The 68283-nt window shown below is 50.2% G+C and overlaps 1 protein-coding gene and 1 long non-coding RNA gene across 2 annotated transcripts; one reads left to right on the forward strand and one right to left on the reverse strand.

Annotated features, from left to right (window-relative positions):
* Positions 1–5183: 5183 nt before the first annotated feature.
* On the reverse strand, positions 5184–60574 carry Myo15a (myosin XVA). Its single transcript, XM_028776549.1, has 65 exons — positions 56999–60574; positions 54939–55021; positions 54339–54402; positions 53500–53609; positions 53119–53193; positions 52830–52920; positions 49598–49603; positions 49220–49323; positions 49042–49105; positions 48176–48289; positions 47590–47751; positions 44857–44970; positions 44267–44325; positions 44051–44174; positions 43301–43396; positions 42966–43097; positions 42443–42568; positions 41792–41869; positions 40815–40963; positions 40653–40698; positions 40362–40486; positions 39723–39840; positions 39326–39501; positions 38833–38917; positions 38262–38315; positions 38085–38166; positions 37882–38012; positions 37369–37464; positions 36247–36482; positions 34237–34400; positions 33948–34020; positions 33577–33768; positions 33124–33284; positions 32930–33024; positions 32382–32502; positions 32207–32274; positions 31972–32049; positions 31625–31805; positions 31406–31538; positions 31069–31174; positions 30867–30939; positions 29977–30098; positions 29671–29730; positions 29116–29191; positions 28694–28809; positions 28490–28608; positions 27664–27805; positions 26973–27084; positions 26807–26881; positions 26295–26473; positions 25954–26069; positions 25674–25746; positions 25338–25410; positions 25049–25122; positions 24795–24877; positions 21033–21163; positions 19203–19297; positions 18895–18972; positions 18039–18135; positions 15293–15453; positions 14414–14547; positions 12003–12136; positions 11575–11708; positions 9665–9805; positions 5184–5285 (listed from the first exon to the last, which is right to left on the reverse strand). The coding sequence occupies exons 1-65, from the start codon at positions 60572–60574 to the stop codon at positions 5184–5186; spliced, it is 10548 nt and encodes a 3515-aa protein (XP_028632382.1).
* On the forward strand, positions 18083–18982 carry LOC114628634. The gene is made up of 3 exons (XR_003712501.1): positions 18083–18152; positions 18271–18375; positions 18916–18982. It is a non-coding gene; the product is annotated as an uncharacterized LOC114628634 (long non-coding RNA).
* Positions 60575–68283: the final 7709 nt, after the last annotated feature.

Consider the following 68283-nt stretch of genomic DNA (forward strand, 5'->3'; position numbering starts at 1 on the left):
TCAGGCTTTACTCCCCTGTTCTGTGCACAGTGCCATTCTGGGAAGTGAGGTCCTCTTCTGAAGGATTTAAAATTATAGTGTAAATAAGTCCTTATTTAGAGAATTGGAGTGGGTAGAGAATCCTCACTCTCTTTTTTTCTAATTGTTGTCTGAGACATCTGTAGGCTCATTCTACCATAGGCTGTCACTGTGGATTTTAAGGGGATGTTCATGTTGTGAGCTATTTTATGTTGATCACAAAAGTTAGATGTGAAAGAGGTGTAACCAGGAGCACTGGCCCAGAATGGGAAATGTAGCTTTTTTCCCACATTTTTTTTTTCAGAGGGTTTCTCAGGGTAGCCCTGGCTGTCCTGGAACTCACTTTGTAGATCAGGCTGGCCCTTAACTCCTAGAGATTCATCTGCCTCTGTACTACAAGTTCTGGGATTAAAGATGTGTGCCACCATGCCCAGTTGGTAAATTTTCTTTAAAAGACCTGCTAGTAATTGGCATTAGACAGTTGGCTCAGTGGTTAAGAGATCTGATGCCCTCTTCTGGTATGTCTGAAGACACCTATAGTGTGCTCATATAAAATAATAAATAAATAAATAAACAAACAAACAAATCTTTTTAAAAAAGAGACCTGTTAGTATTTTTCAAAAGCAGAGTAAGCATCCTTTCTGTCTCAGGGTCATCGGTAAGGTGTTCTGTAACCAGCAAGAGCCAGGCTACAAAGTTTGGATATATATAATTTTATTATTTAAACAGCTGCTGGTTTATTTGAATCAGGTTGTTCAAAAGCTAAGTAGCATTTAAAGCTACCAAGATTTTTTCCCCCTCTGGCTATGAGCCTCTCTTAGGGCCAGGGCACAATCAGCACACTTCACCCAATGCTGCCCACCCTCCAGCCACCTTCAGCTGCCATGATGCTGCCTTAGAGGAACAAGTCCAACTGTCTGCCTGTATAGCCACCTTCTCCCACATGCTATGATCTCCAGTGCAGGCATTGGAAAGGGCCTGTTCATACAGCTCTGCCCATGGCAGGCCCAACATGGGCACCAGGCTCCATTACCTTGTCTGTCACTCAGACTCCCTGGGGACCAAGTGTAGCTTCACTTTTGTGTTTCCTTCTCCCCTATCCTCAAGCCTCAGAGCCAGCAGACCACTCCCTGGTCCTTATAAGGTTTTGAGCAGAGATGGTTCTCCTCACTAGGATCCCATTTTGCTGTTTCAGGCTCACGCTGAGCCCACCTGATGGTTCACATTGTCAACTCTAGAGATCTAAGACCACCTAAAAGACAAGCCTCTGTCATGGAGAACATTATCTAAATTACCTAAATTATGTTGATAGAGGTTGGAATTACCACCTTGAACTTGGGCAGTACCATTCTAGAAGGCTAGAGTTCTAGACTTAGAAAAAAAAAAAAGGAGAAAGCTAAGCACCAGCTTACATTAGGAACATATGTGAAACCATTGTGTAAAACTATTTTGTGTGACTTGGAATAATGTAATATTTGCAAGATGGGTTACTGAACCAACGACACTGACATGTTAGTGAGCCAGTCCTAAACTGTGACCCTGATAGCACAAAACTAAAGTCAGCTATAGTATTGGGATAGTATTTAACTACAGTTCAAAGGGTTCCCAGTTCAAATCTGGATGTCTCCTTTTCTGTCTTGTTTTTTGAGACAGAGTCTTACTTTATATTCCTGACTTTGGAATTCAGTATGTAGACCATGCTGGCCATGAACTCACAGAGCTCTGCCTACCTCTGCCTCCTAAATGCTGGGATTAAAGGCATGTACCACCATGCCTAGTCCTGGGTGCACCCCTAATAAGTCTTTACATTTATCTTGGTGTGAACTTCAGAGGTGGTCCTCAGGATTGCGCTGCTGTCTCAAGTCTCTGCACTGATTCCTATTGGGAAGGGGATTTTAAAACTGGCCTCTGTGTGCCTCGGACTTCAGCAACTGGCATCATTACTGGATTTAGACATCCCCACATGCCAGAGCTAGCCAGTACTCTCGAGGATCATCTGGAACTTCCAACAGTGCCATCCTCCTGCTCTGCCACAACGGAAGGATCTCATAGTGGATACAGATCAAGCTTGTTTCAAAAGCATCCTCTCTGAAGAGAATTCCCTAGAGCAGTGATTCTCAACTTGTGGGTCTTAACCTCCTTGGGGTCCAGTAACCTCTCACAGGGGTCGCTTAAAACCATCAGAACACACACATACACACACACACACACACACATGCACACACACACACACACACACACATTTCGATTCGGGTTTTTTGTTTTGTTTGTTTGTTTTTGGTGATTGGTTGTTTTGTTTTGTTTTTTTTTTCCAGACAGGGTCTCACTATATAGTTCTGGCTGTCCTGGAACTCACTGTGTAGATCAGGCAGGCCTTGAACTTCCAGAGATCCACCTCCCTCTGCCTCCTGAGTGCTGGAATTAAAGGGATGCACCACCACATCCAACTTTACATTAGGACCCATGACAGTAGCAAAATTCGTTATGAAGTAGCAAGAAAAGTAAGTTGGGGGTCACTACAACATAAGAGACTATTTATAGGGTTGTGGCATTAGGAAGGTTGAGAACTGCCACCCTAGAGGAAGCCTGAAGCATGTCCTGCCCACATTCCCTGTTGGCTGAGATGTCTGCTTATGTGAGATACTATAATTATTTATCTGTCCATCTGTCTGTCTATCTATCTATTTATTTATTTTTGGCTTTTCAAGATAAGTGTTTCTCTGTGTAGCTCTGACTGTCCTGGAACTGTCTTTGTAAGTCAGACTGGCCCTGAATTCACAGAGATCTGCCTGCCTCTAGCTCCCAAGTGCTAAGATTAAAGACATGCACCACCATGTCCCATGAGATCACCATAATTATAATAGCATGGTATTGTAAGGAATGTCTGCGTGAATAAACAGCATATTTGAGCAAATCTGTGGACATTCTAATTGCCAAGCACCTCATAGTTCACTGGCCAAGCTTTTCATGACTGGCATTCATCTTCCTCTGTTTCCAAATTGTGAATAAAAACGGGCCCAGGCTTCTGGAGACTCAGCTGCCATGCTGCTGCCACAACTGACTGTACCCTGGAACTATGGGTAAAAGAACCTTCCTTAAGTTACTTTGCCAGAGTTTTTTTTTTCCCTCAGTAACAACAGAATTAATTAATACAGTAGGTACCAGGGCTAAGGAACCCCAAATGAGCCCCAGAATCACAGCTGATGTGACTATGTCTCGCCTACTTCTTGCCCTTGGTGTCTGTCTCTAAAGAAAGCCAGCCTCGGGCAGTAGCATGAAGTGAGAGCGTGAGGAGAGTGCATCAAAGCTCTTCCTTGACCCTCTGCAACATCCTGACTCACCCAGCAGTACAGTCCTGCTACTTAAACCTCCAAAATCTCCCTCAAGTTATCAATTCACCATCCCCTGAGGTCATGCTGGAGTTTTAGAGGCTCTGGGTCAAAGGCAGCCTTCTCTCAGGGCTCCCTGCCTTTTGTCCCCTGGTTGTAAGGGCAGCAGGTCTCCTACTACTGGTAAGTTCTACCTGGTCCTTGGGATGAATTCCTGTGAATTCCTAAGAAGCTGGGCCTAAGCCATCCTCAACAGCTTTTCTAACCCCAGGATCACCTACTGCTAGTAACATCATCTTAGATCCCATGAGCTGGGACCTGTTCTTATCATCTGGCTGGTCCTACTCGTGAGCTTGACCCTGGTCCATAGTTATCCAATATAGTAGTTCCCAGGGCCTCGCAAGGTACTGCCAGCTGAATGAGTCTCAGACCCTTCCTCTGATGTCGGTGGCTGCCCTTGGCAGGCTAGCCCCAGTTCCCACGCCCCAGTATCTTCTACCAGCCCCGCAGCACCAGCGCCAGCACTTACCATCCACATTCATTCATTTTGTTTTTATTCTATTTCATTTTTTCATGAATATGGGTATTTTGCTTGCAGATATGTCTGCATCACATGTACGCCTGGTATCCATGAACAATATATCTCATGGAACTGGAGTTGCAAATGGTTGTGAGCTGCCATGTGGGTGCTAGGAATTGAACCCAGGTCCCCTGGAAGACTAGCCAATGTTCTTTTTGTTTTCCCTAGCCAATGTTCTTAACTGTTGAGTCATGTCCCCAGCACCCCGCCCCCCAGGCAAGGTCTTGCTATGTAGCCTGGGTAGGTTTTGAATTTGAAGTAATTCTGACTCAGTCCCTTGAGTGGGGAGATTACAGATGTATACCAGAAGCAGGCCCCAATACATCATACCTAGTGTTTTTCTTTTTTCCTCTCAATTGTATGGCAAGTATTTTTCAAGGACCTATTGTGCATTCGTTATCCTTTTAGGCTAGGTCCTCCATCTGCAAATCCAGCAGGAAACTATGGTCTCCTCTAGAATGTCTATCCTAACCCTCTATTTCTATCTATTCTTAGCAAACTTACTCATTCTTCAAAAGCCAACCCTAATGTACCAATTTTTGGGGAGCTTTCTCAGCCTCCCTATCCCCCATCCCTGAGACTTCTCTCTCTACTGTCCCACTCTTGAGCCTTGGACGGTCCATCCGGTGATGACAGAAGCTGGGATTGGGTTACCCAAAGATTGTAGAGTAGGGGTCAACTGTCCTTAGGGAGGGGTAAGGACAGATGTGTCTGCTGGAAATGCTGTTCATAGAGTGAGTCTGGTACATCTGCAGCTCTGCCTCCTTCCTCAGGCTTGCTTTCCAGCCACTGAGCAGCTGCATTGGAGGACAGACCAGAAATACTTCTCATCTGTAAGAAATGACTAAGGGTCATAGGTCCAGGCCAAGGGCACCTGGTAAAGACATGTGGAAGGCTGGAGTATGAAGCTGGAGCAGATCTGAGTATCAAGAAACCAGAGGCAGGCCCCCAAACATCTAGACTACTGGTGTGGGGCTTCCCTACTAAGGGCAGTTGTCAAGGCAGGCTCTGGCTTCTGGAGGCCCAGTGGTCCAGCTTTTAAAAATCACTTGTGCTAAGTAACTCTTGGCTGCATCTGTGACTCCATCCCAGCTCCAGATAGATCCTCTTGGGTTCTTGAGTTTTTCCTCCTGTCCCCTTTGGTCTCCTCCAAGGTTCTGGTTTTTGTCTAGAGTCACTGGTCCAGAGAGGCAGAGCAGCTACCCTCAGGCCATGGAACAATCTTCTGGCAGGAAGCAGTGAAAAGGTAGACCAGGTCAGAGGAGGGTGATCTCGCTGGGGGGCAGTGTGAGCCGCTCCTCCCGGGCGCTGAGCATGGACTCCACATGCACAGCCACCACTCGACACAGCTCCAGACCCTGCAGAGTAGGAGACACAAAATACTCTCTCTCATTCTCATTCTCTCTCTCTCTCTCTCTCTCTCTCTCTCTCTCTCTCTCTCTCTCTCCCTCCCAACCCACATTTCTGTCTCTGTCTCTCTCTTTCTCTCTGTTTTTTAGAGACAGGGCTTCTCTATGTAATAGACCCGGCTAAACTGAACCTTGCTTTGTAGACTAGGCTTACCACAAATTTAAAGAGATCTGCCTGCTTCGGCCTTGAAAGTCCTGGGATTAAAGGAAAACAACACTACCACTGCCAAGCTCAAGATTTTATTAGATGTAAGTCCTATAGATTTTAAAAAACGGTCTGGGGCTGGAAAAATAGTTCAGTAGTTAGGAAGGCTTACTGCTTTTCCAGAGGACCTGGGTTCGATTCCCAGCACCCACATGGCAGCTCACACCTGTCTGTGGCTTTAGTTCCAGGGGATCCAACGCTGTCTTCTGACCTCAAATGGCACTAGGTACTCACATGTTTCACAGGAATTCACACAGACAAAGCCTTTGACCAGTAAGACATATACACATAAAATAGATTAATTAAAAAAATAGTCTGTCATGTAGGGATTGTGGCTCACTGTACAATGCTCGCCAATAATATGTGAGGTGTTGGATTCCATCCCAGCACAGATCTCCCCAAATTAGTCTAATCAACAAATGGTAAGATTTAATTATGTATTATCATCAGTTACCCACAGTACCTGGCATTTTGAAGGGGTCGCTACAGTCCTCGACTCCCTGACTGGATCTGTAGAACTTCATCTGTATGTGGTTCTCAGACGAAGGCTAAGACTGAGTCCTGGGGCACTTCCTGAGTGTTTATGCCTGACTCAACAATAATAGAAGTATTTCCTGGTCATATTCGGCACCAGGCCTGTCATAAGAGTTTTTATGAGTAATCATAAGAGCATTATCCTATCCCTGGGTAACCCTACACTTCACAGAGTTAGGGTTTGAAACTTGGGAGCCACATTCTGAACTATTCTTTACTGAAGTGAAAGGTGACACCTGTGGCCATCCCAACTATGAGATTCCTCTTGTTATGATGTCAACAGGAAGTGTCTTCCCCAAAACCTCACTGGTTAGAGGTTTAGTCTCAGCTGATAGGGTCTCATCACTGAAAGGAGGTCAGATGGTGGGAACCCTAACATCAGTGGATGAATTCACTATTGGAAACTAGGAAGCGAGGCCTGGTTGGAGGAAGTAGGCCACTGGAAACATGCTTTTGAAGGATATCTCATTCTTGGATTTTTTTCCTGTGGGGCTCCCTCCACCTGCTTTGCTCTCCAGTCACTATGAATGAAGCCCAGCAGCCTTTCTCTGCCAAGGCCTTCTGCCATGGTGTTTTTGCTTTAACACAGGCCGAAAAGCAATGGAGTCAGCTGACCATGGATGGAAAACTGTAAAATCCTGGCTCACAGTCCACTGTTTCTCCCTCAAGTTACATCAAGTGTTTGTCACTGTAATGAAAGGCTGACCAAAACAGCCCCCTTAAAGTCTATCTTTTGCCTATTCACAGGCCTTGTTTATGCCTGTCTTAGCAGATACGGAAACAGGCTCAAAGACAAACAGGGATGCTTCATGATTCCCCTGCACAGCTTGTCAGAGTCTACAATGCTACTACATTTGGAAACACCTCCTCCTGGGAGCCATCCCTAATTGCCCTTATACACATCAAATCTCCTGCGCACCCTTTCCAGTATGTACCATGGTTATGTAGGGAGATTTTTTTTTTTTTTTTTTTACAGATCTGAGATTGTGGTTGAGAGCCAGTGCAGCAGGCGACTCAGTCATATCTGTTGAAGCATGCTATGAGAGATGCTCAATGGTTGTGTGTCAAATGAAGGAATGAGTAAAAGACCATATCCTTCCACACACAGGACAGAGGCAGTAGCTTCTTCCAAGGAGGGGACTGCAAGGAACTGGAGAAGCCAGAAAGATTGTCATACACCCATCTACCCAGCCATTCACATACTTACCAACCCAACAAGCACACACTGAATGTCTACTATGTGTCAGGCACTATGCTGAACAGATAAGGTAGCTAGGGTCCTGTCTTCCTGCCACTGATGTTCTGAAAGTGGGAGGCAGGCAAAAGGAACACGAATTTGTAAGTGATATGCAAGGTGTGCTGAGGGCCACAGAGGCAGAGTTGGCAAGTCATTAGGAGGAGAGCCAGGAAGGCTTTTACAAAGAGGGGCTTTTACGATGAAGCTCAAATAAAGGGAGGGAGGGAGCCCTGTGAGGAATTAGAGAGAGCAGGTAGAGAGAGCAGTCAGTACAAAGGATGGGTGGGGGAGGCAGATGACTCCAGCACGGAGGAGCTGTAAGAGGCCAGGAAGGTGTAGTGATTAAACAGGAGGAAAGAGAGTGGAAGCTGAAGGGGTGAAGAGAACAGATAGAGAGGGAGGGATGGCAGAGTCAAAGAGCCTCGGAGGAGCCTCGGGCTCAGGCTAGAGCAGGAAAAGGGGGAAGGACACGTGTGCTGGCTAGTTTTATGTCAACTCGCCAGAGGTTAGAACCATCTGAAAGGAGGAAACTTCAATTGAGAAGATGCCTTCATAAGATCTGTCTGTAGGACATTTTCTTATTAGTGATTGATGGGGGGAGGGCCCAGCCCCCTATGGGTGGTACCATCCCTGGGCTGGCGATCCTAGTTCCCTAAGAAAGCAGGCCGAGCAAGCCATTAAGAGCAAGCTGGTAACCAGTATCCTTCCATGCCCTCTGTATCAGCTCCTGCCTCCAGGTTCCTGACCTGTTTGAGTTCCTGTCTTGACTTCCTTCAATGATGAACAATGATATGGAAGTGTAAGCCTAATAAACTCTTTCCTCTCTAACTTGCTTTTGGTCATGGTGCCTCGTCACAGCAGTAGTCCCTAACCAGGATGTCACCACTGTAGAGATCATTTGAAAGCCCTGGGGGCAGACAGATTGCAGGGAAAGAAATCATGGTTACCAGAGGAGGGAGACAGGGCAAAGGGGTGTAGGGAAGGGCCATCCAGGAGCCTAGTCCTGGGTCACAGGTTCTCTAGGGCTCTTGATTCTGGCTCTTATTTCAGCAGCAGAGGTGGTACAGTGGAAGGCTCAGTCTCACAGGGAAGGTGGTGGGCTAGAAAGGGCAAAAATGCAGCCAATTTCAGTCTTGTCCTTCTCTCTGCTTCAGTTCTGTTTCTGTTTCTGTTCTGATGCTAGGGGCCACAAAATTTAGCCAGAGTCTAGTTTCCTAGTCTAGATGTCACAAGAAAAATGACTTACCTTGCTCCCAACTCCAGGCCTCCACAATCCAGCTGCCATGTCTCAGCCCAGGTCAACTTCCCTAAACCTCCTGTGCAAACCTGTCCACTCGCCAACCTCCTATGTTCCCTAGTGACTTCAGAAAGCTCCCAACTACTTCTATTATTTCCTCCTCCTCTCCCTCCTCCTCTCCCTCCTCCTCCCCTCCTCCTCCTTTTCTTCCTCCTCTTCCTCCTCCTCTTTCTCCTTCTCCTCCTCTTCTTCTTCCTCTTTCTCCTTCTCCTCCTCCTCTTCTTCCTTCTCCTCCTCTTCCTCCTTCTCTTCTTCCTTCTCCTCCTCTTCCTCTTTCTCTTCTTCTTCCTCTTCTTCCTTCTCCTCCTCTTCCTCCTCTTCTTCCTTCTCCTCCTCTTCCTCCTTCTCCCTCCCCTCCTCCCCTCTCCTCCATTTTTTTCTTTCTTCTCTAGACAAGGTCTCTACCCCAGGATCGTCTTTATAGCTGAGGATGACTTTGAACTCAGAATTCTCCTGACTCTACCTTTTGAGGTTCCTGGGATTACAGGTATGTACCATGTACTACCATGACCAGTTTTGTGCAGTGCTAGGGATCAAACTTACAAACTCATATATGTTAGGCAAGTATTCTAACAACTGTTATATCTCATCTCCCAGAGTTTTAATTTTTTTTTATTTATTTATCTTGGTTTTTTGATTTATTTATTTGGTTTTCTCCATGTAGCCATGGATATCCTGGAACTGGAACTTACTCTGTGGACCAGGCTGGCCTCTAATTCACAGAGATCTGCCTGCTTCTGTTTCCCAAGTGCTGGGATTAACGACATGTGCCATCATCACCTGGCTCCCAGGGGTTTAACATTCAAATTTGAGACTTCTCTTTCCCTGGTGAATCTTCCTAGTACCCTGCCAAACACATTACTATTCTGCAAACAACCTGTATCCTTCCCCCAGAATGCACTGCTAAATTGCTTCCTGGGGAGGCCTCCACAATGGCTCACAGCTCTGTTCCCTGCACTGGGCTGTTTACTTTCTGGGCATAGCCCAGGCTGGAGAAGAGCCCAGTGTGTAGAATGAGAAAGCCAGAGCCTCCTGACAGAGTCTGGTTGACTTACTTGCTCCAGCTGGAGCTGCATGGTTCGCTGGGCTGCCACATCCCCCAGGGAGATCTCCACATACGGGTAGCTGGAATTGGCTGTGGGCTGCTGAGTCCATGTGGACTGGATCTCCTTTAGAGGAATCTTCACAATCAGCTCCTGGGGATGAGGACAGAGGAGCCAAACAGGTGTGAGGGTGAGGGTGATCTCTACCATGCCAACCCTTCCCCCACAGGTCAGACAGAAAGGCGAAAGGCCCAGCTCTAAGCCAGTTCCTCAGATACTCGTCAGCTTTGTGGCCATTCTGATCTCAGCTTCCTCACCAGGGGAAACTGATTCAACCAACATTGATGCTTCCTGCTTGAGATGCAGAGAGTAGTGGGGGCTGTGGGGCTCGGACCTTTATATCAGAACTGCTTCTGGAAACACCCATATTCCTTACTAAAGAGCTTTATTTCTGGCCCCCATGCAGAGGAAAGTGGAGTGATGGACAGTTAGTACCGCCCCTAGCTACTGACCAATGGGGATGTTGACTGAGGATCATGGCAGCTCCTTACCCCAGGAAAAAAGGCACACCTCTACTCTTGGGGACAAAGAAGCCTGTATTGTCTTCCAGGGTCTCCAGCCACTGCACACCCAACCTTTCTCCACCCTACTTCTTCCAGTGTCCCCTAGACTCACCTCTAAGCAAACCTCTTGTCCCCAAACTCACAGCACATGTTTTTCTGGTGTTTTTTGTTTTTATTTGATTTTTTTTTTGTTTGCTGTTATTGTTACTTTTTTTTGTTTGTCAAGCCAGAGTTTCTCTGTGTAGTCCCTGGCTCTTCTCCTGAAACTTGGTTTGTAGACCAGCCTGACCTTGAACTCACATAGTTCTGCCTGCCTCTGCCTCCCGATTGCTAGGACTAAAGGGACCAGGTTTTTTTTTTTTTTCGTTTTGTTTCTATTTTTTTTATTGGTTGTTTTATTTACATTTCCTATGTTGTCCCCTTACCCCATCCCCCACCCACCCAGGAACCCCTAATCCCCTCACCCCTCCTCCTTCTTCTCTGTGGATGTAACCTCTATCTACCCCCACCCCCACCACCACCAGGTTTGGTTTTAAGCGCGGGAACTAAGAAAAGTGTGGCAAGTCCATCTCCCTGACTATAGGAAGCCTTAGCTCCCTGGAACCTGGCTATATTTGGAAGCAGGAACTGTAAGGAGGAGTTAAGGGGTCAGGGATAGAATGCTTGCCTGGTATTGAGGGCTCTGGATTCGATCCTCCGTATGACAAGATAGAGAGATAAAAGGTAGGCATGGTGGCATATGTCTGTAACCCTATTGTTGGAAAACTGAGTCTGGTAAAATCACTGAGGGACAGTCTGAGCCACAAATTTATACAGCCCTGACAAGAGAGGTAAGTCAGCTAAAATGAGGCCACTAGGTTAGGCTCAATTCCAGCATGACTAGTGTTCTTATAAGAAGAGAAAAGTTGGACACATGGACACCAGGGATGTGCCCATACAGAGAGGCCACGTGGGGACACATGAAGTTACCCTCTATAGCCAAGGAGAAACCAAAGCTTGAAAGCTTCAGAAATCTTGGAAATTTCACCTTGTGTTGCACAGGGCTCCCAGGCTGTGGTATGAAGCTGCGGGAGCCCGACATACTAACCACATACTCTCGATGTGGTATCAAGCTGCAACAGCCCGACATACTAACCACACGCTCTCAATGTGTTTTCCTACATGTCTCCTTTCGCATAGCCCTGTCTGGGCCAGAACTGTATTATTTCCACTTTCCAAAGGAAGCCTCTGAAGGGGGAGGGATTGGCTGCAGACCATGCAGTGGGTAAATATGTAGCAGGCATGTTTGCCCCCAAGAGTAGGTAGAGTGTCAAAAGGCAGCAGGGGACAGGCAGGCAGGGCCTGGCAGAGGCCACTCACATGGGTCTTGGTGCTGAGGAAGTTGAGGCCATTATGGTTGACAGCGAGGATACAGGGTGCTGGCACCGAGACATTGCTGCAGCTCTGGATGAAGAAGAAGGAGGAGCCAAACAAGGGGAAGGCACTGAGGAGGCCTGCAGTGTGGAAAGCCTGTGATCAGGACACCTGCGCCAGGACAACAGGACAGCCACTGCCCTGAGCTACCAGGCTGCCTGCAGAAGCTGCTCTCTGCTCCAGTCTTCTCCAACCTCCCTTCCTCCCTCCTGGCCTCTTCCTGTTACCTCACCTTCTTGTTCCTTCGCCTTTAGCTTGGTTGCCACCAACCACTGCTTTTGTATAAAGAAAACAGTATCTCCACCCTCCCTCTAGCCACCCTGAGCTCGGCTGCCCCTCCCATGTCTCCAGCCCGCCTCCCAGGCAGCTCTCACCCAGGAACTGAGCACGGGCCTGGTGAGGACTGAGAGCCTGGGTCTGCTGCCGGTGTTGGCTAACCAGGTTGAGCCAGGTGTCACCGGCTGTGGTGTGATAGAGCTGGGCTGGGATGTACTCTTGGACTTCACGCCTGTGTGTAGAAGGTAGAGGGCTCCTGAGAACCCTGTCAGCTGTCCATCCCCACTGCAAAGCAGGCATGACACCAAAAAGACATCACTGCCATACTTGTCTGGATTATTAAATGTAGGGGAGCATGGAAAGGAAATATAGGGTCCCTACTCACAGCTGAGGGAGCTGAGGCTTTGAGAGCTAGCCAAGAGGCCCAAGGTCACGCAGTGCCTGAGAGACCTAGTGTAAGCAGGGTAAGATCCACTGGCCGTCTTAGCACCCAAGCAGGGAGCTCAAGGCAAAGGGGTGAAAAGCACAAAGGTTCGGGACATCATCCAGATGTGCAACACAGGAAACCAGGCCGTCTTTCCCACCTGTCTCAGTTCCTGCTCTCACCCTCCTCTTTGTCACATGCAGAATCTCTCAGGACAGACCTTATAGCTCGTGGGCGTGCAGAAAATAACAATAGCAGCCCCAGACCATCCCACCTGCCCTGGGCTGCAGTTGGGAAAAGGGCTAGGAGAAGTTGAGGCAGCCACTTCCCCTCCCGGAGCTCCCCTGTACTACCTGGGTAAGAGGCCAGAGATAAATGTTGAGGGTCTTCCTGAATTGTTGTTGTTGTTATTATTCATTTTTGATATGTGCTTCTTTGGTTGTTTTGAGACAGGATATCACTATGTGGTATTGGCTGGCTTGAAACTTACTATGTAGACCAAGCTACCCTCAAACTCAGTGAGAGCTCTTGTCTCTGCCTCCTGAGTGCTGGGATTAAAGCATGCTTGACCTAGTATGTAGCTGGGGATGACAGATGACTTGAATTACTTCTTCAGATAAAGTCTCTCACTGAACCTGGAGGCACTCAGTAGCTAGACTCTTTGGCCAGCAAGCCCCAGGGAGTCTTCTATCTGACCTTCTGAGCCCTGGGATTCTAGGCACATGCTACCATGTCTGGCACTTTCTGCAGGTCACTGGTGGAGTGCAAGCTAAGGCCCTCATGCTGGTGTGGCAGCACTTTATGGAGTGAGCCATCTCCTAGCCTCTGGATTATACTTCTCAGGGTCTCTTCTTCCTGTTCACAGTCATTCCATGACAAGTGACTTGTGAGTTGGGTGTGCTGCTTCAAGCCTGGATATCTTAGCACCTGGGAGGTGGACGCAGGAGTTCAGTGTTATCTCCAGCTACATATTACATACTAGGTTAGCTTAGACTACATGAGACCCAGCAACATATTACACACTAGGTTAGCTTAGACTACATGAGACCCTGTTGCAAAAAGAAGGAGGGGAGGAGCATTCTCAGCATGAGATACATATACTAAAGATAGTATCTTGCAGGCTGCAGCGATAGCTATATGGTTAAGAGTACTGGCTGCTCTTCCAGAGGACCCACGTTCAATTCCCAGCACCCACATAGCAGCTCACAACTGTCTGCAACTTCAGTTCCATGGGACCTGTCACCCTCATATAGATACACATGTAAGCAAAACACCAATGCACATAAAAATGAAAAAAATCTTTAAGGGGGTGTTGCTGGAGAGATGGCTCAACAGTTAAGAGCACTGACTGCTCATCCAGAGGTCCTGAGTTCAATTCCAGCAAACACATGGTGGCTCACAACCATCTGTAATGGGATCCGATGCCTTTGTCTGGTGTGTCTGAAGACAATGATACTGTATTCACAAAAAATAAATAAATCTTAGAGAGAGACAGAGAGAGAGAGACACAGAGACAGGAAAGGGAAGATGGGAGAAGGGAGAGGGGAGAGGGGAGGAGAAAGGAGAGGGGAGGGGAGAAGGAAGAAAGGAAAGAGGAGAGGGGAAGGAGGAGGGAGAAGAGAAGAGAGAGAGAGAGACAGAGACAGAGACAGAGACAGAGACGCTCTATATGTATTAACATGAAACAGCAAGCTCCATTTCAATTTGTCTTCTGAGATGGGCTACCCAGTCTAACCTTGAGTTCCTGGGATCAAGTGACCCTCCTGTTTTAGCATCTCCACTGCTGGGATTATAGGCATGTGCCACCACACCTGGCTCAGTGAATGTTTATGTGGCTAAATCCTCAAGGCTGTGTATATTGTCTGGCTGCCAAGGCATGTGTGTCTCGAAAGTTTTCATTGATCATTGTGTTCTGAGCAATAACAATGCATTGCAGGAAAAGAAAAGAGCTTCCAGGCCAGGAAAGCCTCTTCCAGTCTAATTGGTACAGAGGGGAAACTGAGGCCTAGGATCAGCAGTTGTGGGATAGGAGAGGGTGGGTGGCCTGCCCTCCCTCCCAGTTGAGACAGGTAGACAGGTGCTCACACGCTGGGCAGGTAGAAGTGGTCCTTGGCGCGGTGCTGCAGAGAAGCCAGCTTGGACACCTGCTGGAGTTGTTGCTCAGTGGGCTGGCTGGCCGGCACACTGCTAAAGAGGCCCTTCAGGTAGTCAGGCAGAACCTGCAGGAAGCAGTTGCATGAGGAACTGCTGGACAGAAGCGCACTCAGGCATCCACGGTCAGGGGCTCTGAGTCAGGCCATTGCATGGACTCCAGTCCTTCCCACTTTTAGGAGTTTATGGTTCATTGGTTTTCTGGTTTGTGAGGAATGAGGATAGACGCATCTGGAAGCAGAGCTCTGAAGGGTGAAAACTATGAGAGAGTTTCCATAGTAACATGGGAAGAGTGTAAAACAAAACACACAGAGTATAGTAAACACTAGATACATGTTTCTTGAAATTGGGACCCAAGGCAGACAGTGTATCAAACTAGACTTCTGAGTTTCATCTGGAGTCTCTGATCCTGTAGATCTGGGGCAGAACCAGTTTGTATCAAGCTTCTGCTGGTCCTTGAGTAGCACACTACCAGGATATGCAGAGTTAGGTCTCAACACTGTGCGGCCCCAGAAGGAAGTTGCTGTGTGTTTTAGAAAAGGTCTCTCTCTATAGCCCTAGCTGGCCTGGAGTTTGCTGTATAGACCAGGCTGTCCTCTAACTCACAGAGATCTGCCTGCTTCTGCCTTGTGAGTACTAGGATTAAAGGCATGTACTACAACATCCAACAATGTGGTTGTGTTTTGTACGTGGAACTGCTAAAACTTTGGTACAAGTTCCACAAAAATCTGGGTGTGGCATGTGTGGTATGCTACCTGACAGGCCATCATCAGTTTACAGGGTTCAGAACAATAGAGGGGTTGCATCTCTGACCTGATTGTAGTGCATGGTCACATACAGCTCATTCTCAAACTTCAGTGGCTGATCCCAAAGCACCCGCCGGAACCAGAGTGTGTAGCCACCGTCCACCTGCTCCATTTCTGAGGCTACATCTAGTATGTAGGCCCGGCAGCTTAGTGGACACACATGCTGGCCTACAGGGAGAAAGAGGCATCACTGGGAGAAGGAAAACTGTGGTGTAAGCAGCACCAACCTGTGAGCCAAGTGGAGTATCACCAGCAAAGACGCAGCTTCCTTATTAAGGAGAACAAACTTCTTACCGAACAGGATGCTCATACACTAGTGAGGTGCTGGTGATCACAGGAGGACACCACACCTGGGAACAAGTGGCATTCCACTTCTCCCAGGGAAGGAGCATTGAGTGCTCTAGAATGCCTACCAGGGTCTAGAAGGGGCCTTGGATTCTGCACTAAGAAATCCCAGCTCCTTTCCAGAGGAGACTGGGGTCACAAAGAAGCACAGTAGGCCTTAGCCAGGAGCTTTTCTGCAGACCTCCTTCAGGAGAGCCTGCTTGCTGGACATCTGTGATGGGTAGGGTTGAAGGCATGAGTTCTAAGCTGGGAGAGGTACATATGCTTCTCCTTTGCACTGAAGTCCTGCTACCTGTCTGTGGTGGTTTGAATAGGAATGGCTCCCATAGACTCGTGTTTGAATGCTTGGCCCATGCATGGGGAATGACACTATTAGGAAGTGAGGCCTTCCTTGTTGGAGTAGGTGTGGCCTTGTTGGAGGAAGTGTGTCACTGTGGGGGAGGGATTTAAGGTCTCCTATGCTCAAGCTCTGCCCAGTGTGGAACACAGTCTCCTTCTGCTGCCTGAGGATCAAAATGTAGAACTCTCAACTCCTTCTCCAGCACTATGTCTGTCTGCCTGGATGCTGTGAAGCTTCCTACCATGATGATCATGGACTAAGCCTCTGAGATTGTAAGCTAGCTCCAATTACATCCTTTCTTTTATAAGAGTTGTCTTGGTCATGGAGTCTCTTCATAGCAACAAAACCCTAACACTGTCCTGCCTCTTCAATAGAACTGTACTATGGAGGGTTACTTGGCATGATGATGAGAGTCCAGAATCCTGAGGCCAGATTGCCTGAGTTCTGACCTCCATTGTGCAACCTTGAGCAAGTCACGGTGTCTGAGGACAGTCTCTAGAGATAGCAACATCCTAATGCCTGGAACTTGTGACTATGTCACCTTATGGCAAAAGGACCTTTGCAGATATGACTAACAGTCTTAGATTTCAGGCCAAGTGGAGGCACTAAAAATGCTAAGAGAGGCAAGAGGCTCAAGTGAGATGTAGGGGCAGCGTTGAGGTTGGGGTAGGAGAAAGACATCTGAAAATCACACTCTTAGTTTCAGGGGCAGGGGAGACCCAAGCCAAGCAGTGTGGGCAGCTTGGAGAAGCTGAGAAAGGATGAATACAGATCCTCTCCTAAAGCGTCCAGAAGAAAGCAGGCTTGGCTATGTTCCTATTCTAGTCTCTGATTCTCAGAAGTGTAAGACAATCCATCTATGTTATGATAAGTCACTTGGCTTCTGGTGTGCTATAGCAATCACCAGAAAACTAATACAGCTTCTCTGGGCCTTAATTTCCCCAACTGTAAATAGCAAAGAGTCTACTGTATTGAGTTGTTCTGAGAGTTAAAAGATTTTATAGGATTAGGGCCTGGGGTGGGGGCATTTCTCAGTCATAGATGGCTTGCCTATGATCCACAAGACCCTAGGTTTGATTCCCAGCATAGCCCCAAACAAAAATGAACAGATCAACCACAGGCTTTTACTTTGACTCATGCCTACTATATGCTCAATACATGTCTACTGTTCCAGCCATACTGCTACCTGCCATGCCCATCCCCCTCTCCCCTGGCTGGACCTGGGGTAGGAAGTTCTGAAGCGCTCATGAAGGATGACTGGAGATGGTTGTGATTACCAGCTGGTGGAAGGCAAGACTAGCCTAGAGTGGGCATGATGCAAATTGGAGGGGTTTTGGGGGGCTGGAGAGATGGCTCAGTGGTTAAGAGCACTGACTGCTCTTCCAGAGGTCCTGAGTTCAAATCCCAGCAACCACATGGTGGCTCACAACCACCCATAGTGAGATTGGATGCCCTCTTCTGGTGTGTCCGAAGACAGCTACAGTGTGCTCATAATAAAATAAATAAATAAATCTTTAAAAATAAATAAATAAATAAATAAATAAATAAATAAATAAATAAATCTTTAAAAAAAAAAGAAAGGAGGGGTTTTGGGGCGTGTGAGAAGGTCCCTGTGTACCTAGGGGCCTTTAGGAGAAGGGCCCACAGGACATTGAGAGGGATCCCATGCTCCTGTGAGGGCTTTGAGGACTGGAATCAACGTTCCTATGTGGGATTTCAAGTGTCTGATTGTATGGATGAAACGTTCCTAAAATGTAAGTACCTAGAGAACAGCTTCTCTGACTGAGGAGGCCCTGAGGGGCCTGAGGGGCCAGAGCAGGATTCAGAGGTTCTGTCCTCCTCAAACCCCAGTTTGGAAGGCGAGACAGTCTTGTCCAGAACATAATAAAGTGGGAGAAATGAAAGGCTTGGGGAGAGAGCTCATTAGTGCAGAGGTCCTCTCTCATGGAGGGTGCAGGCTTCAGAGAAAGTAACCTTTGGCCTGGCTGTCAGGGCAGAGCAGAGAGGCTCCCACGGGCAAAGGTGATGCTGAGTCATGAAGGAGTCTAGAACGTTCAGTCCTACTCACCTCGGTTGGTGACAACAAAAATGACATATTCATCGAAGGCTTCAGGGCGTGTCAGGGCCATCTCAGTACAGAGCCCCTCTATGACATCCAGGGCCACCTGGGAAGGCCAGAGAGGTAAAGGTGGGCCTTAGCCACTAACCAAGATGCATAGGACTCTGTGGCTCAGCCTACAGAATACAGCTCTTGGAACTGGCTCCTGATTTGTCTTTTCATATTCTTTGTGTGACTCTAGACTATGTGACACTTAGCCTCTTGAAGTCTCAGTTTGCTGTTCCACATTCAGTATCTATAAGGGACCTATTGCAGATATCCTGAAGACACCAAACTTCCAAGATGAGTAAGTAGATTACTTAAAATTTTATAGTTATTTGCATGTGACCCACACATATCCTTCCTAGATTTTCAATCAACAATTTTTTTTTTTTTTTGGCTTTTCGAGACAGGGTTTCTCTGTGTAGCTCTGGCTGTCCTGGAACTCACTCTGTAGACCAGGATGGCCTCGAACTCAGAAGTCCACCTGCCTCTGCCTCCCAAGTGCTGGGATTAAAGTCATGTGCCACCACTGCCCGGCTTCAATCAACTCTTAACTGATAATAGCAAACATAGCAAAATGCTGTGTGAACATATGTCATACAATATTGTTTAGAGAAAGGTAAGAAAAGAATCTTTACTGTCCCAGTGTGACAGCTGGTTAAATCTGCAGACGCTGAACCCACTGTAGTAGCGAAGCAACTAACTGTAAGTTGTGTCTCCTGAGGCTGTGCAGGAGCCGCTGGATCACCGATGCTCACCCGACCTGACCCAGAGCCTGGTATCCCTACCTTTAGCACAAACTTGCTGAGACACCCTCACTTACTGTGCATGTTTTGATTTTCAGATGGCGTTCAAGGCCTCCTGGAAGAAGAAAGAGCTGCCTCTTGGAACTGCGGCCTGCCTGGAGTAGGTAAGCAGGAGAAAGATGAAGACCTGACCCTCCTGCCCTCATGGGAGTCCCCTAATCCAGAGGCATGTTGATGCAGGATGATTGACAGGAACTATCTTAATACACCATGCGGTGTACGTGCATCAAGCCAGGGATTCTAGGCAGAGCTTGTGTCTCCCACTCATCTTGACACCCTCTCCCCCCCAGCCCCCCACTGGTCCCCAGCCCTGCCGTAGGCTCACCAACATAGCTCGAAGCTCCATACTGCTGGGGAACTCCAGACGGCCTCCAAAACGCAAGGTCTTCTGTAGGTTCTGTTCACAGGCCTTGGCAATCCCTGCAGAGGCAGAGAGCAGAGACCTTGCTCAAGGTTGGCCATGGAGGAGAAGGTTCCACTTACCTCAGCCACGTGCTCCCTACAAGGAATAGGTCTCATTCCCTTTCTGCTAACTGAGAAAAGTGAACTCAGCAAGGGGCAGTCATTCGCCAAGATTATGACCTCCAGCAGGACCCAAACCTACATCTTGTGGGGTTGTAATCTGATTTGCCCTTGGCTTTGTATGGACCTAGAGATACCTATGCTCCTTAGCTGTTGCTTATGTTACTCACCCTCAAATGGCTCAATGGATGGCATGATGGTGCCCAGTCCCTGTCAACTGGGACTGCAGACCGAGTGACCTGCCTCACCGAACAGCACAGGGCAGAGACCCCCACCATCAATGCTCCATGCACCTAAGCTACGCAGTACTCTCTCCTCTCCAGGGGTGGAGTCAGGAATTCCAGGGCACACACTGTAGTCATCTCCCACCTCGAGCCCTTCCCTAGTTATCTGTGATAGTTGACAATCAGAGGAAGATTGAGGGGGAGGGACTCCCCTGTGTTCTCTATGGCTGCCATCTCTATAACTGATTAGAGGGCCCTGGCCCTTCTATTATTTGGAACTAGGGTCTTAGTACATGTAATCATTTTTTTTTTCGTCAACTTGACACAAACTAGAAACACCAGAAGTAGGAAACCTCAGTGGAGGAAGTGCCCTGCCAGACTGGCCTGTTGACATGTCTATGGGGCATTTTCTTGAGCAATGATTGGTGTGGGAAGGCCTGGCCCACTGTAGTTAGTTGTGTCCCTGGGCAAGTGGCCCTGGGAGGTAAAAGAAAGGTAGATGAAGGCTGAGTGTTGTGGCTCCTTTAATCCCAGCACTCCAGAGGCAGAGGCAGGTGGATCTCTGAGTTCAAGGCCAGCCTGGTCTACAGAGTTAGTTCCAGGACAACCAGGGCTACACAGAGAAACCCCGTCTCGAAAGAAAAGAAAAAAGAAAGGTAGCTGAGAGTGAGCCTAAGTGTAAGCCAGTAAGCACTGCTTCTCCAAGGTACTGCTTCAGCTTCTGCCTCCAAGTTCCTACCTGGAGTTCCTGCTCTGACTTCCCTTCCTGATGGACTGTAAGTTATAAGATGAAAACAGACCCTTTTCTCCCCATAGTTGCTTTTGGTCATGGCGTTTTATGGTAACAAAAGAAATGACACTAGGTATCCCATGCTGGCCTGGAACTCCTCATTTTCCTGCCTCAGTGTCCTGAGTGCTGGGATTACAGATGTGAACCACTATGTCTGGGCTCTTTCTTAGAGTTGCCATGGAAACAAAGCTGGAAGCCCCTTTGTCCATATTGTAAAGGTAAAGCTGAGACTCTGCCACCAACTGCTGGCCACTGAAGACCCTGCACCAGTAGAAGCAGTGCCCTGCTTTGCGTTCTGGGTTCTTGCTCTACCTCCTTCATTTCTCCTTCCTGTCATGCATTTCCACTTCTGAGCCTTGACTCCTACAAAGTCCATCTGGAAATTCTTTCTGTGCAAACACTGCCCAGGACAATTCTTGCTCCAGGAAGCCTTCCCTGGCCACACCCACATGAGGTCAGAGGAGCCTCCTCACCAATCCCCTTGGGATCTCCATGAATGCTTGTAGAGTCATTGTATATCAGTTACTGGACACCAGCCAACTACCAGGCTTTCTGGTTTTCCCAGCCCATGGCTGCATGCCCTGTCCCTGTGTGAGAGTCCCCACTCACAGCCCCTCACCTTGGAAGGGCAGACCTGGAGTCCAGCTCACATGTTGGAGGAAGCGAATGAGGTATGGGTAGAAGACCTCCGAGCAACTGTAGTAGGCAGCCATGATGTATAGCAGCCTCCAGCCTCGCTGACAGCTGTCCCTGTAACACACAGGGGTCACATCACAGGTGGCATAGAGGTGGACACAGGATCTAAGACTGGTCAATCAGAGTTCAGCCAACTCTAATTGTTGTATCCTGAGCCCTTGTGGTTGGTTCAAAAATGTACGAGCATGGTGCCAGCTGAGGAGTTGGGAGCTTCTTTCATTTTTGAAAAGCATTGAAAATACTGAAAAATATTATTCAATGTATATAAGAATCTTTTTTTTTTTCTCAGGAGCTGGAGAGATGGCTCAGCAGTTAAGGGCACTGACTGTTCTTCCAGAGGACCCGGGTTCAAATCCCAGCACTCACATAGCAGCTCAAAACTGCCGGTAACTCCAAGATCTGATACCCTCACATAGACATACATGCAGGCAAAACACCAATGCACATATAACAAAGGTAAATAATTTTAAAAAAAAATTTTTTTCTTTCTTTTTAAAATTTGTTTGTGTGTGATTTGCATGTATAGGTATGGGTATGCCATGGGGAGTATGTGGGGGGTCATAGGACACATTTATGAAGTTTGTTTTCTCTTCCCATTTTTACATGGGTTCTGGGAATTGAACTCAAGTTGTCAGGCCTGCCTGCAAAGCAAGCTCTTCAATCTCAGCCATCTTGCTCGCCCCACAAGGACCGTATTTCAGGCTGGGAAGGTGACAAGGTGGATAGAGAGCTTGCTCCTCAAGCAAGAGAGCCTGAGTTTGGATCCTCAGCCCTGAGGTAAAGCTGGGCATGGCAGCATGTGCCTGCACCCCCAGTCCAGAGCCTTACCCCAGAATTCTGAGTACTTGCCCACCTCTGCCCCAAACTTCACTTCTGGACCTTCACTCCCAGCCATGACGAAATGAATTCCCTCCCAGGGTAATCCCTGCTCCAGGAATCCTAACCCTGGCCACTATCTGGGGGAAGGAAGGAAGGAAGGAAAGAAGAAAGGAAGGAAGGAAGGAAGGAAGGAAGGAAGGAAGGAAGGAAGGAAAAAAGAAGGGGAAAGGAAGAAAGAACAATAGAGGAAATTACCCAAAGTCAACTTCTGGTCTCCACATTTGCATGCACAGGTGAGTGTGCACACACACACACACACACACACGAGAGAGAGAGAGAGAGAGAGAGAGAGAGAGAGAGAGAGAGAGAGAGAGAGAGAGAGAAAGAGAGAGAGGCCGAGCCTATAAAGGCCAGACTGACATCAAACTTCTACTTAAGCTTCTGAAGAGCTTACAGCAAGTGCCACTATGCCCAGTGTGACTTTATTTTAACTCTCTGGTGCTTTGACATTAACTGTCCCTCATTGTGGGAATGAGATCTGTCCTAGTTCTTCCTATCTGATCCCTCATTCAAGGACATGGTGAATGACAAATGTCAAGGAGTTTGTGCCAATCAAACCCTTTATGGGGAACTTTAATCAGTTAAGGAGTATAAAATGAGGCCAGGGCCGGGTGGTGGTGGTGCACGCCTTTAATCCCAGCACTTGGGAGGCAGAGGCAGGCGGATTTCTGAGTTCAAGAGTTCGAGGCTAGCCTGGTCTACAGAGTGAGTTCCAGGACAGCCAGGGCTACACAGAGAAACCTTGTCTCGAAAAACCAAAAAAAAACAAAACAAAACAAAAACAAAACAAAACAAAACAAAAACCAAAAAAACCCAACAACAACAAAACGAGGCCAGGTATAACTGCAGCCCGTTGTCTGTCCTCAGCATTTCAGCATCTCAGAAATACTGTACAAGCTCTTTCGTTTTTGTTTAAATTTTCTTTATATTTACTTACGTACATGTACACATGCATTTGTACACACACGGAGGCCGGAGGACAACTTCAGGAGTCAGTTCTCTCTTCTATCACACAGGTTCAGGGGACTGAACTCAGGTTGCCAGGCCGGGAGGCAAGCACCTTTACCAGCTGAGCCATCTCACCAATCCCCGCTCCCACTTTGTTTTGAGACAGGGTCGGTCTCATGTAGCCCAGGCTGGCCTTGAACTCAGTATATAGCTAAGGATGACCTTTGACTTCTGTCCCTCCAACTTCTGCCTCCTGAGTTCTGGGATTACAGGCAGGCCACTACATCCAGGTTTTTCTCAGGTTCTTTTGTCAGAAGTTGCCCTTCAGAGACTGGAGAGACAGCTCATAGGGTAAAGGCATTTGCCACCAAGCTGGGTGACCTGAGTTCAATCTGGAGACCCACATGGTAGAAGGGAGAACCTCTCATCCATTTCCCTCAACTTCCACACATGTATCCTCACCACTAGTACCCTACCACTAAGTACAATGTGGGGTTTTTTTGTTTTTCTTGTTTTGTTTTTTAGATTTTGAGTATACTATCTGCAGTTACATCTCCATGCCAGAAGAGGGCATCAGATCCCATAACAGATGATTGTGGGCCATCATGTAGTTGCTGAGAATAGAACCCAGGACCTGTAGAAGAGCAGCTGGTGTCCACAACCGCTGAACCAACTCTCCAACCCCTATGATGTGTTCTTTATTCCAAGTCGGATTTGGAAGGGTGAAACTTTCTTGAAAGTCCAAATTGAAGTTCAAATTCTCATTTCTCTGCTTTACCAAATATCAGTAAACAGCAACTGGAGTGTTAGATTAGGAAAGTCCCAGGAAATTCTGGGAGCTTTATGGACTGTCTGATCCTCTCCTATCCAGGGTCAACTCGTTTGAATGACTGACAAAAATATGTGTTCTTCTGGCCAGGACTTGGAAAAGTGTTACAGGAGTTCTTATGCTCAGCCGCCCACCCTCAGCGGCCCAATAGTGTTGTAACGGTGAAAGCAGAAAAGAGGTGTCTTAGTAGGAACAGCCACAGGGAGGCCAGACCCTACTCCTCCAAGTCCACCTTCTTGGACTTGAGAATTTCTGCAGCAAACTGAGTCACTATTGCTTTTCTTATGATTCCTGAGCTGAAGAAATGTTTCTTAAAGTTGTCACTTTGCTAACTGTGAGAGACTGCATGGGAATGTTACCAACCTAGAAGTTGAGAATGGAGGAAGCCTGTCGCCCTTCTGAAGAGTCATTGTTGATGATGATGATGATGTGGGGGGGGGGGGGTGTGTGCGCTTGCGCATGCGTGCGTGCCTGCCTGTCTGTGTGTGGGTATGTGCACATGAGGGCAGTAGGTACCTGTAGAGGCCAGAAGATAGAGTTGGATCCCCTGGAGCTGGAGTCACAGGCATTTGTGACCTGCCTGGCATGGGTGCTGGGAACTGAACTCAGTTCCTCTGAGAGAGCAGTAAGTACTCTTAATCTCTCAGCCATCTCCCAGTCCTTGAAAGGTTGCTTTCTAGTGGCACCTAGACTCAACTGTGCCTGAAAGCACACCCTGACTGACTTTCGGGTGCTTGAACTAATAGGTTCTTTGGCTCAAACCACCCTGAGTTGGGTTTCTGTTGCATGGAACCAAGAACAGGTTATTGCATCCCACACACCTAGGGATTGAAAATGAAGATTTCTGGCAATGAAACGGGGTTGTCTTTTTCATAGACGAGGAAGAAAGAGGAGAAATGGCATGCTCTAGACCAAGGAACTCCCAAAACATAAAGCAGGGAAAAGGGGGAGTGGAGCAAAGCTGAGGCGGGAGAAGCTCTGAGATGGGGGAGTGTGGGCACAGTGGTCTGGGAGGCTTAGGCGACTCACTGCTTAGAGCTGGTGTTGTCGGTGATCTGCTTCACAATCTGGCAGTAGCATTCATCTCTCATGACCTCATGATCTCCACAAAGCTAAAAAAAGGCAGGCCCAGTCACCTGCTGTGCCAGGTCTGGACGTTCTCAGAGAATATGTTCATTCCTCTCTGGGCAACATAAAAGGTTTCCCACTGCACTGTAACTGACAACTGGGGAAACCAAGGCACAGAGCAAGAAGGAAGCATGAGGCAATGCTTCAGGACTGACCTTCAGGAGGGTGCAGAGTACATCCAGTTCACTCTGGCTCTTCAGCGGGGCATCTCCCATGAATCTCATCACAGCTGTAGGAAAGACCCATTCTGCTCAGGCCCACCATGCCCAGGCTGCCCATCCCAAGGGCCCCCCAAATTCCATTCCTTCTCTGGGAGTCTGGTGCTGAGACAGCTAGAGGCTTCCATTCTCTTCAAAGGGCCTCGGGTTTGGGAAAGAGACAACTCTGAGAACCAGAGAAGAGAGGTAACAAACACAGGTTACACAGTATTTGTATCCCACACACCTACAAACATGTCAACTGCCATCTTGTTGAGATTGCTGTCACTGAGTTCAATGAGGGATTCCTGGATCGGGACCTGTGAGGAGACCAAAGGGTTGTATCATAACGGAGTGGGAACAAAACAGAAGAAGGTCTGCAATATGCTTTCAGACTGAATTACAGCTGCCTGGAGAGCCCACATCACAAAATAGGGACAGCCACTGACTGTGCTGCAAGGAAGCCTGGCTCCAGACCTGAGAGCCAGAGGCTTTCAATGGGGACAAGTATTTGCTCTAGGGGATAGAAAGGTTTCTGCAACACCACTTTACAGATGAGGAAACTGAGGCACAGAACATGCACCTTAGTGAAGCAAAGGATGTCCTCCAGAGTTTTGGATTCCCGATCCTCCTTAGACTTCAGCTTGAGGCCATCCCTGCAACAAATGGGCGCCGCTACCCAGTCTTGCATCCCCGCCTTTGGCCACATCTCTGCCCCTTACAGTCAGTTTCCCGACAGGAAGACACCCAGAGTCTGAGACTAAGGGGCCTCCTGATCCACCCTGCAGAAGCGAGCTGGTGGCCAACAGCCTGACCGAGTTCAAGACAAAGAAGGGGAAAGAGGAAGACGGATCACTACCCACCGGGGACGCCTCCGAGGGTCTCGGAAATACTTCTGGGCAAATTCGAGCATAGTGCTCGGTGGGAGCGTCACGGAGTCCTCTCCGCTGTCAGCTGAACGCGCCCTGACTGGGGGACCCTGTGGGATAGGTGCAGTTGCCAAGGTCCATCGCCACCCCTACCTCGACCGTCCTGTGAAAGCTGACCTCCGGACCGGCCAAGTATCTAGACTCTTCGAGCCTCACTCACCACTTGCAAAGACTCCGCTTCTAAGTCAGGCCCCGCCCTCTAGGCCAGTCCCTTGCATGGGATTGGCTGCATCCACGTCTGGCCCCGCCCCTGGAGTTTCCGCCTTGCCCCTCACCTCTCTCCGGCGTCCCACCTCTCGTGCGGCTGCTGCAGAGGCCACGGCGGCGGCCACCGCGGCAGCCCGGCCCCGCCCCGGCTCCGCTGGGAGCTGCAAGAAGTCTGGTGCAGCGGCGGGCTGCACGAGCTCTGAAGGAAAGCGTCCTACGCGCCCGTGGACAGCCCCGAACCGCCAGCCTAGGAACGTGTAGAGGAAAAACGAGGTCTTATCTTGGGACAGAGCGGGTCCTTTAAGGAGGTTTTGGCGCCCCCTTGGCCTATTCCTAGTACTGTTTTTGTCTTTTTTTGTTTTTGTTGTTTGTTTGTTTTGTGGTACTGGGAATGAATGCCAAGAACAACAGGCTACAGGCTTGGAGACACATCTCAGCCACATGTGCAGGCAGAGGTTGGGTTGAAGAGCTGTTGGCTCACACTGTCAGATCACCATAGGAAACCAAGGAGGTACCAATAAATTCTTATCATGTGTCTGCAGTGTGGCGCTCCAGGTTCGGAGTATGTGCAAGTACTCACCAAAGTCAGGGCCTCTCCGCCGCAGCTCCTCCAGGTACACCAGTTTCTTTCGGACTACACAACCCGCGCTGTAGCCTGTGGCAGGAGCTTGCATCAGCATATGCCAGGGAAGCCCTTCTCCCAGCCTCCCTTCTTTTGCGCTCTTCCACCCAGCCATGGAACTGACCCACTCTGGGTGGTTCCAGGCTCTGCAGGTGGATGATGTCACCCTTGTGGAAGGATAGCAGCTCAGGGTCTTCAGACAGGAAGTTCCTCACTGCCACCACATAATCAGAATCCTGGGAAACACCAGGAATAGAGAGTGCTGTGTACTGACTGCCTTCATTCCAGGAGCTTCAGCCTTTCTACTGCTCCCTCCATTCTCCCAAGCCACCAGAGAAGGGACATTCCCTAGGTGGGCAGGGGGAAGTGACAAGTGTCTTCTAGATGGGCAGAGGGTAAGGCTTTACACCGATAGAGCTCCACAGGCCTGAGGTTCCTGAGCACACTCTTGTGCCTTAGGCATTGATCCCTCCCTAAGCCTTCTGCTGTCTCCCCCTGGGCTGGGTGCTGGGCCTGGGTCATGTCCTGCCCAGGTGAAGGGGTGAACAGAGAAGAAGGTTCAGAAAGCAAGTAATGCAGTTCTAAGGAGTCAATTGCGTGGGGGCTTAGAGGAGACACATTCCACACTGCTGAGGGAGGCGTGAAGATGCTGGGAAAGCAGAAAACTTGGCAGAGGGAAGACACAGCTCACTGGCGTAGAGGTCTGTGGATATGTTCTGTGGTGTGCACATGTCATAGTGTATTCACACACTGGGCAGAGAGGCTACGGTCTGTCTGTACTGCAGTGGCAGGCAACACTTGTGAGGAATCCCAACCTTCTTCAGTTCCAGAATGAAGGTGTCTACTAGGGTCTTGACTTGCCGAGCCCGGGCCGAGAAGAGGATGACCTTCTCGTTGGTCAGGTTGAACTCTAGCATGTTCTGAGATGGCATGGTTACAAACAGGATGTCTGCAAAGCTGGAGGGAGAGAAGGTGGCAGAAGGCCAGGACCTTATGGCCAAGAAGATGCTCCCTGGTCCCCCTCCACAGGCATTTTCTGTTCCTGTTTCCCTGATCTGATCCATCTGTGGGTTCTACGTATCTCTTAAAACCCTTGTACCATACATATTCCAGCCCCACAGTCCAACCTCAAAACCAGACTATGCCCACATAATATCTTTGTCTCATCTGTTAGCCCAGTTTTCTCCATTTTATCCTTCAGAGCAAGGAGCTTTTGTCTGACCAGTGATAAAAGCTCTTTCCTGGCCACACATTGAAAGGGACAAAGGGACTCCACTAGAGAGTCTGAGCACTCAGCAGGGTCTCAGGGCCAGGGACATCTCCTCCCCTAGATGCCTGGGGACTTTTTGATCTCAGCAGTTACCCCTCTGTACAGTGAGCTCTGCAGGCTGGGCTGGCAAGTGGCTTCAGAAGCAGAGTAGTGGCTCCCAGCTTGACCACTTCTTGCCTATGTGACCAGAGACCATCAACTTCTCTCTTTGTGCCTCACTTTCCTAATCTCTAACATAGACTTTAAATTACAGGTTTGGCATAGCCAGTGCATCACAGGTGCTTAATAGCAGCTCAGAGGAGCACAGTGAGCTGTGGATACTAATCTGTGCCTATATCCAGACAGCCCACTCCCACCTGCCTGCCAATCACCTGTATGCACATAGGACCCGAAGCCGTCTGCTGGCCTCCCTGCTGCCTTTGACCATCTTCAGGAGCTTGATGCCAGTGTGGGATACAGCTAGGAGCTGCACACCAGTGCCAACACTGCCCTAGGAAGTGTAAGCCTGGTGAGGCCTTCCATCACTATCCCCAGCTGCTCTGGGCAGGCAGGAAAGGGTGATCAGGGACTCCTACCATTGCTGGGAAGAGGCGGGAAAAGTAGATCTCCCAGCTGTCTCGGGCCATGCTGATCACAGCCTGCTTCACATTTTCTGTTACCAGAGGTCGTTGTGTGTCCAGCTGGTTCTGGGCTAAGGAAGACCAGTTCTGCTCAAGACCCTTTTCCCTCCTTGCCAGCTCACATTTGAGTGGGGGAGGGGTAAGAGGCTGGTGTCAACAACAAGCTGTCTGACCAGTAGAAGCCACAGGTAGATACAAGGGCCATACTGTATGCTACATGTTGCTGGCCTCCAAGCATGCAGCCTGGAGAGGCTGAATAAGGACAGGCACATGTGGGAGGCAAGAGGCCTGGGTGTGTCCTTAGCTTTCTTCCAGGCAAGGGTTGGCCCCTAGTCTGGGTGAGTGCCCATCAGCATCCCTTCCCTTCCCCAAGGTACCAAACAGGGCCTTCATCTGCAGCCGCTCATCCTCAGATATGCGCAGGCAAGCCTCAGAGAGTGTGTCATGCAGGATCTGTAGGAAGAAGTGTGTCCCAGCAGCTGGCTAATGAGTGTCCCTGCCAGACACTGAGGTCTATGTCTGGGTTGGTGGGAAGCCGTTCCTGCTCTGCAGCACTGGGGTCATCTGTAAACTGGGCTGCTTTTCTTATCCAAGCCTTCACATGGTCACCTTCCTAACCCTTTTTGCCTTTCCCAGACCTTCGTTTCCACATGTGTCCAGTGAGGCTGGGATTTGACCTCTGGGCTCTACTGAATGCAGGCTGTTTTGTATTGTTTTGTTTTGTTGATACAGGGCTTTATATCAAAACTCTTGATGCTTCTTCCTCTATCTTCTGGGTGCTGGGGTTACAGGCATGCACATATTTTGAATTGAGACTTATTAGATGGACGTGTGGCCTTGCTAACCTTGTTTATGGAAGTGGGGGAGGGGATCAGTAAAGCAGCTCTCAAACCCACAGACCCTACAGGTGAGAGGGAAGAAGAAGGCCTCACCTGCCGGAACAGGAGGTCTAGCTGCACGGGGTGACTGTAGCTGTCCTTAGGGTAAAATACCTGTGTGGGTAGGCCTTAGTTATCCATGGGTTGCCTCTCCTTTTGATTGGTCCTCACCTCCAGATGCAGTCCCTGGCTGATTCCTACCCTAGCTCCAGCCCCACTCCCATTCTTCACGGTTCCCCTGGCCTGGCTCCTAGATAGCTCGGCACATATTTAGCTCCACCCATATTTATTTAGTCCCACCCATATTTATTTAGCTCTGCCCACATTTATTTAGCTCATCCTCTGGCCTGCTACTGGCACCTCTTTGCGCAGGAAGATCCGCCAGGGGGCGTCCTGGTAGCCATAGAAGTTGGGGTTGACTAGGCGGTGCAGCTGTGTCTGCACAGGATCCTCCGGAGGCTCCAGCGACCTTGAAGGCTGCACTGTAGTGGGCAGGGACAGAGAGTATACGGGGGTTTCTTGGGACCCAGCAGGAAAGGCAGTACCACAAGGGGCTGATGGCGGTGAGAGGAGGAGTCATGGAAGTATAGCAGGATAATCGGGTGGGCTGGACAAACCTCTCTGAAGTGATATTTGAGCTGACACCTGATGGACAAGAAGGAGCCAGGTGCCCAAAGACTCCTCCTCTTGGAGGAGACAGCCATGCAAAAGTCTTGAGGTGGAAGCAAGTTTGGTGTGTTAGTTACAGGAACTGAATGTGCCAAGAGGAAGGAGGGGAGAGGGAAGGCCATGGGACTGGGCAAATAGATCATACAGGATGGTCAGTCAAGATCACAGTGAAGAGTTAGTTTTCATTATAGGAGCTTTTGTCAGAAATGCGATGTGAATGGACTCATATTTTAGGGTCACTGCCTGATTAGGGCTTCTTTTTTTTTTTAGCACAATGGTTTATATCTCTGGGCTGATACTTTCAAGCTGTGTGACCTTGGGAAGCCATTAAACATCTCTGTGCCTCTGTCTCCCCATCTTTAACAGGTAGGAACAGAGTATTGTTTTGATGAGCTTCTATAGGATTCGCTGAAGCCAAGGTGGGGCTGGCCTGAAACCAGGTATTTAAGGGGTGATGTTATAATGACACAGCGTGTACTTTTGACTCAGAGACACACACAGCCCCAGAGACACCCCACTGTGCTCACAGGCTCACTCACTCCCTTGGACACCGCTGGCATGTTCCACCCTGTGGTCCTCACCTGGTGTGGGCCCCAAGCATGGCCTTGGAGCACTGGTCACCGGCTTCACCATGGCCACAGCCTCTCTGGACACCTGTCCCACCACAAACAGAGCACTCAGGGGACAGTAAGCAGGCCATGGAGGAGAGGCACAGGGCCATGCTGAGAGGGCAGCCAGCTTCTGAGGCCTCTATCCCTATGGGGTACCCAACCCACTCTTTACCTGAGTGCCAGGCACTACTGCCAGTTGAGTCTTCTGTCCCTTCAGAATCATTAAGGCTTCCTCATGGGGGTCAGGTGGCCTCCTGAACACCTTCCCACCATCCGTTCTGGCAGGGGACCCATGGCAGGTTAGACATGCGGTATCCCCTTATCCACAGTCCCCATAATGGGGACCCTTGCCCTAGACACCAACACAAACAAGCAGAGAGAAGCCGAGGCTGTCTGGCATAACAGAGACCACGTCAGCATGAGCCTCTGGTTGCCCAGGGGCCCATCTTGCGTGGTGATGAGCCCAGTACATTGATGCTGAAGGTAAGCTGAGGGCTGAGGGCACCCACCTGCGGGCCTCAGGGTGTCCTGCCCAGGGAGGCTGTTTGTACTGCTTGACGATGCTTCTGATCTGCTGTGTGGGCTGAGGGAAGTGCTCCGAGTTGAGAGTGGAATACCGAACCAGCTCAGGGGAGGCCGAAACTGTGAGGACGGGTGGCCAGGTGAGCTCATCAGGCCCAGTCTCTGTGGCGTATCTGGGAAGTCCCTGGACTTGTATGGACACTTACTGGATTCTGGAGCAGTCCAATCCTGAGCTAGGATTGGGGCAGCCACGGGCTTACTAGGTATCTTCGAGGCCTTTGCCACAGAGCCTGAGGCCAACGACTGTGGAGTTGGACGCACCAGCACAGGCTTGGCTGGGGGGCCAGTGCCTACAGTCTTCGGCCGTGCCTCTGGTGCTAGGGGTCTCTGTGGAGAACAGGTCATGAGGTGACCATCCAGGATATACTGGCTTAAGCCTAGGCACCCCATTTCTGCCCAAAGTGGACTACAGGATTCCTGGCCCTCAGAGAGAGGCACAGTAAACTCCTGGGTTATCACAATATTCCTGTTTATCCTGGGCAGCTCTGCTCACCTCTGGGAGCTGAGGTCTTGAGGTTGCACTCAGAGGCTGCTGCTGGAGTGCCAGAGCCTGTAGGGTCATCTCCCGGGCCTGGGAATAGGTAACCGTGGTGACCAGGTGGACCTATTTCTGTGTACACACCGGTATACACACATACACAGAAACACACATGCACATATGCACACACACATGCATGCATGCGGACACACACATGCACACACACACCCCGTGCCCCATCCCCACTCACCAGTAGCACAGCCTGTCTGTGGATGAAGGCTTGTTGCAGAGCCAGTGTGGAGGCATCCAGGCCTGGGACTGGGGAGCCAGGCAGAGGACACAGGTGGTCACAGGTGTTGGGGAAGCAGGAGCTCCCCTGTGCACTGCCCACCCCTAGCCCAGAAGCATGCTTAGGAGGCACTGACTGGGCTTGAGCTTGGGTTCTGGAGGTCTCCGGGAGGTATCTTCAGAAGCACTGCTACCACCTCCACCTGGCTGGCCCCCACCTTTCATGCGGTAGGCGATGGCTGTCGGCTTCTCCAGGTCCTGGAGCAGCAGTGGCCGACTCACTGCTGTGATCCCCAGGATCCATGGCAACAGGCACCTGACACCAGCCCGAGCTCCCAACCCACCCCCTCCACAAGAAATGGACTGTGGGAGTCGGTGTCTGTGCTGGGGTTTCCTAGGGCAAGGGAGTCTTGTGAGATTTGGGAACAGGTGATCCAGCAAGCCATTCTATTAGGGTTGTTTCTGCCAGATGTGACAGCTGGGGTCCTGACAGTTAGCTGAGGGTCCTTCCAGGGCAGCCAGAGACATCCTCAGCTGCCAGGTGACCCCAAGGTTTCCAGGTTGTCCCCAGCTAGACCCCAGAGCCCTGGCTGTGTAAGGCTCAGAGTGTTACTCTAAGAAATGAAATATATCTCTGGTACACACACTGAGCCTGCCACTCACAGACATCCCTCTGCATCCCTACCGGATCCCCACAGGCCAGCACAGGGTCGAAGAGACTGTCCAAGTAGCCATCCAGTTCCCTGGGGGGCACCGAGGGCTCTCCAGTGCTATCCACAGCTGCTGGTGGGGCACAAAAGGATCACGTTTACTTTTCCTGTGGATGTCTACACCATCTGGATTCTTTTCCCTCTAGTACAATGGCCATTCCTAATTAACCTTGGCGGTTCAATGTCCATCTCCGGGCCTCGGTTTCTCCATTTGTACCATCCTCTTTGTGGCTGCAGTACCCATCAAAGTCAGGCATTTTGGCCCTGTGGTCCTGGGGCTGGGGCCTTGTGGGTGTGTCCTCGTCTGAGTCCCAGCAGTTCCCAAACACTCTGTGGATGAACAGGGAGGTACAGGACAGCTGACCCCAAAGAGGTCCCCTGAAACTTCTGTGTCCTGGGTTGGGTGACTTCCACAACTGAGGTATTACTAGACATAGTGTGTAAACTTGCAGCTTTAGGCTCCAGAAGCTGAGGTAGGATAGCTTGAGCCCAGGAGCTCGAGGTCTGCTTAGCTCAAACCACCAAACATAAAACAGTCCCCAGCTCAGAACTCAGCTTTTCCCAACAGTTGATGGGTAAAGCCAGTTGCCCAGGGAGGTGGTCTGGGCAAGTAGCTACATACCCTCTGATGTCTCCCCTGCCAGCCAAAGGCCCTTCTGCACCCACTATAAAGTAGGATTTCTGTCGTGGGAAATCCCTGAGCAGTTCCAGGTCTGACACCAGGTCCAACACATAGTCGTGTCCAGCCAGCTCTGCCCACTGGACTCCATTCTTCATGGCCACAGTCCAGCCCTTCCAACCATCAGCCAGCCCCCTGGTCAGTGTGCAGAGGAATAGAGATAAAGTATGAAACTGGTAGGCACTGCCTGGAGTCCCTGGGGTATGAGTCAGACCCTAGGCATGGCCAAAGTGGTCCTCCCAGGGATGGTGTCTCCTGCCCCACCCTCCTTTCCAGGTCATAGGGTCCTGGGTGGGGGCATTCTAGGAGCCAACCTGTGCTTTAGAATGTCTCCAGCCACCGCTTCCCCTGTACTCCAGGCGTGCACCGGACAGGAGAACTGGTCACCTGGTATAGCCAATTGCTGTACTCAGTCTGGGGCATCTTCAGGCCAGCCTCACTGGCTCCTGTGCCCCTATCCCCTATTTCAACCCCCACTTCCCTGCACTGACACACTGGCACAAGCCCTTCCCTAGCCTCAGAACCTTCTGTGGTTGCTGCTGACTCCTGCTGCTCTTCCTTGAGGAAGAGAAGAGAAGCGGCCTGAGGGATGAGCCTACGTACCATTGAAGCAGCTCACATCTAGGGCCATACTGGCCTTCTCCTGAATGGCAGTCCACTCCAGCTGAGTTGGGGGAAAGGTCCGGGCAGCCCCTGAGCCCATAGCCTGCAGGAGGCGATGCTGGCACACAGCCTGGAAGCCGTTCTGTCCATAATCAGACACAAATCTGGGAGAAGAATCAGGAGTTGAAGCCTGCTGGAGGCTCAGGCTAGTCCTTAGCTGTAAGGTGAAGTGGAACAGCCTCAGGCTAACTCACAAATGGGCTAGGTTATAGAGTACCCTAAAGGTCTCTCATAACCTAGTGTACTGAGGCTGGCCTCAAAAAGGAAATCCCAGGTATAAAACTACCTTTTATTCACCTGAAGTAATAGTTGTCTCAGAAGCTTACTGTCTCAGTGTGCTAACCTAGGCCTAGTCCTGGAAGCTTCTAGTCTCCATACAGTCTTATATAGGCCTAGAGTGTTCTCAGTCTCTGAGACTTACTGCTGAGTAAGCTCACCCTTTCTTGTTCTTTCTGAACTCTAGCTGGCTGGTTCAACTCAGCTGTACTGGCTCAACCGCCTCTCCGAGCTGACTGATTCAAACAGGCTTTTCTAAGCTTCTCTTGAACTGCTCTGCTTGGTCTTGTACTAACTCTGGCAATCTATTCTAATCTAGCTTCTGCCCAGTCTGTGGCTCATTCTGTCTTTATCTGTGTCTAGTTTGTTCTCTCTTTAACCTGTCTCTGTACAACTGTCCTGATAAAACTGCCCCCCCACCTGTGTGTGTGTGTGTGTGTGCGCGTGCTGCTCTCTCTTAAGTAGCTTCCCTTCTCTCTCTCTTCTCATGAGATTACGCAGATCCTATTCTGTCAAATCTTTCTCTGAGTCGTCACTCTGTCTACCACTCAATTAGACATCACTTTCAAACATGGCTGCTTTCTTCTACAAACTAACTTTACCTTCATTGTTCGGGATTAAAGATTTATTTATTGTGATCAAATAAATATCTTGCCTCACGCAGGTTAGCCTAGAAATATCCAGTCTAGCACAGAAGTGGGAGGACTGAGTAGAATGTTCAGATGGGGTGTATGACTAATCATGAGCCAGAAACCGGCTCTGGAGGGCTTCGCCCTAACCCTTCACTCCCCAGTCTGGGTAACCACTGGCTCTTTGCATGGCCTCCCAGTTCCATCTGTGTAAGAGATGGTTGAGAAGGTTCAACTCAGCTCAGGGCCAGTGAGCTGTGCACACCAGCAGGTCCGCCTCATGCCCTTGCCTATTCTGCCCTGAGAGGAACCAGGGTCCTACTTTTAAGAAGGCCCCACAAAGGCAGTCAGTCAGTGGCCCTACCCTGCTGTCACCACAGACACAGTACTGGCTGAGGTATGTCCACCTTCTGCATGCTGGCCTGGAGAGCTTCCTCATAATCTGGTGTTCATTGGTATCCTGATAGGTGGATCCAGTTACCATCCCCCACTTTCAGCAGAGAAAAGACAGGTACTGGCCCTAGGCCATGTGTTGGGCTGGTGCACTGTCTCACAGCGCCTGCACTTCGCCAGCAGTAGGGACAGACTGTCATCATGGTAATGCCCACATGACACTTGCTAAATGCTCCTCTCTGTTCTGGATACTTAACATGTACTGTCAAGTAGTTGCTGTCATCACCTCAGTTTATAGGAGATGAAGCCAAAGCCTAGAGAGGTTAAGTAACTTGCCTAAAGTCACAGAGTTCAGCTTGGGACTTAAATCCAGATTGCTTTGGGCGCAGCCGTGTTCCTAACTTCTGTTGACTCTTTTCTTAGTTCTCGACACTCCTACTTTGCCCCACCCTGGGTTCTGTCAGTCTCCATCCATTCTGACCTAACTCCTCCCCACTGCCGTAAAGCCTGCTGGCCTTTTGGCTCTGGGTTCGGTTAAGTGACTGCAGTTCTCGTTGCTATCCATGCTGGTCTTCTGGCAACACAAAAGCATCCATTGGCCTGACCTCCAAGCTCCTACTGAGCCACCTATTGCCCGCTGGGCTGCACTCACTTGAGGAGGAACTTGTCAAGGTGCGAGGAAGGTGCGAAGCCGCTTAGGCAGGCAGCCAGCAGCAACCAGCCACGCTTGGCATTGTAGGCGTTGGGATTGTGCCACACTTGGTTGGCCAGCTGGGCTAAGATCTCATCCCTCAGAGCTGGCTCCACCAGCCCCTGATGCACAACGTAGTTCCCCAGGATCATCTCCTGGGTGCCATGCAAGTGGGGGTCTCCCATGAAACGCAGGATCTAGGGCACAGGACAGACAGAGTCTCGTGGGCTTCTGCCTGCCCTTCAACACGCTTTCTTGTCATGTTCTGCTGCCTATTGAAAAGTCCCTCATATTTCAATATCACTCTACTAGTCAATGTCAAAGAACCCACAGGAAAATGAGGATCCAAAGTACACACGGCTTCCTCTCCTGCCCATGAACCTCCTGTGGCTTGCGTTCATTGCCAGTATCCTCTTGTACCCTTGGCCTCCACTTGGTCCAGAGGGTTCTCTAGCATTCAGATCTGACCACATCACTCTCAGGAAGCATCTTCCAGAGTCCCCCACCAGCTCTCTGCTGAAATGGGACCTGGAAGCCTGCAATCTATGACTCACTGGCCTCTCCTCCCACCCCCGCCCATCTCTCTTGTTCTGCTCCTACTAAGTTGCTTCTTTTCCTAATATGTAATCTCTCCTCATCTTCAGTGCCTCCTCCTCCAGGCTGCCTTCTGTGGCTTGCCTACTTGTACCTGTGACTTCATTTGGGTTCCCAGCCTCTGATCTTCCCTCTGTATAAATTGGTGACCCTGGGTCACAACAGAAACTGTTTCCCTCAGCCTTGGGGAGTCCTTAGGAGGTGCCAGAGCGCCTCTGAGACAGCATTGCCAAGAGGATAACTTGGAGAAAACCCTCTCAGAAGGAGGCCCAGATCTTTATGCTGATGTAAGCTTCTGTTCCCAAGAAGAGGCATGGGACACAGGAGCTGGGCTTGAAGACCAAGGGGGATGTCCAGGGTATAACAGGGAAGCTGGTAACCTCCTGTCATGTAAGGCAATGCACTTGATGCCCAGGGGCAGGGACGCCTGTGGCCTGGTATTATGGTAGGGGCATGCACTTGAACCTGAACTAGGGGCAGATCCCGTACTAGTTTAAAGACACTTATGGCTTCTGCATGGTGCTCCATAGGCAGCCGTGTGAGAGGCATCTTCAGGGGCACTGTCAGCATCCCAAAGGAGGGTTCCTGGGGACACAAGGAGGGCATGAGAGATAAAACTAGAGACAACAAACATATCTGTGTTGGAGAAGTGTATAGAAGATTATGGAGTGGGCCTCTCACCCAGTGCCTAGATAAAGAATGTAGAGTCAGTCCAGTGAAGGAAGACTATGTCCCACAGAGAGCAACTAGGGGAGGCAGGGCAATCCTGCTGGGCCCTTCTCAGAGGACAGGACACAGAGATAAGTGTTGTGCCATCTCCTAGTCAGGTCTTGACTATCTAGGCTGGTTGATGCACTATACAGCCAGAGTCTAAGAGAGTCTTGCTACTGTTAGGGCCCTAGGGCTTCCAATAGCCTCATGTCCACCCCATAAGAGCTTTCCGGAAAGCTGTGACAGGTCTGAGTGTCAATGTCTGTGTCAGGCTGCTTTGCCAGCCCTTACCTTGAAGTGGCATCGGATGAACTTGGCCATGGGGTAGTTGTTGATGTCAAGGGGAAGTGTGACACAGGGCTCAGCCTGGAGCCTAGGAGCCCGGACAATGGCCACCCGGGGCACACTGGACAGCTTGAGGCCTGGAGATAGTGCAAGCATGTAGTGACTGTTCCCTACTCCCCAGCCCTCCCCTGCTGTTAGAGATGACACACCTGCTGCCGCTTGCAGGAGCCCAGCCACCTCAGCTGGCACCTCCAGGTGTCTCACTGGGACCACTTCACGCTTGCTCAGCTCCTAAAGGGATGGTCAAGGGATGAAGGGACAACTGCCACACCTCACCTGCTGCTCTCCCTCCCTGTCCCCTGCTGTGGCTTGGACCCTGCACCCACCTCCTGCTCACGTAGCCATGCCTCCTGTGCCCGGCGCCTCCGCTCTGCCCTCAGCTGCAGGAGAGCAAATGGTCAGGGCACAGGTAGCCTGGCGCGAGCAGTAGGGAAGGGCCTGTGGCCTGGAGGCTCCTGGTGGCACTGATTGAACTGAGGTGGTGACAAGGAAGAGAGGCAAAGGTGTAGCCAGAGATGGAAGGAGGTGCCAGGTGGAACATCGGAAGGACTCTGGGAAACCTTCATACCTCCCGAGCTTTGGAAGTGTCATTTATCACTGTCAGTTGGTTTATGTGACAGAGGCCAAGACTGTCAGTGAGCTAAGTACCAGACCACACTGAAGAGACTCAAGTCACCCAGTGGCAGCCATGTCTGCAGCTCTCTATGACGCCAGTGCTGGCTACATCACCCCGTACAGCATCTCCTTCCATCCTTCTCTATGCCCCAAGGGACACGCCAGGAAGCAGGCCTCAGAGCAGCCACAGCTACCCAGCTCAGGGGGAGGGTATGGCAGGGGCTTGTAGTTGGGATGGGATCCTCTTGAGCTAAGTACGCTCCAACCCAGGCAGGCCTGTACCTTGAGGTAGCGGCGGCGGTTCACATAGGTGTGCACCAGGGAACGGAACTTCAGCAGACTCTGCCTCATCTGCTGGTAGCGTTGTCTGAGGAGTCAAAAATGAGGCCGCGGGTGACACAGGGTCAGAGATGTCCCTAAGACTGCTCATATTTCATCCTGGGACCCTTTCATCTCAAAGGAAAAAAGGAGTCGATATGGGACAGAGACGTAGCCCAACGCACACAGCAAATCTAGTGGCGGGGCCTGAGTTGATCACACAGTAGTCACGTGCTACCTATGTGTTAGTCTAGGGGCCCCTGATGTGTGGGTGACAGGAATATTCTCTCAGCTGGATCCACAGTCAGAGGATAGTGACTTGGAGAATCAGTCATCCTTCCTGTGGAAGCTTCTTTCAGCTTGCATACCCCCAGAGACGGGGAACTCACTGTTTGAGCCTAGACTCCTCCGAACATGAAGGACACCAGAGACTTCCTTCCCCTTTTGTGGGCCTCACCTGGCCAGAAAACCACGGGCTCTGCTCTGCAACAGGATGATCTTCCGCCGCAAGGACCGAAAGCGCCGTTGGATAAAGAAACCTCTCAGGTAGCGCTGCAGGGTGAGGGCAGCTCGGTTCTGGACTCGCTCCCTCATGCTCTCCAGGAGCTGGTGTAGGTGCTCCTTAAGGAAGAGCTGGAGGTGGAAGGCAGCAATGGATACCCCTATTGAGGACTCCACAAAAACCGAGAAGAGAAGGCTGCCTCCCAGTGTTTGGAACCACAAAAGCTAGGGTACAGGTATACCAGACATGGGGTAGGGAGCATCTGAGCAAAGCAGAGGTGAATTAACATCCTAAGCTGAGACATCTGGGGTACCCCTTGGATATCACTGAATGTGGAGTCTTCTGGACTCACCTTGCTAACCCCAACACGGTACATGTCTGGAGTGACCGTGCATAGCCGGCTCAGCAATGACACACACATGTCCCCATCTGCTGGCACGTTGAGCTTGAGGGCCACCAGGCACCGGTACCTGGGGAACCAAACTCAGCCTGAGGGCCTGACATTATCCCATCCTCATGATTAGGAGGCGTGATCAATGAGTGGCTTGCTACTATCCTTAAAACTAGTTCAAGGCGTCAAAACTATAATCCACTATTTCAGCAGAACAGGACTCTTTACTGACATCTGCTGGAACTTGTCCTAATAACTATTAAAATCACCCTAGAGGGATTAAATACAGATGGCAACGATAAAAGGAAGGTTCTTGTCACCAAGCCTCACATCCTGAGTTTACTCTCCGGTGACTCATGTTTTCATGATGGAAAGAGAGTACTGATTCCTAAAGTTGTCCTGTCACCTCCACACACACTGCGTGACATGTTTGAGCCACACGAAGATGTGGTAGTAGTAAGAAGCGACAGAACAAATATATTTCCTATGTCGAACCTAACATGTTTTGAATAGTGTATGGCCTGAACAGCAGTGTACATTGCTTAGGCTGTGGAGGCCTGGAGGAAGTCTGTGCAGTTAGGAACTACTCAATGGAAGTACCTGTCGATAAACACCTGGAAGGGTAGCCGCACTGGAAAGCCTTCTTTGCGGATCCGCACCGTCTCCAGAACCCCTGAGTAGCGTAACTGTGCCATCATCACATCTGGCTCAAAGAGACCGGGTTCCTAGAGGGTGCAGAGAGAACACCTGCACACCGTCCATCCAGGTACAGAGGCTCCCTCAGGGATGAGGAGTCCCTGCAGTGGGCAGGTAGGGGGCCAGAGAGGCCAAGCCACTTGTCCAGGGTCACACTTCATAGGGGGAAGGATTTGACTTTCCCATGGGCCTCACCTTCTTATGGTTGGGTTTCAGGCAACGCACGAACAAAGGGTTACACCTGATTGGAGGCAGGAGAGGTTGTGTGAGGTCTCAGAGAAAGAGAGTGAGTGCTCATGCTCTGAGGGCCACGGGATAAAGATGATGCTGGATACTCTGCCCTCTCATCCGACCCACCTCTCCATCTTTTCCACCAGGTCCAGGAGGGACTGCTGGAACTTGGCTGCTACCGTGTGAGCCTTGTAGAGTCGGGTAATGGAGCTGCTCTTGCCCAGGCGTGGAGGGGCAGTCTGTGCAGCGTGGCTGGAGAAGAGATGTGCTACCACCTGCAGGGGCCAGGGCATTGGAAGCCAGTGACAGACAAGGAAAGGGTCAAGTCCCTGGACTGAAAGGTTCTGAAAGACAACTTAACTCTAGATATCCTGCCATCCTGGCTGGCCTATGGGCTCAACACGTCCCAGGGGACCCAGCCCCAGCAAGGCTGCTTCTCCCTCTGTTCTGGGGAATGCACAGCTCTTGCTTTGAACCTGGCCCTGGTCAGGAAAAGGCTAGCCCACAGGGGAGGGGAGGCAACCATCCTACTGTCATAGGTCCCCTGCTGATGAGCAATGGAGCTGGCTTTCCAAGCAACCCAAATTTGGCTTCTATGCACTCCCCAGAGTGTCAGGCTTCAAATATAAATGAATTCAGAACTTAGTGTTGGTGATGTGCTGGTTAAAGTGTGAGCCAGGTTGGAAGGATCTCAGGAGGGACTGAGTTGGGGTCCATGACAGGTGGGCTGGCAGGTGACTGAGAAAGGGTGAGTTAAAGAGTAAGATGGGCCGGGCAGTGGTGGCGCATGCCTTTAATCCCAGCACTTGGGAGGCAGAGGCAGGTGGATCTCTGAGTTCGAGGCCAGCCTGGTCTACAGAGTGAGTTCCAGGACAGTCTGGGCTATAAAGAGAAACCCTGTCTCAAAAAACCAAAAACCAAAAACCAAAAAAAAAAAAAAAAAAAAAGAGCAAGATGGGGTTGGGGGGCTTCCTTTTTTCTAGACTGAGAAGAGCCAGAGATAGAGCTAGTGGAGGCTAGACCAGGTAAGAGGCAACAGGTACTGTCAGGAATGTGGGCAGGGGCCATGGGGTTGGGGCCAGTGCAAGACCAGTCTGGCTTACCCTAGTGCGGCTGTGCACAAACAAGTCCAGGACATCTTGGCGCACTTGGTCATGGTTTTTGTCCAGGAACTTGTGCACCTGAAAAGGAGACAGATGGGTCTGTGGCTGGTCTCACTCACCCACACCTGTTTGCAGCCGGGATGCAGCAAGGGCGCGTTCCCAGCCCTCAGTGGTCCTTCATCTTCTACCAGACTTCTGTCTGCCTTTTGTCCTAGGAGGGAACAGGCTCTCCCCTCTGGCCTGGCCTCTCCTCACCCCATCCACTTCACCCTGCTCACTCTTCCAGGAGGGGTACTATCCAGACTGGGCCTCACTTCCTTCTACCCATTCTGCAGATGAGGAAAATAAGGCCCAAATGGAAACCGTATGCCGTGACTTACATAATAGTGACCACATGACACCGTTACCAGTAACTGGCACTCTGTCAAATCTACCCCATGTCTCATATCTACCCCAGAAGATTGGCATTATTAGTCCCATTTTTTTTTCAGATGAGGAAACAGGCTCAGAGAACTTAAGTAACTTCCCAAGGCCACACAGATGAGGGGCTACAGGTCCAGAACTGGAATCACGGTGAGGCCCACACTGTGGTTCTGTCTCCAGCCTGCGGGGCCCGGCACCTGAGGCAGTGCTAGCTGCCTCCACTCTCACCTGGTAGGTGACCTTGCCTGCGTAGTGCTTGATGGTAAACTCAGGCAGTGGCATCTTAGGCTTAGAGTAGAGTGGGTTGGCGCCGTGGTGATAGTGGCACTTCTGCAGGAATGTGTGGTCTGTGGCCTGTGGGGGAGGGAGGGAGGGAGGCAGGGGAGCCTGGACACCTGTTTCTGGCCCAGTGCTAAATTCTTCAGCCCTGATTGTTCTGCTACCCAAAAGGTGCTGGAGAAGAATGTCCAAGTCATTGGAGGTTGAGTCATGGAAGAGAGGCCACCGCTGTGCCTCAATCAGCCAATTTCCAGCTGCCCGTACTGACATCATACCCTGTGGTTAAGTCAGAGTATGAGGCTCGAACCCAGGACACCTCATCTGGGACTTCCATCCTTAGCCACTCCAGATGCCTGGAGGTGATGAGGTCCTAATACCACGTTTCCTGCTCTAGGCCTGAGTGCAGAGGGATAGACTCAGGCAGGAAGTCAACCAGACTAGGACTCAGAGCACAGAAGCATCTGGGGCTTACCTGTGGAAAACAGCACTGGTCATCTAGGATGCGCAGGATGCCGTAGGGCTTCAGGGAGATAAGGTTGATGCAGGGCTGGTTGTCAGCAAAGGCGATCTCTCTCCAGTCCATCTGCTCTCGGATGTACTCCTCCTGGGAAAAGGGTGGGCTCAGCCACCTCCACCCAGGCTGGCCTAGCTCTGTGTCCTGCCTTCTGTTACATGGAGCCAGTCTCCTAGCTGAAGGATATGGACCCTCAGGGCCTCCCTTCCTGACTTCCTGAGTCAGCAGAGCCTAAGAAAGAAAGGCCTTAGACCAGCAAGGATGAACAAGCAGGAGAGTGGAGGCTGCCATACCTGCTCCTCCTGGAAGACGATCTTGTTGAACAGGTACTGAAGGTTCTCGTTGGCATAGTTGATGCACAGTTGTTCAAAACTGTTGAAGCTTAGGTCCTGCCAGGCAGATGGGGGCTAGTCTGGTTCCTTCTTCGTCAGCAACCCATCTATCCCCACCATGGGCGCTGTGTACCGTCTCCAGGTCCAAGCCTAGGCCCCTCCCTGCATTTCATGGCTGTAGTTTCAAAAAGCTGGACTCTGACCACAGAGGTCATAAGGCCCTCTGTACACCAGATGGGAGCTATAGAAGAACCCAAAGCTTGGGCCACCAGGTCTTCTGCCTGGGTTTCAGTCCTGGCTTTGCTACTTTCTGGCTGTTTGTGCAAGTGGGGCCCTGGAAATACCTCCCTTACATGGTTTCTGGGTGAAGTGGCTTTATAAACAACAATGCCTTTTAAGTGTCTGGTATAGCATGGAAGTTTTACCCATTATCCTCCATGAATACAACAGACTTCCCACAATAACACTGACCCCTCAAAATAGGTACTCCCCTGCCTCTGACCTTTACAGATACTGCTCCTTCACCTAGAAATGTTTCTTTCTTCCAGAAAGTTGCCTATGACCCCTGACCAGCTGAGGTGAGAGCTTGAAGGCTCCTCGGTGCTGCATGTCACAGCTGTGGTCACATAAGCCTGTCACACACTGTCCCCAACCAGCCTCACTGAGCAGCTTCCCAAGGGCAAGGCCCAGTCTGGTCCCACTCAGCCCTACCTCAAAGCCATATATGTCCAGGATGGCGATGGACAATGTATCTTGTTTTGGGGACACTAGAGCGTTGACCCTGGTGATAAGCCAGCCAAACAGCAGTGCATACAAGACCTTGGCGATGGCGTCCCTGGAGCAGAGGCCATGTTGGGCTGAGGGTGAGTGGGCTCAGGGCAGAGGTACTGTGAGTCTGGGAATCAGGACAGAAGGGCACAGCCTCACCTGGCATCTACAGCACTCTCCACTGTTAGAGGTGTGAAGATCTTCTCTCGAATTGTCTCCTGGGAAGAACATGAGCTTTGAGTGACAGCTGACTGACCAATGCCTTAGGAAGCCTCTGGAGGCTGGGGCTTTAGGAACATGGGAAAGAGACACTGGCGATATGGAATAATTGGTCTCAAGCTCATTGCTGGCCAAGGAAGGACAGAATGCTTTCTCTGCACCTGGCCATTCGATCAGGGGAGAGAGTTGCTGGTGTAACTGGGGAGACAGGCATAAAGAGATAATCTCTAAGGCCTGAAAGAGGAAGGCCTTACATAGGGCACTGACTGAGCCAGGACTGGAGAAGACTTCCTGGAGGTGACTGTGTCATGTATGCCTGTGTCCCCCTTCTGCCCAGATACGCACACTGCAGCCACGCTGGCACGAGTAAGAGAGTAAGAGAATCAAGGCTGGGAAAACCCACACAGAGGCCTAAAGTGAGGCTCCACCTCTCCAGATTTTACTGGGAGGTGACCTATGAGGTGGGGAGAAAGGGGGAACAGTGCCCTGGAGGAATAGGCCCTTGTCAGGATGCAGGCCCTCAGACTCACAGTCACTTTGAAGGTGATAGCCTTCTGCAGGCCCTCAGGAGACACTTGAAGCAGCTCTGCCACAGCCTGGATCTCCCGGGCGCTCACCACTGAGGCCACCTCCTGGGCATCAGTCTAGGCAAAACACCAGGCCATAAGCCTGAGCTAAACCACTGGGCTGAGTTTAGAAAAGCAGAAACAAGCGAGAATACCAGAGAGATCCAGGAGAAGAAGTGGAGGACGCTCTCTGAGGTAGGAGAAGCAGAGTACTGACATTAAAGCAGCCTGGTGTGACAGTGTGCCTCAGGAGTACGGCATTTACCTAATATGCGTGGGGTCCTAGGTTCCATCCTCAACATCATAATAAACATGCAAAACAAAACACACAGGCTACAGACACAGTGTGTACTACAGATAGATGATGCCCATTAGAAGACCTGGAGTTGGGCTGGGGAGGTGGCTCGGTGGATAAAACACTTGCTGTGCAAGTGTGAGGACCTGAGTTCAGATCCCAGCACTCAGTAAAAGCCAGGCATGGTGGTGCTTATCTGCAATCCCCACACTGAACAGACTGATCAAGTCCAGGGGCTCAGTGATTGGTTCATTGGAAATGGCAAGCTTCAGGTTCAGTGAGGGGCTCCATCTCAAAAAATAAGCTGAGGAGCAATGGAAGATCCTCAGTATTGATCCCCAGCCTCCATCACAGGGAGGGATGGGGCTGCAGAGATGCTATGCAGTTAAGAGAATGTGCTGCTCTTCCAGAGGACCTGAGTTCAGCTCACAACCATCTCTGTCTCTGAGTGACACAGCGCCCTCTTTTGGTGTCCTTGAGCACTTGCACACATGGTACACACACATGTACACAGACATACATACAGTTTAAAAGACAGACTTCTTAGCACCAGCCAGCTACAGAGGCATATGCCTACAGTACCAGAATTTGAAAGGCTGAGGCAGGAGAACTACAGAATAAGACCACATTTCGGGGGCTGGAGAGATGGCTCAGTGGTTAAGAGCACTGACTGCTCTTCCAGAGGTCCTGAGTTCAAATCCCAGCAACCACATGGTGGCTCACAACCATCTGTAATGAGATTTGATGCCCTCTTCTGGTGTGTCTGAAGACAGCTACAGTGTACTCATATAAATGAAATAAATAAATCTTTGAAAAAAAAAAAAGAATAAGACCACATTTCAAAGAAAACAAAACAACAAAGAAAACAAATAACAACAGCAACAACATGCTAAAGTCTAGAATCAGGCATAAATATATCTGGTAATTATATACACAGTAAGTACCTGATTTTCAAATCAGGGTAAGGAGGACTGCATAAACATCTGGAAATTATGTCAATTGGATTCCTATCTCATACTTTACTACAATGGACTATTATTTTAAGATTAATAAAATAAATGTGTATATTTTTTATTTTATTATTATTATTATTATTATTTTGAGACAGGCCTTCTCTAGGTATCCTTGGCTGTCCTGTCTGGCTTTGAACTCAGAGATCCATGTGCCTCTGCCTCTCAAGTGCTGGGACTAAAGAACGCCACCACTGCCCAACCAAAAAGAAGGTTTTTTTTTAAAAAAAGTATTTGTTTGTTTGCTTACTTATTTATTCATTGTGTTTTTATGTGTGGGTGCGCATGGCATGCCGTGCATGGAGCTCAGAGGGTGACGTGCAGGAGTTGGTTCTCTCCCTCCTCCATGTGGGCCCCCAAAGTGCTTTTACCCGATGAGCATCTTGTCGATCCTTACTAGGCTGTTTTTGTTTTTTGAGGCAGAGGCTAATGCAGTCTGTGGTGGTTTGAATAGGTGCAGCCCCCATAGATTTCAGGGTTTGAATGCTTGACCCAGGGAGTGGCACTGTTAGAACCTGTGGCCTTGTTGGAGGAGGTGTGCCCTTGTTAGAGGAAGTATGTCACTGCGGACGTGAGGCTTTGAGATCTTAAATTCTTAAGCTATGCCCTGTGTGAAACACATCCGGTCTCCTCCTTGCTGCTTGTGGATCAAGATATAGAACTCTCAGCTACCTCTCCACCACCATATCTGCCTTCAGGCTGCCATACTTCCTGCCATGACGATAACGGACTGAACCTCTGAAACTGTGAGTCAGCCCCAATGAAATGTTTTCCTTTATAAGAGTTGCCTTGGTCATGGTGTCTCTCTGAAGCAATGGAAACCCTAACTAAGGCCAGCCCAGGCTACCCTCAAGCTCAGTGTGTCGCTGAGGATGAACCTGGACTCCTGTCTTCCCTTACCTCACTCACAGGTGTACAGTACCCACTTGATTTTATGGGAAGACAAGGATCAAGTCCAGGACTTCTTGTATGGTACAAAGGCACCCTGTCAAGCAAGCTATATCCCCAGCCAAGAGAGACAGCTCTCTCTCAAAATGACCAAAACATCCACAAAGTATAAGAAAAGACAGATAAACTTGCTTAAAAGTAATTTTAAAATAATCTACATGGCAATACCTCCAAAGAAAAATACCAAAACTTAGAATAAGCAAAATCAAAACATAAGCAATAGGTTTTCAGTCATCTATAAATAATTGTCTGACTTTTCTAACACATATAAAGAATTCTCAGATGTCATGAGAAAAGAATAAACCCATGCAGGGCAGAAGAAACATGCATATATTGTGTGACCAGAGAGGAAGTGCAAACAAACACACATGCATTGTATAACCAGGGAGGAAGTGCACAGGTCCAGCTTTGCTGGGTCTTTAAGAGGCTTTGAGCGCCTCTTACCTCATGTTTCTCAAAATAGACATTGCCCAGGTGTAAAATGGAGGCGAGGATGCGGAAGATACTGTCCTGGTCCTCACTGGTGAAGCCGAGCACCTCCATAGCAGCCAGCAGGCGGCGGAAATCATCAGCATCACTCTTTCCAGCGATCTCACAGTTTCCACCCTGGTTGGGGACAGGGGCTGGGGTCAGTGTCCAGTTCTCAAGCTGAGGCCCCATCAGGTCCTGCTTTCCAGGAGATTCTGAGGGGACCTAGGAGAGCTTCATAGACTATGAGGAAGAGCAGGGGCTTGCCACCTGACCATAGCCAGCATTAATGAAAGGTAGCCCATAAGCTAGTACCAAGCCATCAAATGTTTTCCTCACCCACACCTCTACCTAGAGGTGCTGTGCTGTCCCCATTTCTCAGAAGAGGAGACTGAGACCCAGAGAGGGGACATCTAGTCTCATCACGTTTGTTGCGAAGAAAGGAAAGATCAGGCTGGATCCCTCTCTACGGAGGCCTGATGTTCCTGTCACAGCTGCCAGAAGCTGTGGGCCTTTGGGGCTTTGGAGCCACAGAGCTGGGTGACTCTTTGTGCAAACTCACCTGGTTCAGGTAGTAATAGGTTTCAGCCTCCTGCAGGCTGAAGGCCTGCCTCAGTTGGGCAGGGAGCCCGGCCAGCAGCTCATAGAAAATATGATAATTTCTCTCATTTTTGGCCTGCAGGGGAGGAAAGATGGATACAGAAAAAAAAGAGTGACTCCCCTCAGCCACTTATCCAGGCTCAGGTGTACACATAAAAACATGTCAACACACAGGGACCTGTAGGATGGCTGGCATCTCTGGGGTGAGACCTCAAGGCATCTTGGTGTGATGGGGTGCTGGCCTTGGTTTGGAAAAATAGTAATAAGCCCACCTATTTTTCTCTTATGTACACTAGCTCTGCACATCTGAAGACACTCAACTCTATGGCCCACATGTGCACACACGGGGCTTTAGATGGTTCAGTTATCCTATTTGGCTGGAGTCTTCTTGAATCCCAAGCCCCACGGGACAGCATGGGACAGACCTCACAGAACCCATCTGCTATCCGGAGACATTTAGTTATTTAAAGGATAATGTGTCCATAGATGAAGCACTGACGGGCGGAGTCGTGACGGGGAACAAAGGGCCGCATAGGGTAAGTGACTCCTTGAGCAAGAGACACGCAGGAGGACTTGGAGGGCCACACATGCATGCATCCCTGTGATCCCGGGGTGGAGGACAGTCTGTCGATCTTTTGGGTAGGGATAATGAGCCAAGCAGGATGTTGGGGTAAAAGAAGTGAGGTGACAGGTCACAGACTCAGGGACACAGACAGCGTGCATGCAGAATCTACACACACACACACACACACACCTGCATACACATATTTGTTCAACCCCAAGCCAGGCTCTGAGTGTTGGTGCCACACAGGCCTCTGGCCTGCCTACCTGGAACACAATCCTTGACTTCTCCAGCAGGTACTGAGAGGTTATGGCACCACAGATCACACCCCTGGGGAAGAACAGTCAGGTCTTGAAGACTGAGGTGGCCCCCTTAGCCTTGGGTGTTGCTGTGCGCCATGAGGGCTCTGCAGGGCCTCCGAGCATCTGCCACAGCCTCACTCACCCTTCCAGAAAGATTTCCACAAACTTCCCAAAGCGGCTGGAGTTGTCATTCCTGACGGTTTTGGCATTACCAAAGGCCTCCAGGAGAGGCGTTGCCTCCAGGATCTGGACCAGGAAGGAGAAGTTGGGGGAGAGATGGACGCTAGACTCCAGGCATGACTCTAGATACCCAAACAGAGGCCTTCCCAGGAAACTCTCCCTTTGGAGGGGCGACCTGAAGTAGATTCCTTATAGAACCCCAGAGTCTCATCTCTGTTCCTCACAGACCCACCCACATGGTTAGCTCTAAGCCCTGTGCTCCCTCTCCCTGACCGTCCTGCCTGTGGCACACACACACACACACACACACACACACACACACACACACACATCAGCATACCTTTATCTTCAGAGATGTTGGTGAAACCGGAGCAGGAACAAGAGATAACAAAAGTAGTTCACTAACAGGACCAGACACCTCTCCCTCCAGAAGCCAGGAACTTTGGACTGTGGAGAAACTGGTAGACCCTTTTAGGTCCCTGTTGCAAATCCTGTGAACCTCCAAGATCCAAAGCCAAGGGACTGAAGCCTGGCCTCAGGGAGTGGCACGTGCTTGCCACAAGGCCCAGGCATACACTATTCCTTTTGCCTCATAACTGATTCCTGCCATCCATCCCCCAGGTTCCTCCCTCACAGTTCCTTGCTCTTACATCTCCTGCTAGGCTCAGCACAGTCACCAACGGGTTCTTAGAAACCCACCCCATCCCTCTGGCACCTACCTTATCAGGGCTAACCACAGTCCTGCTCTGTCCTCTGAGTCTAGGCCTTTTCCCATTGCTTCCTGCCTCCCCTTCTTCAGTATGTCTCTCCTGTTTCACCAATCCACCCACATCTACACCCATCCCTGCCTCAGGACATCTGCACCTGCTGACCCTTGTGCCTGGAGCACCTGCATGCTTCTCTCTCCTCTTTCAGGGAGCCACTGCTGGCTTCTGTTCCTCCAGGTTCTCGGTGCCTCAACAAATGCATGTCCCTGCGTATTATCTGTGTCCCTATAGGAAACCAGCTCTGTGGATGAGCACACTTGAATCCCAGTCTCTGCACAGGGCTAACGGATTCATAGCAAGCCCTCAAAAATTCTCTAAGTGGTTGAAAACAAGGAGTTTAGCATCTCATGAGCAGAACCACCCAGGGTGCTCATAGCTAACTGTGGTACCCAGCTATAAGCACCTACTGTGTGCCAGACATTTTGCCGTGCCAATTACTCTGCCTTCCCCACCCCCCAGTGCTAGGTATGGACTTGAAGACTTCACACGTGCTAGAGAAATGCTCTGTCACTGAGCCATGTCCCATCCCCAGCCTTTCGTTTATTTTTCAGTTTGAGGCAGTATCTCATGATATAGCCCAGGCAAGCCTAGGGTTCATGACCCTCCTATCTCAGCCTCTCTAGTCTCTGGGACAGTAAATCTGCGCTACCTCACCCTAATTTTTGTTCATGGAAATATCCTATACATAGGTGCTAACATCAATGCTGTCTCAATAACTCAGAAACTGAGATGTAGAGAGGTGTTGTGAGATACCCAGAGCATCCAAATCCAGAAGAGTAGGTCTTGAGCAGTGACTGGTGAACATACTCTCAGTATGCATAGGGCGTTGTCTATGGTTAAGTTGTGTTTTTAGGAAGTTTTTGGAGAAGTAGTTTGGGGGCCCAGTTCCCACAGACATGACACCTGTAACCTCCAAATGGTGGCAGTGCCTTTCTGTTTACATCTGCACTCAGCCCAGTGCCTGCTGAGCTCCCAGTAAAGAGCAGCAGAGGGTGGGGCTGCCTGCAGTTGCTCATAGTCAAATTCTGTTGTTTTATACTGTCCTTTAGTTTGGAAACTCTGGAAGGTTCCAGAGGGTGTGTGGCCTCTTTTCTGCTCCTGGTACCCACCATATGACAGGACATGAACTCAGAAAACTGGGAAGGGGGTACCCCCCAGGCTAATATCTGTAAACATTGTAGAGAGGAGAAGGGCCCATGTTGTATGGTTGGGTCCAATGGGGATACATGACCCAAGCTATTCCACGAGTTGGACTTTTCTGAAATGAAGAAGGTACCACAAACACAATTTTGCTGACTTTGCTAACTGGAGTGTATGGGGTTAGAACAGAACACGCCCATTGGTGATGACCCTAGATCCAGTCATGCCTGAAACTGACCCTAGATCTGACCTGTCCAGTATCCCCATGCTGTGTGCCTGGTCCAGAAACTCTTAGACCTAGGATGTCATATACCCTCACTTATCTTCTCCACAGTTGTTGCCTTGGAATATAAATTCCTGCCCTATCACCTCATCTAGAGGCACTGGGCAGGTCATTTTTCTTCCCAGACATCAGTTTCCAAACTGTAAGTGCTCACAGATGCAATTTCCCAGGGAGGCTGTGAGGCTCTGTGGAGGCAGATGGAAGACACCCAAGGAAGAACTCACGGAGCCAACCTCTTCTCCCTGCCTCCTTCGTGGGCTCTCCCAGCCATGCCGAAGAAACTGAAAACTGCCCAGAGCAGAGAGGGCCTGGGTCAACTACTGAGAGGCCTTGCCAAGATGGCCACTGGCTTTAGCATTATAGCCATTTGCCAACTTTCCCAGGGCTGGCAACTTTGAGAGCCTGTGGTTCTGAACACTGAGCCTTGTCCTCCCCTGATCCCTGGATTCCCATTGCCTCTGAGTGGATGCCTGATGATGTTTTCTCAGGAGTTCTTCTTCTTCCGCTTCTGCCTGTGGTCACTCTTAGTTTTAGCCCTCCTCGCACTGTGTCTGGATCCTTCAGTCAAGCTGCTGGCTGCCTTTGCCCTGCCCCTGAATGCATCCTTGTAAACCAACATCACAGTTCCCGGCATCTGAGCCCTCGGCTTCTCTGACCCAGACTCCACATTGCCATTCTATGTCCTGTGGGAAGCCGACAACTGCGTGCACCTGTGCACAAGATCTTTCCTCAGCCTCCTCAGTCTTCTCTGACCTGCTCAGGGCCTCATTGCTGCCTCGTGCTTATAATGATGCTCCCAGCTCTTTCTTCTCACCCCTCTGTTTTTCTCTTCAACGTATACTAATACTACTCTTTGCAGTATACACAACTTACTTAACAGTTAGTTAGATTTTCTTCTTCACCATCTCCTGCCCTAAAAATGAGACTCCTACAAAGTTATAAATATTCTGTCTTGAGATATTCTGTTCCTCGCTTAAGGCCTCAGCAAACCTTTATTGAGGGAATGAGTTTCCAAGAACAGTGTCAGATTGCAGGATTTAATGTTCTCATGTCTGGTCTATGGTCTGTTGCTGCCTCTGGCTCTTGCTATGGCTACTCTTGAACCTGTTCAGTATCTGTTGTAAGACTATGGAGGTCATCCTGGAGACACTAGAAAGTAAAACTGGCTTCCCTGTCTATTCTCAGGAGCTTCCCTGGGAAAAATGGGAGACAGAGAAGCCCTGCGTTGAGCCACCCCTGCTGGCCTATCTGGAATTCTGTCTCCTTCACTCAGGTGCACACACAAGATTCCGATCTATTGGGGTGTTTGCTCAACAAGGGTGCTGGGTCAGGGGTCCTAAGCAGGCACAGCAACCACATGATGGCTGGATGGCAGGTCTCACCTGCTGCATGACGTCACGTCTCTGGTTCATGGCAGCCAGGCAGCGTAGAATCAGCTTCGTAGCCTCTGTCTTTCCAGAGCCACTCTCCCCGCTGGTGGAAGACAGGGCCAGAGCTCTCCTCTGCCCCTCCATGTACACTCCAACCCAGGAGCCATGCAGAAGCCCAGAAGCACCCAGTAGTCTTCCCAGGTACATAGTAGGCTTGCATCTCACCATCTAGATGTCTGGATGCAAACCTATTGACCTAGGTGCTCCTATCTGTCCCCCACCTGAGCACAACCTGACTCACCTGATGATGACACACTGGTTCTGTTTGGCATCAAGCATTTTGGCGAAGGCGAGATTAGCAATTGCAAAGAGGTGCCTGGTGAGACAGGCCATTAGGTGTCACTGTCTCTGGCAGTTAGTTTCCACAGTCCCAAGACTGCCAGAGGTTGGGGAGAAGGGTATCTCTGTTCAGCCAGAGTGCTGCCCACCCCTCACCCCCAGTCAGGGCTACAGTGGTCTCTAGAACAGGACTGTGCCGTGCCTGGGGAGACATTGAGCTGAGTCACGAGTTGCTTACTCTACCTCAACTCATGGCTAAAAGGCATCCAGGGGCTTCCCAAGCTCAGAAGTGGACCTGGAACACCCCAGGACAACACCCTCCCTGCATCCCACAGATACTCACGGGGGGTTTTCTCCGAGGGCACGCCCACTGTATTGCTGCACCTGCTCGGGCCCGTAGATCGCAAACATGCGATATGGGTTCACCGACACCAGAATACTGCCGATATAGGTCTGTTAATGGACAGTGGCCTTAGCGACAAGGTTATCGAGACCACCTGTGGCCCCTCATTTATTCATAGTCAGGCCCAGGCTGCAGGCATTTCTGCCCCGCCGAGGTCAATCACTACTGTTGGTTGTTAGAACAAGGAAAGAGGGAGCCCACGTGTCCCGAAGTCATTAAAGCCCTACAGATGGGAACAGGAGAGATTGCTCAGTGTTCAAGAGAACTGACTGCCTGCTGGACAGATGGCTCAGTGGTTAACAGCACTGACTGCTCTTCCAGAGGTCCTGAGTTCAATTCCCAGCAACCACATGGTGGCTCACAACCATCTGTAATGGGATCTAATGCCTTCTTTTGTTGTGTCTGAACACAGTGACAGTGTACTCACATATATTAAATAAATGAATGAGTGAATCTTAAAAAAAAAAGAGCACTGACTGTTCATCTAGAGGGCCTGGGTTCAATTCCCAGCACTCACATGGCAGCTCATAACAGCCTGTAACTTCAGCTCCAGAGGATCTGACATTTTCATACAAACCTTTCATACAGAACACCAATATACATGAAATTAAAATGAATAAATTATTTTAAAGCCATATAGGTACATAAGCCTATTGGAAGTGGCTCCAGGTCTCAGGCCCTCTCTCTTGTAGCTCTGGGGTCACAGTTTCCTCCATCTTTCTGACCACCCCTAGTCTAGAATTCAAGCAGATCCTTGCGCTGGAAAGTCCCAGACTTACATAGATGAGGTTCCGTTCAAATCTGGTCTTTAGGTTGGATAGCACAGTGGTCTCTTGGAGGTCTCTGGAAGGACAGGGAGGTACTGTGAGGGTCCCATTCCTGGCACAGGCTCTACCCTACTTGCCATGGTGTCTTGGTCAGGTATGTCTGGGATCAAGTTCATCTCTGCTACTGACCAGCTATGAGACTTGAGCAAAATAGTTAGTTCCTTCATCTTATGTCTCAGTTTCTTCATCTGTCCAATGGGGTGGCAATCATTACACCCACTTTGTGGGACCTTGATGGACACTGGGGCAGAAGACATGAGGCTGAATTATTTACTGTTTGAGAGCTTCTGAGATTTCAGATGCCTGCCAGTATTCTCACAGCCACTGCCCAAACCTTGTAGGTGAGAAACCGAGGCACAAAGCAGGGACAGGGAAATGATGTCCATGGCTGCCTAGCTAGTCAATGGGGTGTCTACTTCATAAAGCTGTGGGTTACACACATTTGGCTTTTGTAACACTTGATGACACCATTTGCAAATGGCGATCTCCAGAGCACTAAGGCTGGGAGCATAGGAATCCTACCAGGCCTCCTCCCTCACCCCATCCACTTACTCCAGCTGTGTCATGTCCTCCACTCCATCTTCCCTGTGCTGCTCACGGGACCGCACCGAAGGCAGGTTTCGTATGGAGTGCATCTGTGAGAGAGGGTTGGGGGGGACAAGCTGGAGGCTTGGGTGGACCCTGGCTTGCACATGCCAGGCACCTGCTCCCATTGTCAGAGAGGAACTTCAAGGTTAGCTATTGAAGGTCTGTGTCTGTCAGCCTCCTTGCCTTAGAGCTCACATGAGTCTGAGCATCCTGGGCTGAGCATGCGTACGAGCCGCAAGTGTCCTGGTCAGGGAGTGAGCACACACAGGTACATTCACCACACACACAAACAAGAGCAAGAGTCTGTCCCCTTCTTACTTCTGTCCTCTCTGTGTCCCTACCCTGCTCCCCACAGACCTCATGTGTTGGCTTGTGTGACAGTTTGATGGACACTTGTGTCATGGTGCACAAGGCCCTTGGATAGACAAAGGTGGGGGGTTGGAGAGATGGCTCAGCAGTTAAGAGCACTGACTGCTCTTCCAGAAGTTCTGAGTTCAATTCCCAGCAACCACATGGTGGCTCACAACCATCTGTAATGGGATCCAGTGTCTTCTTCTGGTGTGTCTGAAGACAGCTACAGTGTACTCATATACATAAAATAAATATATCTTTTTTTAAAAGAAAGAAAGAAAGAAAGAAAGAAAGAAAGAAAGAAAGAAAGAAAGAAAGAAAGAAAGGAAGAAAGAAAAGACAAAGGTGGAGGCTGTCCCAGGCAGGATGGGACAAGATGCACAGGGTAGTTGTGTAGATACTGCACATGGGCCCACTGAAGTGGCTGCCATTCTCATGGTTCTTATATGTATCTGCATGCTTTCAGTATGCTGTGTCTTGATTGAGGGCATACCCTTATATAGGTACACTCAACATCCACTTGAAATGTACCAGCCGGCTGCAGTTAGGGTCCTCCCACCTTGAGGATCTTGAGAGTGGGAGTCCTGGCGTCAGCATGGGGCTGACGGAGCTCCACAGTGCTCATTATGTGCACACACGTGTGTGCACATTCAAAGGATAGGCTGATGGCACACACCTCCGTGGCAGGATGCCATGTCTGCTCAGACTTGACACACACCTGCTTTCCTTGCTTGCCCATGGTATTCACTCATGCATATTCAGGCACATGGACCTGCAAGGTTCTGTGTAACTTCGAGCATACACGTGTACAGCCCTGGCCTTTCCCACCCCGGTGCACCCTCCCTAGGCAAGGAAAGAGGATACAGGAGGGCCTGTATACTATATGCCCTCACGCTGTTAAGTAGGGCGCAGCAAGTATCAACCCTTCCTGCCCTGGCCTCCAGCCCACCCATTGGCTCACGTGCTTGCCAGTGGCCACAGACCCTGAATAATTCAGCCACTCACGTATTCCAGAGTGAGGAGGGCCCAGGCATCCTTGCCCCTCACCCCTGGGCACCCTGTGCCCCTCTCCCGCAATGCTGCAGCCCACACAGCACGGGGCACCCGTCGTCGGGGCCAGGGTCCCCCTAGCAGCCAGGCTGCCCCAGTTGCCATTGCCAAGCCAGCTCGCTGCCTGCTCTGTGGGGCACGCTCTGCAGAGGTGGAGAAGTACCGCCCATCATTGCTTGCCCCACCCATTCTGGGTGTCCCCAGGGAGGCTAGAGTGATCATCCACCTCCTCCAAGGGCCACCCAGCATTCAGCTCACCTTCTGCCATGTATGTGGCAGCCAGTCTAGAACTCCCTGAGACAGGCTAGCCTGCCTAGACTCCGCAGACTCTTGGCTTCTGAGTCTGTTTCCCTACTCTGCAACAATGAAGTCAGAAAGTAGGAAGCAGTGCCTCCACCCTCATGTCTAGTCCTTTCCTTCAGGGCCTGCCTATGTTGGGCACTCCTTTGTTCAAGCCCCAGAAGCCCTGCAAGGTCCAGGCAGTTCTCCCCACCTTTGGAAGGGAGACAGAGGTCCACGTAGACCACAACTTGCCAGGGCTATGCATGACTCCTCAGGTCACCTCTTTTTTTGGTTCCTAGGCCAGAACTCCCAACCCCACCCTCTGACCTGTGCCTCCATACCTTGTTGTGCCAGCTTTGGGGGCGAGTCTTTTTCCAGAGGCCCTTGTGGGACTGGCAGTCACCTCCATGGCCCCGGAGGTGAGATTGAGAGGAGTGGGTATGTATTCGTGGCCAGGGACAGTGAGCATCTGCTGGTGACCAGAGGCGGGGCCAGCGTAGACTACAGACTTGGGCTTCTGGGCCATGCTCTGAGTCTTGGTCTGGATGCTCTGGAGGCTGCACAGAAGCAGGCCCTTTTTGCTGGAAGGAGCTCAGCCCACGTACCTGAGGCAAGACTACTGCAAACCGCCCAGGTTCAGCTCGGTGCTGCTCACCAGCCTTGAGCAAGGGCCCTGGGGCTCTGGTGGGGGCCAAGGGAGCTGGGGTTCTAGACACTGTCTTCCAGCGGTGCCATTGTGGCCATGTGGCCCTCGCCTGCTTACAAGTGACCAGTGGGTATGAGGCGCTTTGTTGTAAAGCCTTCCTCTCTGAGACAACATTTTTGTTTGGAGGTATTGTATTTTGGGTCTCAGGCTCAGCTGGTGGCTGAGGGTCCCCTGGGATGACTGCTTCTTCAGGATTCTCCAAGCTTGGGTTGGCTGACTTGGTGAGTTGCCCAGGCCCTGGGTCATGGTGTTGGCCCAGGAAGATACCAGTTAAATTGGAGGCTTGGTCCTCAGGCTGTGGTTCACATGAAGGGCTTGTGTGCTCAAGCAATGGGTTTTCAGGCACAGGAGGGGGCCTGGAGAAGCCTCTGAGGCTGCCTATACCTTCTGGCCATGGAGAAGGTGGGCGCTGTGTAGGAGGTATATCCACATCCCAGCTTGGGGCCAATGGGGGAATTGTCCATGGTGTCTCTGAGTCCTCTGCTTCACGCTGGTTTTCTTCGTGCTCCAAAGACCCCGTGGTTGCCCCCCAGGGCCCAGCACTGGGTGGCAGGTGGTAGGCTCTATGTACCCATGGCTTCACAGCCCGGGTCGGTGGCTCGCTGAGGCGCCGCCAGGTTCGTGGAAGGCGTGAGGGCAGGTTGAGGGACCGGTGCCGGGGACCGTGTTTCAGGAGTGGGGGTGGTGAGGGTGGTCGGGGAGAACTTAACACTGGTGAGCGGGGTGGGCCCAGGCGCCCAGAAGCTCTATGTAGAGAGAAGGTCTCCCGAAGTGACTGAGGCCTGCGTGGAGGGGGTGGAAAGGGTGGCTGGAAAGGGCCCCTTCGGAGGGACAACTGAGGAGACAAGGGCCCCAATGGTGAGTGGTAGCCCTGGCCTGGCAGGCTCCTCAGAGAGGGCTGGGGTGAGGGGAGATGGGGCCTTCTCCTTGATCCTATCAGGGAAGGTCTGGGGAAACCATAAGCTGTCCTCCGACTGCGGGAAGCCCTGAACGAGGGCCGGGGTACAGGAAAGGCCAGAAGGTCAGGTGCAACCTCTGGGCTTGTTCCAGGGGGTTCAGCAAAGTCCCACCAATTTGCCTGGGGTGGAAAGGGCACATGAGCTGGGGCAGCCCAGGGTGGTGGATGCTGGCGGAGGGAGCCATAGGGTGTGCTGTAGGGGGAAGCTAGCCTTGGAGGCCTGGAAAGGATTGGAGAGAAGGGTGGAGTCAACGGAGAGGCGGGGCTGGGAGATGGCCCAGGCATTGGAGGAGAGATGAGAGCACTCCAGTGCGTGAGGGTCCTAGGTGCAGGCCTGGGTGAGGGTGGGCGGTGGGAGTTGTTGTTGTTGCGAGTTTGTGGCTGGCTGCGTCTCAGCACAATGGGAGTGTTGGGCCGATCAGGGTCCATGCCGGCCAGCTTGTAGCCAAAGCGTTTGTAGGCTGCCTCCCTGACTGGGGGCCTGCCCCCTCGGGCCTTCTGGCTGCCTCTGAGTCGTGGAATGGGCTTCTTTTCTGAGAGTGTCTTTTTGAGGAACCGTGCCAGTGAGGTAGCTGGGCGTGGTGGTGGGCGGCCAAACTCAGGGCCAAAGCCTAGGCCTTGGCGGGCACCAAAGGCTGACAGGGCCCGCTGTAGGTTTCGCTGGCGTGGTGTGAGGAAGCTCCAGTAAGGGTGGGTGTAGGGCATCGTGGCCACTGGAGGCATTTCCTCCTCCTCTTCCTCTCCCTCTGCATCCCCTAAAGGCAGAGGAATATCGAGGGAGGGTGGTAGGGGCACCTCTAGCTTCTCTTTCCCAAACAGCTTCACCTGAGGCCGTGGGAAGAGGCGGAACTTCCGGATGAGGGACAGTTTGGATCTGGCTGGTTTGTCCATACCTTGTTGCTCGAAGAAGGCGGCACTGGGCAGGCGGAAGGAAGTGCTCTGACGCTCTCCACCTATTTCTTCAGGCTCCTCCAGCTCTGCAATGTCGTCCATGGGGTGGGCATATGGGTTGTGGGGCGACATTATGGGTGGTGGTACCCAGGGGTACATAAAAGCTGGCTCTTCTGGATAGACATAGGGCACCCCGGGGGGATAGATGGCCTCGGCTCCACCGCCATAGATACCTTCAGCATAGGGAACCCCATAGGGATCAAAGTAGGGTATGTCATAAGGAGTGTCATATGGAAAGTCATAGGGTGGATAGGGCATGTGGTGAGTTGCATAGGGATCCAGGTAGTAGCTATATGGGTAGGCCTCATTCTCAAAGCTGTCATGGTAGTTGTAAGGAGATGAATACCCTGATGGGGGCGCATATGGGGGCTCAAAATCATCGTATCCGTAGCCATAGCCATAGCCAGGATAGAGGGTGTCACCATAGTAGTCAGGATGGTAGTAGTTGTACGGGTCTCCAGATGGATACCCGTAGTCGTCATAGGGTGGCCAGGCCGGGCTATACCCACCGAACCCAGCCAAGTAGGGCTCCTGCTCCTCGTAGTGGTATAGTGACTGCTGGTCATAGTAGTCATCGCCTTCCCGGTGGTAGTCGTAATATTCACCCAGGTCCTGGAAGCCCTCGAGCCCGTACAATGACTTGCGGGAGCCTGCATGCCGAAATGGGGCCTCGTCCTCAAAGGGCAGGAAGCCCACGGGCTCTCCGGAGGAGTAGATGCTGTGACTGCGGGGGAACCTGCGGAGCCGGCCTCCATGGCGCAGGATCTCAGCACCCGACGGGAAGGGCAGCTTACGCGATCCCACTCGGGAGCTGGAGCGCTGGAGCCAGGCGTCCAGTGTGGCCTGCTCGCTGCCTGACTCCTCAGCCTTCTTGAGGAGGAACTTCTTTGTCAGCCAGTTAATAGCTGTGGAAGCCTTGCTAAGTGACTGCGCACGAGGCCTCAAGCGGCCATAGCCGCGCCGTCCGGGGAAGCGGATCACCATGAACGAGGGCTTCTTTCCCTTCATCGCCCGCTTCTTTTTGCCCACACGCATCTGTGTCATGAGCTTGGATGTGGACTTGAGAACAGTACGGGCCTTCTTCTTGCGTTTGGTCTTCTGCGGGCCAGTGTGGAGGCCCCAGAAGAAGGCTGATGCACTCCGGAACTGACCTTTCTTGGAGATCTTGGGCGTGCGGTCCCGGAAGCCCATAAAGAGCCGAGATGTGCCCTTGAGACTCCGTTTGGGTTTCTCAGGCTCCGGGGCCTTCTTCCCCTTCTTCCCTTTCTTCGCTTTCTTCTCCTCATCTTCCTCTTTCGCCATGGTGGCCCCTGTGCCTGATGTTACCTGGGGTAGGTGTCACAGGTTCAGGGACTTGGGAGACACTGCTTGGAGACCAGCTAGGTCTTTTTGCTTGTAGCTAGACCTACAGTCTCTCCTCAGTGTCTGAGCAGCTGGGACTGGCTGGGTGGCATGGAGAGAGAGGATCCATAATTCATCCTCTAGACCAGCCTTGGGTTTCACCTTTGAGAGGTGGTGGAAAGTGCTTGGGTGTTGTTTTCTAGTGAGGGTAGACTGAGAGGCCTGTGCTGGGGCCGCAGCCCGGCTTTAAAGTCACCATGGCAACAACTTGCTTTCTCTAGCAAAGCCCTCCTGTGTCTCAGCTGGCTCAGTTTTACAGAGCAGGACACTAATCTCCAGAAGGGGACATCATCTACCCTAGACCCCTTGCATGGGTCCAAAGTGGAGTTAAGTCTCCTGAAGCCAGGATAGGATGATCACGACCTGCCACATCACCTTAGAGGGGAACTAGAAGTGAGAAGCTGGTGCCCAGGGCTGCAGCCAGTGTAACAGGAGCTGGCCAACTCCAGGGAACTGAATAATACATCAGGGAGAGCACAGCTCCTGCCTCATAAAGCCCAGCAGGTTGAATGTCTCTGCAGGTCATGGGGAGGGGCTGGGCATTGAGACACAAAAATGCAGCTTGATCCAGCTCTCCAGTCCTGCCATTGATCGACTATGTAGCCCCAGGAAGGCCCTTTCCCCATCTGCACTGTGGCTTCCTTTCTGTAGAATGGGAGGGACCTGCTGTGTCCTGCTTCTTTCACTGGGAAGAAGGAAGACCTATTGGACGAGCTGTGCAGTTTACAAGGCAGGAGGGGCCTCTTGATGGTTCCTCATTATGTGCAGACCCATGCTATTGGGGGTGTGGGGCCAGGAGGCTCATTCCTGCTCTGGATCTGATCCAGAGCAATTCACAGTCAGGGAGTGGGAGGAGGAAGAGGAAGAAGAGGAGAAGAAAGAGGGGCGAGAGGGAGGAGAAGGAAGAGGGGGTGCAGGGAGGAAGAGGAGAGGGGGAGAAGAAGGAAAAGGAGGAGGGGGAGGAAAAGAAGGAGGAGGGGAGGAGAAGAAGAAAGAGGGAGAGGAAGAAGAGGAGGAGAGGGAAGAGAAGCTTTGGCAGACTTGGGGGGCATGAGAATGGACTCCATCACCACCACCACCAGTTTTGAACCCTATTACCCTGATAACTACTGGTTAGAAAGGTGCAGTACCACAGCTGGCCTTCTTAGAAGTGAAGTGCTATGGAGAGGAGATATTATAACTCCCTGAGACTGAAAGGACCACGTGAAAGGGAGGAAGGAGGCGTGGCTAGCTAGCCTCTGTGGAGGCCACATACAGGAGAGCTACTTCTTCCTGATAAGACAGGACTAGTTCACAGGTGTGTTGATTTTATTTATTTACCTTTGTATTTTTGAGAAAGTGTCTCTCTATGCAGCTCTGACTATTCTGGAACTCTCTATGTAGACCAGGCTGGTCTTGAGCTCACTGAGACTTTTCTACCTTTCCCTCTTGAGTACCGGGATTAAATATTTACGTATTTTTAAGAAAAACTTTCTAGCCTCCTTATGTGGCCTTGGACTTCTGATCCTCTTGCCTTCATTTCCAACTGAGTTACATCTCCAGGCCTAGATTTTTAAAATTAGCTTATTTATGTATGTATTTATTTATTGGCAGGATCTCTCTATGTAGGACAGGTTAGCCTCCAACACAGAGATCCTCCTGCCTCTGCTTCATGAATGCTGGGATTAAAGGGGTGTGCCAGCATGCCTGGACCAAAATTTTAATTCTTTGTAAAAATTCTACTATTAGGTGGCTGGAGAGATGGTTCAAAAATTAAGAACACTCGTTGCTCCTGCAGAAGACCCACAAGTCTGCTCACAACTATCCGTAACTGCAATTTCGGGGATTCAGTCCCTCATCTGACCTCAGTGGGCACTAAGGACTCATGTGATACACATATATAGATGCAGGCAGAACACCCACACATAGAAAATAAAATACAAATTAAAATTCTGTTGGGGCTGGAGGGATGGCTCAGCAGTTTCTATTCTTCCAGAGGTCCTGAGTTCAAATCTTGGCACCCACATGGCAGCTCTCAGCATCTATAACTCTAGTCCCATGGGATCCAATACCTTTCTGGTGTGTAGATGCACATGCAGACAAAACACCCATATACATAAAATACATAAATAAACATATTTTTAAAATTCTACTGTTACATTGTTTATGGTTGAAGGAGTAAGATTTGTGACCTGGGGACAGCCTAGTTCTTAGAGCTACAGCCAGTGTCCACAAAGTCCTGAGCTGTGACCTCACCAATGCAGAGAGTCAGGGATGGCACATGCTTAGTCTTAGTGAGATGTGGCAGCAGAGTAAAGAGAAGAGAAAAACCCAGCATATTAAAGAAACCATGCTGAAGAGGTGGCTCAATTCTTCAGAGTACCCAAGTTTTCCGTACCTAAGTTGGGCAGCTCACAGCTACTTGTAACTCCAGCTCTAAGGAACCTGGTGTACTCTTCTGGCCTCTGTGGACACCCTTACAATGTATGCTTATACACAGATGTATAAAAATAAAATTTTATTTTAAGACAGAGTTTCCCTATGTAGCCCTGGCTAGCCCAAATTTGCTATGTAGACCATACAGGTCTCAAACTACAGAAATCTACCTGCCTCTGCCTCAAAAAATCAAGCTGGAAATATCTAATTTTCAAGGCTGAGCATGCACAGAAAAAAGCATGCACTATGTAAAGGCCATGGGACATGATGCCCTTGAGTTTCTGATCTTCCTAGTCCTGGCCTGCTTCCTCTCTTGGGAGTACTTTCTTTCCTGTCTCTTTCTCCACAACTATCCATGCGTCCCTGTCCAGTTTATTAATTTTTATATGTATTTGTGATGCAGTGGGGTAGGGAATGGGATGCTGATGAGACGGCAGTTAAGGACTTACTGTTGCCCTGTCACTGGAACTTGGATCCCAGCATACAGATCAGGCAGCTTACAAACACAGTGACTCCAGCTGTAAGGGATCCAATGCCCCTGTTCCAGCCTCCATGGACTCCCCCCAACTAAATAAAATAAAATTTAAAATAATTGTTAGATGTCGTAGTGAATGCCTTCAGTCTCAGCATTTGAGAGGCAGAGGCAGGCAGATCTCTGTGAGTTTCAGGCCAGGACGGTCTACAAAGCAAGTTTCATGACAGCCAGGTCCAATAGACTTTGTCTCAAAAAGAAAAAACCAAGATCTTGTGCATGTGTGTGCACATGTGTCATAGCACGTGTGTGGAGGTGGAGGGTAACTGTGGAGCTGAGTCTCTCCTTACATGTGGATTCCATGTCATTGGACTTGTGTGGGAAGAACCTCTACTTGTTGAGCCATTTTGCTGGCCCTCTTTATCCAATTTCTTATTCTAGGACACAAGGGCCTGGAAATACCAGTGGGTGCCCACTGGGCCCTGATATTCACCCATGGCAGTTGGTGAGCCACCAGCACATGCCACTTGACATGTGCATAATACGTGTGTGTGGCTGGAACTGTGATAGGAGCCACACCTGGATCCAACCTGCTTCTCGCCTCTATTCCTCAGCATCTTTCTTAGTTTTTTTTTTTTTTTATTAGATTCATTTTATAGGTATAAATGTTTTGCCTGTAGGTATGTCAGCATACCACATGCCTGTCTGGGAGGCCAGAAGGCATTAAATCCTCTGGAATTAAGAGTTATAAGTGGTGGTGAGCTACCATGTGGGTTCTGGGAATCAAAACAAGGTCCTCTGTAAAAGCAACAAGTGGCTGAGCGGTGGTGGCACACGCCTTTAATCCCAGCACTTTGGAGGCAGAGGCAGGCAGATCTCTGAGTTCGAGGTCAGCCTGGTCTACAGAGTGAGTTCCAGGACAGCCAGGGCTACACAGAGAACCCGTCTCGGGGGCAGAGGGGGTGGGGAAGCAGTAAGTGTTCTAAACTGCTCAGCCGTCTCTCTAGCCCCCTCCTCTGTGTTATATCACATACTATGTGTGTGTGTGTGGTGTGTACCCAGTCCGTCGCTCTGACAGGGTGGGCTCATGCCCAGCCACAATGCCTTAGAGGTGACCCTGGGACACTGTCTTCTGTCGTGGTGTGGGATGACAGCATAGCATCCACACAGGCCGTGGTGTATGCATACAGCTGTGGCTGAACAGCAGAAGCTCAGCTTCCCCCGAGGCTGTCAAGATGGTAGCAGGCCTGCCGTGGTGGTGTTCATACTATTAATTAAGGTGGTGGTACCGTCTTTCACAGTAAAACGTTCCCTGGGGGAGGAGGGGAGAGAGGGGGGAAGGTAGGAAGGAAAGAAGAGAGAAGCAAGGGGTGGCTCCCACTTTGCATTTTTAAACTGGGAAACGCTGGGGCTGTTCATATTCAGGCTCTTTTGTACAGCCTCTTAGGAAAGAGATCTTATTCCAAGGTTAAAGGAAAAAAAAAAAAAAGCTCAGAAATGCCTGGAGCAGTGCCAGTGTAGTAGGACTTGGTCCCTGGGAGATAACACGTATGTCTGGGTGAGACCTGGCTGAGGATGAGTAAGTCCACAGAGTCCAGGATTCAAAACAGTGCTTTTGAGTTTCCTGTGGACTGTATAGGAGTTTCTGGTAGGAGGGCCTAGTGGTTCTGTATATGCTTGGCCCATGGGAAGTAGCACTAAGGAAGTGTGGCCTTGTTGGAATCTGTGTGGCCTTATTGGAGGAAGCATGTCACCGTAGGAGTGAGCTTTACGAGACTCCTATCTGCCTGTTGAAGACAGAGTCTCCCCCTGGTTGCCTTAAGATCAAGATCTAGACCCTCTTGGGGTTCTCTTAGCTCCTCCAGCACCATGTCTGCCTGGATGCTGCCATGCTTCCTGGTATAATGGACTGAATTTCTGAAACTGTAAGTCAGCCACAATTAAATGTCCTTAATAAGAGTTGCCTTGGTCATGGTGTCTCTTCACGGCAATGGAAACCCTACGACAGGCCTCTTGAGGACTCTGCACGTGACTATTAAGGATGGCTCCCCTACTGCAGAGGCTTCTTCTTTTCTTTTTGTTTGCTGTCCTGGCACTACCTCTGTAGATCAGGCTGGCCTCTGCTTCCTGAATGCTGAGATTAAAGGTGTGTGTGTGTGTGTGTGTGTGTGTGTGTGTGTGTGCATGTGCACATTCACTCCTGACAAGCCACCACCACCTGGTGAGGCCTTTTGTTTTTTCTCTCCTGCATCATCTTGGCAAGCTTGCTCTCTGTTCCTTTCCCTACTAGGGGACATCTTTGAGGATCAGAATAAGTTTGCTTCTAAACAAAAACATCTTAATCAAGGCCAAATAAATAAAAAACAAGGTCAGGCACGGTGGCACTTGCTTTTAATTCCAGCACTCAGCACTTGGGAAACAGAGACAGTAGAATCTCCATGAATTTGAGGCCACCTGGTCTATATAGCTTATTCCAGGCTAGTCATGGCTACATAGAAAGAACCTGTCTCAAAAAAAAAAAAAACAAATAAACAAGCCAAAAAACCCAGAATTAAGTGTTTCTAGGCTGTCCCCTTTCCTGCAGCTTCCAGATAAGTGGGAAGGCACTGATGCAAGTGTGCCTCACAAGTTGATGCTTCTGAGCTCTTGCTTTCACTAGGCTGCTGGAGTTTCCTTTGGAATAAAGTAATAGTGTTAAGAAAAGACAAAAAGAAACCATTAAGTAACTCTGCAGAAGAGGAAGCAGAAAGATTCTAAGACTGGAGATGGAAGACACCAAGGAAACCCTGGCTTCCAGACACATCAGGGTAATCTACATGTGCACTGAGTTCCAGGGACTGTGCAGCATGCACTGGTCTGAGCCCTTCCCAAGCACTTTGAAAGGAAGTGGACATGACTTTTCATCTCCAACCAACCACTTGCAAAGGAAATACTGGTTTTCTCCAATGGAGTCTCACTGGGTGTATAAACTACAGGATAGGCCCCATGCCTAAGAGCAGATGGGAAAACAAAATGAACTCAATAGTATTTTTGGATAGGTTTTGTCTCATTTTGCTTTTTTTTTTTTTTAAATCTTATTGGTCTTTTGCATATATATGGTGTCTGATTTTGTGTTTTTGTGTCTCTGAGTATGTTCATTGTGCTTTTCTTTTTATTGTTTTTTGTTTTGCCTGTTTTCTTTCTTTCTTTTTTCCTTTCTTTTTACCTTTTTGATTTTGTTTTGTTCTGTTTTGTTTTTGAGACAAGGTTTCTCTGTGTAGCACTGGCTGTCCTGGAATTCACTCTCTATAACAGGCTGGCCTTTAACTCAAGAGTCCTTACAGACTGATACCATTCAAGGTTTCCTACTAAAAGCTCTACTCAAGCAACCGAGGCATCAGGCACCTGGGACGACTTGTGAAATGACAGTGACAAATGTCAATTTTGATAGGCTGGTTATAATGTTGCCCTTTTATGTCCAGCATTCCGGAGGCGGAGGCGGAGGCAGAAGAATCTCAGTGTGTTCCATCTACAACCCACTTAAAAGCCCATAGCAGTATAAATGACTCCCCACAAAACATCCTATTCATCCCTCCCTTAAGAGTTAATCCAAACCAGGCAGTAGTGGCGCACGCCTTTAATCCCAGCACTTGGGAGGCAGAGGCAGGCAGATCTCTGAGTTCAAGGCCAGCCTGGTCTACAGAGTGAGTTCCAGGACAGCCAGGGCTAAACAGAGAAACCCTGTCTCGAAAAAACAAAACAAAACAAAACAAAACGTTAATCCAAGAACCTGTCAATCACTCGTTAGGAGGCCACCCCTCAGGAAAGGTGATTTTCCTGACAGACATGTTAAGGAAGTAGGAAAATGATTCTCTCTTAATGCATACATACACCAGGAGCCCTTCCTGTGATTGCATTGTTTACAGAATTGTTTCAACCTTTTATTCTTTTATTTATTGTGTATTCATGAGGAAGCCAGAAGACAACTTCAACTGAAGTTGGTTCTCTCCTTCCACCGTGTAAAAGCATCAGGCTCAGCAACAGGCTCTACCTGCAGAGCCAGCTTGCTGGACCCCAGTCCTTACTTCTGAGCCTGCCTGCTTTTTAAGAGTCAGTTTAGGGCTAGTGAGATGACTCACTGCTCTTGCACAGAAAGGACCCAGGTTCCCAACCCCCACATGACAGTTCATAGATGCCTGTAACTCCACCTCCAGGGGAGTGTGACACCATTGGCCTTTGTAGGGACTTCACAGATACACATAATTAAAAATACCCCCTCCCCTTTAAAGCATAGCTTTTGGGGCTGGAGAGATGGCTTAGTGGACAAAACGGTTGCTGCACAGACATAAAGCCTGAGCGTGAGTCCTCAACACACACATAGAAGCAGGCACAGTGGCACAGTCTGGAACCCGTGCTGTGGGGCAGGGAAGGCAGAGACAGGTGAGTTACTCCTGCGGCTTGCTGGCCAGCTATTCTAAACAAAACTGTAAGGTCCAGGTTCAGTAGAAGGTCCTGTCTCAAAAAATAAGGTAAAGAGTGGTCGAAGACACCCACATAAACCTCTGCACTCCACATGTATGGATACAAGCATATGCAAATACACCAGAGTGCACACGTGCACACACAGACACAAAAGTGTAGCTTTTTCTTTTATCTGTTTGAGTACCAAACTCCTAAACCATTGATTTCTCTCTCTTTCTCTCTCTCTCTCTCTCTCTCTCTCTCTCTCTCTCTCTCTCTCTCT

This window comes from Grammomys surdaster, unplaced genomic scaffold (genome assembly GCF_004785775.1).
Source record: "Grammomys surdaster isolate TR1022 unplaced genomic scaffold, NIH_TR_1.0 270, whole genome shotgun sequence".
In the NCBI taxonomy this organism is placed as follows: domain Eukaryota; kingdom Metazoa; phylum Chordata; class Mammalia; order Rodentia; family Muridae; genus Grammomys; species Grammomys surdaster.

Coding starts and splice junctions, on each gene's coding strand:
- Myo15a (XM_028776549.1), bottom strand. CDS start 60,574: ATGGCGAAAGAGGAAGATGAGGAGAAGAAAGCGAAGAAAGGGAAGAAG. Junction 47,752..48,175: donor CCTATTACTACCTGAACCAG/GTGAGTTTGCAC, acceptor GTCCCCAACCAG/GGTGGAAACTGTGAGATCGC. Junction 43,098..43,300: donor TCGTCTTCCAGGAGGAGCAG/GTATGGCAGCCT, acceptor CCCTTTTCCCAG/GAGGAGTACATCCGAGAGCA.